The sequence below is a fragment of the Mustelus asterias genome, chromosome 12 (genome assembly GCF_964213995.1).
Source record: "Mustelus asterias chromosome 12, sMusAst1.hap1.1, whole genome shotgun sequence".
In the NCBI taxonomy this organism is placed as follows: domain Eukaryota; kingdom Metazoa; phylum Chordata; class Chondrichthyes; order Carcharhiniformes; family Triakidae; genus Mustelus; species Mustelus asterias.
The window spans coordinates 102,454,885-102,526,973 of record NC_135812.1 but is presented as its reverse complement, the minus strand read 5'-3'; the positions used below and the strand labels follow the sequence as shown (position 1 = coordinate 102,526,973).

General features: G+C 44.7%; 2 protein-coding genes across 2 annotated transcripts; both read left to right on the top strand.

The window, feature by feature from the left end:
* Positions 1-11,733: 11,733 nt before the first annotated feature.
* p4hb (prolyl 4-hydroxylase, beta polypeptide) lies at positions 11,734-42,267 on the top strand. The gene is made up of 11 exons (XM_078225755.1): positions 11,734-12,035; positions 20,635-20,841; positions 25,246-25,379; positions 28,554-28,691; positions 33,859-33,963; positions 34,348-34,473; positions 35,570-35,770; positions 37,342-37,462; positions 38,663-38,844; positions 39,769-39,855; positions 41,445-42,267. Exons 1-11 carry the CDS (start codon positions 11,897-11,899, stop codon positions 41,535-41,537), a joined length of 1,533 nt encoding a protein of 510 aa, XP_078081881.1. The 5' UTR covers positions 11,734-11,896; the 3' UTR covers positions 41,538-42,267.
* Positions 42,268-50,413: 8,146 nt separating this feature from the next.
* On the top strand, positions 50,414-54,632 carry ppp1r27a (protein phosphatase 1, regulatory subunit 27a). The gene is made up of 3 exons (XM_078225754.1): positions 50,414-50,740; positions 51,938-52,088; positions 53,656-54,632. Exons 1-3 carry the CDS (start codon positions 50,557-50,559, stop codon positions 53,774-53,776), a joined length of 456 nt encoding a protein of 151 aa, XP_078081880.1. The 5' UTR covers positions 50,414-50,556; the 3' UTR covers positions 53,777-54,632.
* The last annotated feature ends 17,457 nt before the right edge of the window (positions 54,633-72,089 follow it).

The window sequence follows — 72,089 nt, the reverse complement described above, 5'->3', positions numbered from 1 at the left end:
CGCGATTGGCAGGAGAGGTGGAGCTAAGTATAAAAACAGCTGAGCATAACTCAGGCCATCATTGGATAGGCAGAAATATGGTGTTGGAATTAGAATCTCTGTAGTCGCACCAGACAGGCTTTTTATTCGTTAAGTTAAAGGTCAGAAAATGATTAGAAACGTGGATCCTTTCAATGATTTCTTTTTTAAGTTTGAAGATCAAGATAAAGGTTTGGTTTCCTCTTCTGAAGATAATCAAGCTACAGGGAGTGTACAGTTAAAACTCCTTCAATAAATCTTATTATTGAAATGATCTTCACTCAGGTTAAGATGCTTACAGTTGATAAGGTTGGAGGACCTTATCGCCTAACTTAACCACCAGCCTCTGTCCAGAAACAGTGGGTTGTGCTCACCGCTCACAGCTTGCTCGCGGTGGGGGAAGGGTGTGGGTTTAGGGGAGCGGTGATAATAGGAAGTGGTGAAGCCTTCAATTCAATTTCACGGCACGGAGGAAGTCCTGAGGTTATGAAACCGTATGAACGGTTTTCTTTTCATTCATTCACGGGATGTGGGCATCGCCGGCTGGGCCAGCATTTGTTGCTCAGCCCTAATTGCCCTTGAACTGAGTGGCTTGTTCAGAGACCATTTAAGAGTTACCCACATTTGCTGTGGATCTGGAGTCACATGTAGGCCAGACCAGGCAAGGACGGCAGATTTCCTTCCCTAAAGAACGTAAGTGAACCAGATGGATTTTTTTTTTACATTGACAATGGTTTCATGGTCATCATTAGACTTTTAATTCCAGATTTTTTATTGAATAAAAAAATGTCAGCATCTACCATGGTGGGATTCGAACCTGGGTACCCAGAGCATTACCCTGGGTCTCTGGATTACTACATAAATACTACTACACCACTGCCTCCCCTAATCTAGAAGTTCAAACATCTTCTCCCTTTCCTCGTGCAGTTGTTAGCTGGTACTGCCTCCATCTCTTTGACTTCCTGCCCAGTGAGAATAGTTCAAAGTGTCCTCTCACTTACCCACATCAGCGTGTAACCCTGGCCCCTCTTTCCTCAACCCCCATGCAGCGGCTTCTCCCCCCCCACCCCCCACACACACACAAACACTCTCCTTCCCAAGCCATGTGACTAGAGATGGCACTCCATAAAGTCACCCAGCTCAAGGTATCCAGTACTGAATGTATCACAGAGTCTGTGAGAGAGGCACACAGAGGGTACCTGAATCAATAGGAATTGCGACATAATAGTGAGCAGATTATGCAGGTAAAATCACACATCTCATCACAACCTCAGATTGATTAGACCACCATTACTGCCCAAGTCACACCAAGTTACAAATGAAATCAAAGAGATTTCATGGCTGCTAACTTAGTGGAGAACATGCCCCTGTCTACATCAACGGGGACAAAGTAGAAATGGTCGAGAGCTTCAAGCTTTTAGGTGTCCAGATCACCAACAACCTGCCCTGATCCTCCCATGCCGACACTATAGTTAAGAAAGCCCACCAACGCCTCTACTTTCTCAGAAGACTAAGGAAATTTGGCATGTCAGCTACGACTCTCACCAACTTTTACAGATGCACCATAGAAAGCATTCTTTCTGGTTGTATCACAGCTTGGTATGGTTCCTGCTCTGCCCAAGACCGCAAGAAACTACAAAAGGTCGTGAATGTAGCCCAGTCCATCACGCAAACCAGCCTCCCATCCATTGACTCTGTCTACACTTGCCGCTGCCTCGGAAAAGCAGCCAGCATAATTAAGGACCCCACGCACCCCAGATATTCTCTCTTCCACCTTCTTCCTTTGGGAAAAAGATACAAAAGTCTGAGGTCACGTACCAACCGACTCAAGAACAGCTTCTTCCCTGCTGCTGTCAGACTTTTGAATGGACCTACCTTGCATTAAGCCGATCTTTCTCTACACCCTAGCTATGACTGCAACACTACATTCTGCACTCTCTTGTTTCCTTCTCTATGAATGGTATGCTTTGTCTGTATAGCACGCAAGAAACAATACTTTTCACTGTATACTCAATACATGTGACAATAATAAATCAAGTCTAATCAAATTATTCCAACAAATGAATCATCTCAGCTGATCAGTCATTTCCTCTCTCTCTCATATAAAATTTACATTTTGTTTCTGTTGTGAGAAAGCTCTCACTCGCTGCCTAATTTGATCATTTGCAGAATGATGTTGAATAAAGCATCAGAACTTCAGGGACAGTAATCTCCACTCAGGGTGATCAAACATTCCTGGAGTGACAGATTGGCCTTTACCCTGCTTTCTTCCCCCCTTCAGGTGAGTGGACAGACTGAGAGGATCCCAGGTCCAAGTATCTGCTGATACCCCCACTTGTCACCAGCTGCTAGGAGATACTTCATTTTGTCATTCTGCCAATGGAACTTACACTTGACATCTGCTCATAGCTCCTCAGTCGATACTTGAGGGAATCATAGAATCGCCCTCTACAAGAAGGCCATTCAGCCCATCGAGTTTGCACCAAACACAATCCCACCCAGGCCCAATTCCCTCAGATTTACCCTGCTAATCCTCCTGACACTAAGAGACAATTTAGCATGGCCAATCAACCTAATCTGCACATCTTTGGACTGTGGGAGGAAACGGGAGCACCCGGAGGAAACCCACGCAGACACTGGGAGAATGTGCAAACTCCACACAGACAGTGACCCGAGGCCGGAATTGAATACAAGCCCCTGGCACTGTGAGGCAGCAGTGCTAACCATTGTGCCACCGTGCCATGAGGCACTGTGAAGCAGCAGTGCTAACCATTGTGCCACCGTGCCATGAGGCACTGTGAGGCAGCAGTGCTAACCATTGTGCCACCGTGTGTAGAGGGGTCGAACAGCAAAGGCTAAGGACCCTGACAACATCCTGGCAATTGTACTGAAGACTTACTCCAGAGTAACTTGCTCTCGTTGTTGCTGTCCAGGAATAACATTGGATTCTAAGTGACAATGTGGAAAACTGCTCAGGGTGATACCTGTCCACAAAAGCAGAACAAATCTAATCCAGCTAATTATTACCTTATTGGCTTACTCTTAATTGTGAGTAATGTGATCAATGGTTTTATTGACAATGCATTCAAGCAACATCCAGACAGCAATCACCTGTTTGCTCACCGATGGTCAGTTTGGATTCCGCTTGGGTAACTTAGCTCCAGAACTATATACAGCCTTGGCCCAAACATGAACAAAGCAGCTGAATTCAAAAGGAGGGGGTAAGAGTGACAGCCCTTGACATCAAGGCAGCATTTGACTGAGTGTGGCATAAAGGAGCCCTAGCAACACTGGAGTCAATGAGAATCAGGAGGAAAACTCTCTGCTGGTTGGAGTCACACCAGGCACAAAGGAAGATGGTTGTGGTGGTTGGAGGGTCAGTCATCTCAGCTCCAGGACATCTCTTCAGGAGTCCCTCAGGATAGTGTCCCAGGCCCAACCATCTTCAACTGCTTCATCAATCACCTTTTCATCGTAAAATGTTCACCGTTGTTATCACAATGTTCAGCAACATTTGCGACTCCTCAGATACTGAAGCAGTTCATGTTCAAATGCAACAAGACCTGGACAATATCCAGGCTTGGGCTGACAAGTGGCAAATAACATTCATGCTACACAAGTGCCAGGCAATGACCATCGACAACAAGAGAGAATCCAACCATCACCCTTGACATTCAATTGCATTACCATCGCTGAATCCCCCACTACCAACATTCTGGGGGCTACCTTTGACCTGAAACTGAACTGGACCAGCCTATAAATATTGTGGCTACAAGAGCAGGTCAAAGGCTATGAATCCTGAGGTAAATAACTCACCTCCTGACTCCTCAAAGCCTGCCCACCATCTATAAGGCACAAGTCAGGAGTGTAATGGAATACTCTCCACTTGCCTGGATGAGTGCAGCTCCAACAACACTAATGAAGCTCAACACCATCCAGGACAAAGAACCCCATTTGATTGGCACCTCATCCACCAGCTTAACCATTCATTCCTTTCGCAGCCAGCACACAGCGGCAGCCGTGTCTACCACCGACATTATTCACTGCAAGAACTCAACAAGTCTGTTGTCAGCACTTTCCTAACCTGCGACCTCCAGAAGGACAAGGGCAGTAGGTACCTGGGAACACCACCACTGGGAGATTCCCTCCAAACTACAAATCACCTTGGCATGGAAACAAACCGCTGTTCCTCCATTGTCGCTGAGTCAAAATCCTGGAACTCCTTCCCTATCACCATTCCTTCACTGTCACTGGGTCAGGGTGGCACGGTGGCACAGTGGTTAGCACTGCTGCCTCACAGCGCCAAGGGTTCAATTCCCGGCTTGGGTCACTGTCTGTGCGGAGTGTGCAAGTTCTCCTCGTATCTGCGTGGGTTTCCTCTGGGTGCTCCGGTTTCCTCCCACAGTCCGAATGATGTGCTGGTTAGGTGCATTGGCCGTGCTAAATTCTCCCTCAGTGTACCCGAACAGGCACCGGAGTGTGGCGATCAGACGATTTTCACAGTCACTTCATTGCAGTGTCAATGTAAGCTTGCTTGTAACGCTAATAAATAAACTTTAAAACTTTAAAACTTTAAAATCCAGGAACTCCCTCCCTAACGGCACAGTGGGTGTACCTACACCTCAGGGACTGCAGCGGTTGCAGAAAGTAGCTCCCCACCACCTTCTCAAGGGCAATTAGGGGTGGGTAATAAATGCTGGCCTAGCCAAACAGTCAAGTTTTGAGGTAACGTAGGGAATGTCTGAGGGTTACAGCAGCTGACTGGCTGAAGCAGGAACACGGATAGGCGATGTTCCGGAGGTCGAATCTTGGTGATGGGGTGGTTGGTGGTTAGAAGCTTAAACCGAGTACAAATACAACACCGCATTTACTCAAACAGTCTGGCTCTGCCTCAGAGAACTGCCAGCAAGGAAATAATAACTCTTCAGGTGATCTCCGAATCTGACATTTCAACAGGCTCAAATTCATCTACATTTCCACACATTTCTCTCCATTATGTATTCATCTATAGGAACATGGATACCTCTGTACACACGCACCCACACGCACCCACATGCAAGCAAATGGATAAACACAGACACACGCACAGGATAGACACAGGCACACACACACCGCCAGATACACGCACATACACACGGACAGACACATACACACAGACACAGACATACATACAGACACACAAACACACGTGACACACCCCCACAGGTGTGCACACACACACAGATGGATAGACACTGATACACGCACACAGGCACATGGATAGACATAGACACATGCACACACCGCCAGCTACACGCTCATGGACAGACACGTACACACATACAGACACGTACACACACCCACAGGTGTGCGCGCACACACACGCACACAAACATATATCACACAATGTTGGAAGAACAAAAAATGTCCAGTTCACCAACTTAGACTGCAAACACATTAAACGTTTGGGAGAGTATTTTATTTTAAACTGATGTTTTAAATCATGTTACCTTTTGCAAGTAGATTACTTGCAGTAATTTTTTTTTTCTGTGCCCTCAGCCTCTTTTCCTGCAGTTGCTATCACTTCTTTTTGTTTTTGGCCTGACCCACAAAGGGACTTTCCCCAAGTCGTTACCTCCTCTGATGAAGGGTCAAAAAGCGGAGCATCCATCTGGCCTTTCTCTCTCAGATGAGAGACAGACTCAATGTCTTGTTTCAGTTCCAACTTTCAATTTCCTTTATTCTCCCTTTTCATTTCAGCACGTCGTGAGTTGGTTTCCAAACATCACAAATGGAAATTGTGAGCGAGTGCCTTGGAATTCCAGAGAACAGTAGCTGTCAAGCCTTTGACTAAATACCTGGGGGAGGGTTCATGTCCCAAGGTGGGGATATGTGGGCTTGCAAAACAAAAGGATATGGCAGCATTGCAAGGCAGGTATTTCAGTAATGATACCCAGAGTGTGCCAGAGATAGACCAAATATGCAAACATTAAAAACAGCAGCAAATAAAATCAAACGGGGATAAAATGGTAAAAAATAGCAAAATTAATGGATCTTTACTTAAATGCATGTAGTGTTTGGCACAAAAAAATGAATTAATAGCACTAACTGAGGATAATGGATATGATCTTATTGTCATTGCAGAGATGTGGTTACAAGGAGATCAAAGCTGGGAACTAAATATTCAGGGGCATGTGACTTTTCTAAGGACAGGCAGGAAGGAAAATGTGGTGGAATAGCTTTGTTAGGAAGAGATGGAATAAATAAAGTAGCAAGAAATGACCTTGGGTTGGAAGATGTAGAATCCATATGGGTGGAGGTAAGAAATGACAAGGGGATGGAGACCCTGGTGGGAGTAGCCTATAGGCCCCCTCACAGTAGCTACACTGTAGGATGGAGAATGAATCAGGAGATAATGAGGGCATGTAAACAAGGCAGTGCTTTAATCAAGGCTGACTTTAATCTTCATGTGAATTGGGACATGTCCGCTACGGCTCTCACCAACTCTTACAGATGCACCATAGAAAGCATTCTTTCTGGCTGTATCACAGCTTGGTATGGCTCCTGCTCTGCCCAAGACCACAAGAAACTACAAAGAGTCGTGAATGTAGCCCAATCCATCACGCAAACCAGCCTCCCACCCATTGACTCTGTCTACACTTCCCGTTGCCCCGGGAAATGCAGCTAGCATAATCAAGGACCCCATGCACCCTGGACATTCTCTCTTCCCCTTTCTTCCGTTGGGAAAAAGTCTGAAGTCACGTACCAACCGACTCAAGAACAGCTTCTTCCCTGCTGCCATCAGTCTTTTGAATGGACCCACCTTGCACTAAGTTGATCTTTCTCTACACCCTAGCTGTGACTGTAACACTACATTCTGCACTCTCTCCTTTCCTTCTCTATGCACGGTATGCTTTGTCTGTATAGCACGCAAGAAACAATACTTTTCACTGTATACTAATACATGTGATAATAATAAATCAAATCAAAATCAAATTGGCAAAGGTAGCCATGAGGAAGAATTCATTGAGTGTATTTGGGACAGTTTCCTGGACCAATATGTAGTGGATCCAGCCAGGGATCAGGCTATTTTGGATCTGAAGTGTAATGAGGCAGGTTTGATAAACAATCTTGGAGTAAAAAATCCTCTAGGAAACAGTGACCATTACATGGTAGAATTTAGCATTCAGTTTGGCAGTGAGTAACTTGGGTCAGAAACAACTGTGCTAAACTTAAGTCAGGGTAATTCCAAAAGAGGGCGTAGTTGGCTGGAGTTTTGCTTTGCAGGAAAAGGAGTTTAGCAGAAAAGGTAGTTGATCAGCAATGGCAGATGTTTATGAAAATAGTTCACGGCTCACAACAAAGATATATTATCCCAGTGAGGAAGAAGGATTCTAGGAAGTGGATAAACCAACCATGCTTAACCAAGGAAGTTAAAAATAGTATTAAACTGAAAGAAGAAACATGCAATGAAGAAAAGATTGGAGGTAAGCTAGAGGATTGGGAAAGTTTTAAAAACCAACAAAAGATGACCAAAAATAAATAATGAGGGAGAAGATAAACGGTGAGGGTAAACTGGCAAGTCATATAAAAATGGACAGAAGAGCTTCTTTAAATATTTAAAAAGGAAGCGGGAGGCCAAAGTCAACATATGCCCCTTAGAGAATGAGAAGGGGGAAATAATAATGGGGAACCAGGAAATGATGTGGAGATGCCGGCGTTGGACTGGGGTAAACACAGTAAGAAGTTTAACAACACCAGGTTAAAGTCCAACAGGTTTATTTGGTAGCAAAAGCCACACAAGCTTTCGGAGCTCTAAGCCCCTTCTTCAGGTGAGCTTGTGTGGCTTTTGCTACCAAATAAACCTGTTGGACTTTAACCTGGTGTTGTTAAACTTCTAACCAGGAACTGGCAGAGGAATTAAATAAATAGTTAGCACCAGTCTTCACAGTAGAAGGCACTAATAATATTCAAAAATACCAAATAAACAAAGGCCAAAATGGGCAAACTACGATAACTATCTGTAGGGAAAATGTACTAGGGGAACTAATGGGAACAAATGTCAATAAGGTCCCTAAACCTGACGGGTTGCATCCTAGGATATTAAAGGAAGTAGCTACAGAAATAATAGATGCACTGGTGGTAATCTTCCAAGGATCCTCAAATTCTAGGAAACTCTCTTAGAGGATTGGAAAACTGCCAATGTTTTCTGCCTTATTTCAAAAGGGAGGGAGACAAATAACAGTTAACCAAAGTCCAGTTAGCTTAACATCTGTCATTGGGAAAATGTGGTTGAATCATAGAATGCCTACAGTGCAGAAGGAGGCCATTCAGCCCATTGGCACCAAATACAATCCCACCCAGGCTCTATTCCCATAACCCCACATATTTATCCTGTTAATCCACTGACACTAGGGTCAATTTAGCATGGCCAATCAACCTAACCCACGCATCTTTGAACTGTGGGAGAAAACCCACACAGACACGGGGAGAATGTGCAGACTCTACACAGACAGTGACCTGAGGAATTGAACCCGGGTCCCTGTGAGGCAGCAGTGCTATCCACTGTGACTCTCAACTGTCCTCTGAACAAGGGCAACTAGGGATGGACAATAAATGCTGGCCAGCCAGCGACGCCCATGTCCCATGAATGAATTAAAAAAATCCAAGGATGTTATTACAGAGAATTTAGAAATATATATGGGATCAAGCAGCGTCAACATGGCTTCACGAAGGGAAATCATGTCTGACAAATTTATCAGAATTCTTTGAGGTGGTAATGAGTAAGATAGATAAATGGGAAACCAATATATGAAATTTACTTGGATTTCCAAAAAGCCTTTGATAAGGTACCACAAAAAAGGCCACCATGAGGCAGTTACATTAACCACATTTAAGACTTATCTTGATAGGCATATGAACGAACGGGGAATAGAGGGATAGAAGTGGCTCGTTTAGATAGAACAACGTGATCGGCACAGGCTTGGAGGGCCTGTTCCTGTGCTGTACTGTTCTTTGCTCCCGCTCATGGGTGTGGGGATTATAGATGAAGCCCAACATTTTTTTGGTATTACTTTATGGGATAGGGGCGTCATCGGCGAGACCAGCATTTACTGCCCATCCCTAATTGCCATTGAGAAGGTGGTGGTGAGCCACCTTCTTTACCACTGCAATCCATGTGGTATAGGTGCACTCACAGTGCTGTTAAGAAGCGAGTTCCAGAGTTTTGTCCCAGGAAATGAAACTAAAAGAACACGATATATTTCCAAGTCAGGATGGTGCATGGCTTGGAGGGATATCTGCAGGTGGAGGTGTATCCCTACTTGAGAGATGAAAGCTGGGATAAAAGACCTGTCAGATAAAAAATCTCCCAATGAAAGAATGGGCATCCCTGACAATGTTGCAGTATTTGGACATCGCTACAGGACAAGAGGTCAGAGACAGGACTGGGGTATAGGAGTGTGATTGGTGTGAGGGAGTCTCTCTCTCTCTCTGTGAGGCTGGGTATGGGAGAGTCTCTCTCTCTCTCTATGGGGTTGGGTGTTGGGGAAGTCTCCCTCTATGGCTTTGGTTGTGGGGGAGTCCCTCTCTCTCTCTCTATGGGGTTGGGTGTCGGGGAGTGTCTCTCTCCCTATGGGGTTGGGTGTGGGGGAAGTCTCTCCCTATGGGTTTGGGGCGGGGCGGGGGCGGAGTCTCTCTCTATGGGGTTGGGTGTGGAGAAGTTTATCTCTCTGTGGGATTGGCTGTGGGGGAGTGTATCTCTGTGGGGGAGTGTCTCTCTCTGTGGGGTTGGATGTGGGGGAGTGTTTCTCTCTGTGGGGTTGGGTGTGGGGGAGTCTCTCTATGGGGTTGGATGTGGGGGAGTGTCTCTCTTTATGGGGTTGGGTGTGGGGGAATATATCTCTGTGGGGTTGGGTGTGGGGGAGTGTCTCTCTCTATGGGGTTGGGTGAGGGGGAGTGTCTCTCTCTATGGGGTTGGGTGTGGGGGAGTGTCTCTCTCTATGGGGTTGGGTGTGGGGGAGTGTCTCTCTCTCTCTATGGGGTTGGGTGTGGGGGAGTGTCTCTCTCTCTCTATGGGGTTGGGTGTGGGGGAGTGTCTCTCTCTATGGGGTTGGGTGTGGGGGAGTGTCTCTCTCTCTCTATGGGGTTGGGTGTGGGGGAGTGTCTCTCTCTCTCTATGGGGTTGGGTGTGGGGGAGTGTCTCTCTCTATGGGGTTGGGTGTGGGGGAGTGTCTCTCTCTCTCTATGGGGTTGGGTGTGGGGGAGTGTCTCTCTCTCTCTATGGGGTTGGGTGTGGGGGAGTGTCTCTCTCTATGGGGTTGGGTGTGGGGGAGTGTCTCTCTCTCTCTATGGGGTTGGGTGTGGGGGAGTGTCTCTCTCTCTCTATGGGGTTGGGTGTGGGGGAGTGTCTCTCTCTATGGGGTTGGGTGTGGGGGAGTGTCTCTCTCTCTCTATGGGGTTGGGTGTGGGGGAGTGTCTCTCTCTCTCTATGGGGTTGGGTGTGGGGGAGTGTCTCTCTCTATGGGGTTGGCTGTGGGGGAGTGTCTCTCTCTCTCTATGGGGTTGGGTGTCGGGGAGTGTCTCTCTCCCTATGGGGTTGGGTGTGGGGGAAGTCTCTCCCTATGGGTTTGGGGCGGGGCGGGGGCGGGGGCGGAGTCTCTCTCTATGGGGTTGGGTGTGGAGAAGTTTATCTCTCTGTGGGATTGGCTGTGGGGGAGTGTATCTCTGTGGGGGAGTGTCTCTCTCTGTGGGGTTGGATGTGGGGGAGTGTTTCTCTCTGTGGGGTTGGGTGTGGGGGAGTCTCTCTATGGGGTTGGATGTGGGGGAGTGTCTCTCTTTATGGGGTTGGGTGTGGGGGAATATATCTCTGTGGGGTTGGGTGTGGGGGAGTGTCTCTCTCTATGGGGTTGGGTGAGGGGGAGTGTCTCTCTCTATGGGGTTGGGTGTGGGGGAGTGTCTCTCTCTATGGGGTTGGGTGTGGGGGAGTGTCTCTCTCTCTCTATGGGGTTGGGTGTGGGGGAGTGTCTCTCTCTCTCTATGGGGTTTGGTGTGGGGGAGTGTCTCTCTCTATGGGGTTGGGTGTGGGGGAGTGTCTCTCTCTCTCTATGGGGTTGGGTGTGGGGGAGTGTCTCTCTCTCTCTATGGGGTTGGGTGTGGGGGAGTGTCTCTCTCTATGGGGTTGGGTGTGGGGGAGTGTCTCTCTCTCTCTATGGGGTTGGGTGTGGGGGAGTGTCTCTCTCTATGGGGTTGGGTGTGGGGGAGTGTCTCTCTCTCTATGGGGTTGGGTGTGGGGGAGTGTCTCTCTCTCTATGGGGTTGGGTGTGGGGGAGTGTCTCTCTCTATGGGGTTGGGTGTGGGGGAGTGTCTCTCTCTCTCTATGGGGTTGGGTGTGGGGGAGTGTCTCTCTCTCTCTATGGGGTTGGGTGTGGGGGAGTGTCTCTCTCTCTATGGGGTTGGGTGTGGGGGAGTGTCTCTCTCTCTATGGGGTTGGGTGTGGGGGAGTGTCTCTCTCTATGGGGTTGGGTGTGGGGGAGTGTCTCTCTCTCTATGGGGTTGGGTGTGGGGGAGTGTCTCCCTCTCTAAGGTTGTGTGTGTTTGCCTCTCTGTGTAGGGGAACAATCTATGGGCGCCACCATGTTTGATCCTGGCAGCAGAGAGACCTCTGACCCCTAACCCGGAAGTTTCCGCTGGACTGCACTTCCGCTGACAGGGCGGGCCAATCAGCGGGCTCCACGAGCCGCTAAGCGGTGATTTAAGCGCGTGCGCAGTAGCAGTTCTCTCTCTCCCGCTGCCACGTTCCCGGTGAAGCCGCGAGTCCCGGGCCCGAGACACCGACAGCCGCCACAGCCCAGCCTCCCCTCAGCCCAGCCCCGGCCTCCCCTCACACTCGCACCCCGCCATGTGGCCTGTCCGCCTGCTGTGTTTGGCCGCCCTGGCCTTGGCCGCCGACATCCCGGTGGAGGATGAGGTGTTGGTGCTGAAGAAAGACAACTTCGAGGAGGCGCTTCAGAAATACCAGCACCTCCTGGTGGAGTTCTGTAAGTGAGGGAGAGGGGCCTTTAACCAGCACGGCAAGGCCACTGCTCTAACCAGCTGTCTAACTAGTCATCAGTTCCCTTCTGACTAACTCCTGTCTAACTTGTATTCTCTTTTAACTAGCAACTAATTCTCTTCTATCAACAACTCCTGTCTAACTAGCAACTCAGTCCATTCTGACTAACAACAAGCCTTGTCTTAACTAGTAACCAATTTTCTAACTATCAGCAACTCATGTCTTGACTAGTAACCAATTCTCTTCTAACAGCAACTCCTGTCTAACTAACAACTCATTCTTTTCTGACTAACAACAAGCCTTGTCTTAACTAGTAACCAATTATTTTCTAACTATCAACAACTCATTCCTTTCTGATTAACAGCAGACCCTAACTAGCAACTAACTTCTGACTACAGCAAGCCTGTCTAACTAGCAATTAAATCCTTGGGCTAGCAGCAAGTTATGTCTAATTGACAATCGATTCCCCTGCAATGAGCCCCATCTGATTCATTCATTCGGTGGCGAGCAACGAACTAATTGTAATTTACAACTTGTTCTAATTAACAGATCTCGTGCAATTAACAATGCAGAGAAGGAAGTTTATTGCTGGTTGGAGGGACTGGTTGTCATGACTTTGTGTAACTATCTTTTAGCAAAAAAAAACCTCTTTATTGTAACAACAAATGATCTGTAGCTGGTATTGAACCATCAGATGTTCAGCAGTTAACATTTTTTTTAAGTGTTCATCTCCCTTTGGGTGGTCGGCACTCACTACACCGACTCCTGTCCCCAAATGGCGAGTAGGATTACCCTTTACCCGGTCCCTACCTCTGGTCTTGTTTGCTCCCTGACACTTGGCAAGCTCTGCCTTGCCTTTGTATGGGACTGACTTAAAAAGCCAGCTGCAGTCTTTTGTAACTTTCACTGGCCCAGGAAACTCGACCAGTGTGTAGTGAAATTATTTTACTACTTCACTGACTAACTGTGGACTTCAGTTTTTTGGTTTGATTTGAGTTCTGTTCCTCTTGCTATCTTTCTGATGGTATCTTTGTGGCTTCCTCATTTTTGCTGAAGTGGGCCAAGTGGTTCCATGAGAAAGACATTGCTGATTTTTTCTCTCTCTAAAAACACAGCATTTAAACATTGCCGGGAATCTGCATTAAAAGCTGAAACTGCACTCGGCAGAGTGGAGCAGTTGGTGATCCCAAGAAGCTGAATGTTAACCAGGACACTTCCTTAAGGCGGCAGACAGGGCCTTGGTTTTTTTTTTGTAAGAAATCGTACGTGTATAAACTGCACGTACTTGAGCAGGAAAAGGACCCGGCGAATTGACAGCTTCTGTCGGCCACTAGCGACCAGCAGAATAAGTGAAGGAGGCGGGTGTTGTGAATTTGGATAGAGTTGACGTGTACGAGAGTCAGTGGGTGGGAGACTGACATTGCTTTCCCAATCCCAGATTGCATGGTGGGCTGGAGAGGGAGTGTCCTGTTTGCCAGGTCAAACAGCGAAGTTAGACTAACATCGCCCCTTTTCCAAATATCTAAAAACACACGAGAATGATGCGTGATTTTTCAAACAAAGATGGAAGGCCTTTAGCAGCGAGTGTCAGTTTTAAATACTTCTGGTTTCTCGCTGACCATTGTGGCTGAGGATTGATTTCTTTGAAATGAAATTGTACTGTAAGGATTGTTAAGATTAGGAAGGTCCCGTCCTGTAGGCCCTGTTTAAAGGACAAGGGGATGTCTTTAAGGCACTAAATTCTATAGCCTGTAACTGGCTTCCAGTATGTAATTGGGATAACATTTTTAACAGCACCTTGCAGCTGCAAAGCCTTTGTTAAGGATCCTTTAGACAGCAGCTGTTTCCAGTAAATCATGGAACTGGCAATTAATTATTTTAGCTCATTGTGCCAAATCTATTTAAGTTTGGCATCAGGGTTTGCAGGTTATTTGTTGCAAGGGAGTAACAGTAATGTAGCATAAGCCATTTTGTATTTTTTTAAAAATTAAAGAGCTTGGTATAGTTTAAACTGCAGAGCCAGGAATTTATCACCTGTCTGTGAAATTCTGCGCACGCTTCTGGCCTTTGCACGTTACCGAGCTGCTGCCTTGTCTTTGAGGAAAGTGGTTTATTTAATGTTTGTCAGGTGGATGGGGGAAAATGGGTCTCTGTCACATGTAGCAATGAAGTACTGTAAATGCTGGAAATACTCAGCAGTAAGGCAGCATCTGTGGAAGGAATGTTTTGTTTTTGGGATTAAAATTCCCTGCCACTTGTCTGCCTTTACTTTTGCCCACAGAAGGTGCCCGACTTGAATATTTTCTATTTTCCTGCGTTGGTCTATCCTGTTAATGGCAATTATCTTGGTCATAATGACGGCCTAACTTGCACCAAATGTTTGTTTAGCACAATGTTTAAATGAGATGGTGAGATATGGTTTTGTATAGAAAGTCCAGACATGTTGGGGTCTAGTTGGCTTAAAAGCCAGTAAGACTGCAAATTATGAAGTTTTTCATTAAACTAATCAAATAGTTGATTATTTTAAGGTGCTGAGGAAGGTTCATAAAAGATTTGGGTGGATGATCCCAGAACTGAAGGGTTAAGTTTGTTGGGAAAGAGAAGGCTGAGGGGGGTGACCTGAGAGAAGTCTTCTGAGGACACGAAGCGTTGGCGTACAAAATATATTTCCACTTGTGTAGGGAGTTCAAAGCCAGCTCTATAAAAAGTACAGTAGTCACTAAATAAATCTAAGGAATTCAAAGCAACCGTTACAATGACTGGCATCTTGTCTGACCTCCTAGACAGAAGAGGGGATGAATGGGGTGGGAAAATGGCACGAGTATAATGTTTGCCTGACACCGGTGCTGAAGCTCTGCTGTGCAAGTTTTTGTTCCGATTCTGTTCAGTAGGTGTGATCATTGTACCTGTCTCTGGTTTACATAGATCGCTGACATTTTCTGGTGCTACTGAGGTTATTTAAGTGATGGTGTAACTTTGTGGTGGACTTTGCTATTGTACAATAAATTATTTTCTTTTCTTGTCATTATGAGCCATGTTGTGTAACTACTTTTGCCTGTTGACATTGCGGAATATGGAGAGTCAACAGAAATGAATCCTATTAGAAGTTGGCCTCTTCCCCCTTAAGGTACCACTGCTACTGAGCTAGGGAACGAGGTTGGCGTTGTGGCTCTTGGTTCTTTTCCTCCAGCTATTTGGGGAGTGTCAAGTCAGTGAAATGGGCACCCCACCAGCACCAAGATGTTGCTTAGTTAGTGAGAAGGACCTTGCCTGTCAGATCTTGCACACATCTTAGTGTCTCTAGAGAGCCCTTTGAGAGCCCTTCCTGAAAACCTGCTTAACACAGGGCCAGGTGTACTACAGCCTATCCTTCAGGGATGCACACTGAAACCCATCCAGTTACTGCTCGAGCCATCCACTAAGGAGATGCTATTTTGATCTGCTTTGTGTTAGCAGCGTGTTGCAAACTGGCACATTCCAAGGTCTGGGGCCACACGCTGAGAACTGGGGCAGCCACTGCATGGACTACGGCTGCTGTTTAGTGGAAACTTTTTGGCAAAATGGTCTCGCAGTCACCGTTACTGTCGCTAGCATCAGCTGCCATGGTGGGATCTGAACCCCATATTTCCAGACCACTGAGCCTGACCTTCTGAATTACTAGTTCTGTGACGTTGCCACTCTGTCTCCCCTTTATCTAAAAATGTTTGAATGCCATGTAAATATAGATGCAACTTGCATTGTAAATGGAGTGAGGCATCCAGTAGTGTTGTCTACAATAAGTGTTGATCCATAATGCACTTGATATGTTGCCACATATTTAGGGGGCTAACAGATGGGGATTAGACTTGGTGGCTGTGTTGAACTAATTGTTTTTCCAACTCAGTTTCTGCCTCATTAATAATTAAAATTCGGGTTGCTCTGTTAAATATTCAGCTTCTGGAGTGGAGCTGTGTACTGCATTCAGTCTTGCTAGATTCCCGGTCCTGTAGATGGGAGCTATAGTGAACTGTGCTAAGGTTCATGCTGGCTGTCCTCTGCATGTTGTTTGCCTGGTTTGTGAAGGAGTCTCTTCCATGTGTATTTAATTGACCAGTTGGCAACCTCTGGAACTGAATGATTTGCTATCAAATTCTATGTATTAGCTTTATTGATCTGTTGCACTGCAAACCCTGGAATCGAGATTACAGGCATTTAGAATGCAGTGGGTTTTTTTCTTTGCTCTTATCTCTGACAAAGGGTCACTCTGACTCGAAACATTGGCTCTATTCTCTCTCCTCAGATACTGTCAGACCTGCTGAGATTTTCCAGCGTTTTCTGTTTTTGTTTCAGATTCCAGCATCCGCAGTATTTTTCTTTTATGATAGCATGCAGTGGTGGTTATTTCCACTTCAATCTGAAATTGGTGTTGTAAAGTGGCATTAGTAGGCAGGTATTCCGGTGGTCCTTTGCTGAAAGGGCTGTGGGCTATATTTATCACTGGTTAATATTAACAAAAATTTAATTTTGGGATCACCAAGAAATGTTTTCCTGATGTAACTACATTCCAGGAGAATGATTTTGAGGAAGTACCAATGCAACACGCTCGAACCCTTGATGTCAAATTTTCTTTGACATTTTTCCTGTCAAAATTTGCCTCCCTCCCCCCTTCAGAATGATGAACATGTTTAAATGCAGGCCCCTGTTTAGGGAAAGACAGCATTAGTTGACATGTTCCTGCCCCAGAAACCTAACTGTAGTGAAGGAGCAATCCCAGTACAAATTGACCAGATGTGGTGTTGTAAACCCAACTGTAGTACATCTTGCTGCATTGTGGCATTAGACTGAGATGCTGTTTCAGATTCTGTGCAGGCCCAATGTGTCCATGGACTTCAGTCAGGAATTTGCTTCACTTAGTGACTGGTTTGGTGGCACTGACGCAATTAACAAGAGGCAAGACCCAGGGATGCAGAGCAAGAACAGTCTCCAACTGGAAAAATACTAGCTAATTGACTCCTCGAAAGTTAAAAGTTTATTCATTAGTGACAAGTAGGCTTACATTAACACTGCGATGAAGTTGCTGTGAAAATCCCCCAGTTGCCACACTCCGGTACCTGTTTGGGTACACTGAGGGAGAATTTAGCATGGCCAATCCACCTAACCCCCAATATCTTTGGGCTGTGGGAGGAGGCCGGAGCACTCGGAGGAAACCCACGCAGACACAGGGAGAATGTGCAAACTCTCCACAGTGACTCAAGCCGGGAATTGAACTGAGGCAGCAGCAGTGCTAACCACTGCCACCATGCTGCCCCTTACTGACATGGTTAAAAATGTCAGTATTTCTAATTATCTTTAGTTGAGATTCTAGGTTAACTTTAATTGCAGCTTTTTAGTTTGTTTCTATTGCTGTGTTGGGGCAAGAAGAGTAATTGTACCTGGACCTTGGGTCTGTCCGTCCTTCCTTCCACTATTCACTTTGCCCGGTCTGATTTGCACCTTCGTTGGGGGATGCTGTAGGTCAGTGAGTTACCTCCTGGACAATATTTTTTTTAATGTTGCCACTTGTAAAGTTGGGCTAACTGGTGATCAAATTTAAGGTTGCTGGGTGGAGTTGAATATATTCGCGAGGTGGGGGCTGTGAGCACATCACAGATTAATGGTTCTATCCATGGTCTGTGCTGATTTGGATGGGGGCTACTATAGTCTGACAGTTACCTGGTGTTCTGGCTCCTAAAACAATACCAGATGTTCCCCTGATGGGAAAGTACACTAAGTGAGGACAGAATTGACCTCCATTGTGTATCTCATCCTCCTTTTCTATCTGGCTGACTGCTTGCTTGTTTTGAAGGTTTGAGGGGTGTGTTCGTTGTGGAGTAATCTAATGTCCCTGTTCAGGAGAGGAAGAATTGGAGGTTTACTCCTATTGGCTATTTTCTAATAACGTGGCATTCCTGGTACTGCTTAAAACCTGTCCATCAACTTCCTGAGCGACATGACAAGAGTCAGATTAGCAAATGGCTGTAATCACTTCCCTATTTTTACACGATTGAGTGAAGGACCAGTGTCCTGGTTAATGTATTAATTGGCAAGTTGCCTCCTTGGCCTTTTGACTTTCTGCGCGATGATATTGGAACGTTCTGAAGGTTATTTGCCCAGTACCAACCTGAGGAGTTGATTCATGCCAATTTAAAATGGCGCTGTGATTGCTGGTCAGAGGACACGTGACTCGGTGTGAATGACTAACTGCAGTCGGGTGTTGGGTTACTGTTTCTTTCGAGCTTTTTTTCCTGCTGTCTGGAGTCTTAACATTTTTAATACTGTGCTGCTTGCTTTTGGTTGGAGTGGGCTGATTTAGAAGTGGCTATGTTGTACCCAGTAACCAGTACAGTCTTGGAAAGAATGTATACAGTATTGGAAATCACATGACATTTAATGTGTGATGCAGTGGGCTGGTTATTGGAGAGCTGCCTGTGAGATTGAAGGTACTGCTCTGCCTTCATCTGCTATTGTTTTTGTTCAAAATTTTATCTAGTTTAAATGTCACGATTGCCACACAGATAAGGATCTGTGTAGAATTTTGAGTTTCTCTTGTGTTCTTGTGGTAAACCACTGAAGTTTGTTTTAATGCAGCTCCCTGGCCATTTCTTGTTTTCTTCCCCGTTGACTAGCTGGTTCTTGGCCTGTTTGTATTGAGTGTTTGTCTCTTGCAGGAGGGGTGGGAGTGAGACAGCAAGAGCTGCAACAGCTTGGTCAAAGGACTTGGTGACCTTCTGAGGGGCTGCACCACATTCTTGTTGTCTTTCTGCTTGTTCTGAAGGACGAGCCCTGCTTCAGGAGGTTGCTGCATCTGTTCAGGGAGTAAGATGCAGCTGCTCTTCCCATTGGGGTATTCCTGTATAACTGATTGTATCTAGTCTTTCAGGTTGATACCAGAGATGAGGGGTGTTGATTATGAGGAGAGACTGAGCAGATTGGGTTTGTATTCGTTGGAATTTAGAAGGCTGAGGGGGGGGGGGGGGGGGGGTCTTGTAGAGACCTATAAGATAATGAAGGGACTGGATAGGGTAGAGATGGAGAGATTCTTTCCACTTAGAAAGGGAACTAGAGGGCACAGCCTCAAAATAAAGGGGGGTCAGTTTAGGACAGAGTTGAGGAGGAACTTCTTCTCTCTGAGGGTGGTGAATCTCTGGAATTCTCTGCCCACTGAAGTGGTGGAGGCTACCTCGTTGAATATGTTTAAATCACGGATAGATGGATTCCTGATCGGTCAGGGAATTAGGGGTTATAGGGATCAGGCGGGTAAGTGGAACTGATCCACTTCAGATCAGCCATGATCTTATTGAATAGCAGGGCAGGCTCGAGGGGCTAGATGGCCTACTCCTGCTCCTATTTCTTATGTTCTTATATGTGGGTGCCCAATTGTGCTGCCTGTGTACTATCTTAGTAATGCACTCTGCCAACACTGGCTGTTTCTAGTTAGTTTACTCTGGTATGTGTTACCATAGTGTGAATTTTACCATCTCCCCCCTCATTTCGATGAAATCATTAGAGTACAGGAAATGGTTTAGAATCATAGAATAATAAAGTTTTTCAGAGATCCCTGTATTTTGCTGGCCTCATGCAGGAAATTGCTCTTTATTAATACAGCTCAGCAAATAGAGCAATCACTGACAGTAGTTTCTGGTTGAAGACTTACTTTATTGACCCAGGCCTGGTTTCCACCATGGAGGGAGAGCAATTTAAAACAGCTCAAATTACTCTAAATTATCAAGACATTCTGTAATTATACTTTGGAAATTATGTGCCCAAGATGGAAAATCATGTTAATATGGGTTATTCACTTGGCCAATTACATCCTACACTCTGGCAGCATGAGAGTTCATTGGTCCAGAAGCTCCCACCCACTTGTCTTTTAGCAACCTCTATTACATAAGTAATAGAGTTCAAAGGTATCTTTCCCACTGTCGCTCCATAAAGTTCAAGAGTTTCCATTCTTCCTGTCTGCTAAGCATTTCTTATTATTAAAAAAAAATGGATTGTCTCATGCATTTAGTATCTGGAAACTATGCCCTGTGGCCGTATTGTTCTTCAAGAATGTGGTCCATCTCACTTAGTTTTCATCCCATTATGCCATGGGGCAGTCTGTATTTGGCCAAGGTGTACAGAATACTTTCAAAAATAAATATTTAAAATCTCTAACGGGTTGTGTTTCTATGCAATTGTATCTCTTGTAATTCCAGGTATGTCATACTTTCTGTGCTATATTCATTTCTAAATTAGTCTACCTGGATTTTAGTCTTTTAGTACCAGACTACCCTTGCCACCTCTAATAACTTTCAACATGCATCCTAATAAATTGGTCATTAATGTGTTGCAGTATTTATCCCATCATTCTCCTGAATGTGGAAAAAGGCTACTTTTGAAATTCCATGGCTTCCCATTTGCTCCGAAAGAAATGTTGTAAATTTGTGATTTAGACTCTGGGAATTCTGGGTTGGGGGAATATGTGGAGTGCTGCAGCCGAGAGTTTATTTGGGTTTGTCCTGAAACATAAACCCAGTTGCACGTTTGCTATCTTTGATCTGATCTGACCTGTGTTTTCCCCACAGATGCTCCCTGGTGTGGACACTGCAAAGCACTTGCCCCTGAATATGCCAAAGCTGCCACAAAGCTGAAAGAAGAAGGCTCTCAGATCAGACTTGCGAAAGTAGATGCCACCGAGGAATCTGACCTCGCGCAGATGTTTTCAGTACGGGGATACCCGACCATCAAGTTTTTTAAAAATGGCGATAAGAGCAACCCTAAGGATTATTCAGGTAATGAAGATTCCTATTGCAACAGTACAGTGAATGTGTAAATGAGTCTGAAATTGTTAAGCAACTATCAATCTCTAGCTCTTGAGCTGGAAAACTATTATTAGTGCAACCAATCACAGAATTCACATGTTACAGTGCAGGAGGCTGTCATAATTGCAAGGCTCTACGATTACTTGGCAGGTGAAGGAATTATTTATTTGAAGCAAACTATACAAAGGAGGACAACAAAGACCTCCATACTCTGTGCTCCGAGCATCAACTGTCAGAGCTCAACTGTCGATCTCCAATCGCTGTCCTTTAACTGTCTCAATGAGAGCTTGGACTTGTGCTCCATCTCTGCAGGGCATACGTTTGGACTCTTGTTTAACTGCTGTTCAGTACGCTTGGCTCTGTGTTCCACTGCTGCTCTGCACTCTTGAACTTGTGCTCAATCGCCACGTATCACACTTTGCTGTGATACCACAGGCCATTTGGTCCATCGTGTCTGCACTGGCTCTTCAAATGAGCATCATGACTTGGTGCCAATTCTGTGCCTTTTCCCTGGACCCCTGCACCATGTTTCTATTCAAGTAAACATGATGTCCTCTTGAATGCCTCGATTGGACCTGCTTCCACCACACTCCAGGTAGCACATTCCAAACCACTCGCTGTGTGAAAAAGTGCATCACATTTACTACTTGGTTCATGTACCTTTGTTCTTGATCCTTTTATAATTGGGCACAGTTTCTCCCTATCTACTCTGTCCAGCCCCCTCATGATTTTGAACATCTATCAAATCTTCATTTGGCCACCGCTCCAAATGCAACAGTCCCAACTCTAACCTCATAACTTAAGTTTCTCATTTCTTAAACCACTCCTCACACTCTCTCAAGGTGTTCACAACCCTCCTATAGTGTGGCGCCCAGAACGGTACACAGTTAACAGAATTATGCTGCACTGTCTTGGCATTTAGTCCAGTTGTTTATGGATGGTCCAGTGCAGATTACGCTTAAAACAACTGAAGTTGCTTTGAAATAATTCATTGGCTGTATTTCTGGTATTGGGTGGCACAGTGGTTAGCATTTCTGCCTCACAGTGCCGGGGACCTGGGTTTGATTCTAGCTGCGGGTGACTGTGCAGAGTTTGCATGTTCTCCCCGTGTCTGCATGGGTTTCCTCCCACAATCCAAAGATGTGTGGGTTAGGTTGCTTGGCCATGATAAATTAACAGTGTATATACATGGGGTTATTCTATGATTAGTGCCAATTGATTAGTCACCTGTACTGCAGTGATGTATCTGGTCTTTGTTCAACAACCTATCCCAGTCCTTTCTGTTTCTTGTCAATGTGGACATATCATGTACTGAACCAAAATCTTGGAATGTCCAACTCCTTTCTCTGGGGATATCTCTGCCGCACAATGCAGCAGTTCAAGAAAGCTGCTTGCTGCCATCTTGGGAAACTCGGAATGGACAATATCCATCAGAGAACTTTTTTATTGAAAGCTTCCACAGCTTTTGAGTGGTTTACTCAAATTCCCAGAAAGTTTTTTTTCTTTCTCTGAAATGTGACCGATAATTAAAAGTGCATGGACCTAAAATTTGCAGAAGAAAATATTTGATCTTGCTAATGCAAATAAATAGCCCACTTTTTTGAGGCCATCACTTTGATCATATTTAAGAATCATAGAATCCCAACAGTACAGAAGGAGGCCATTCGGCCCATTGAGTCTGTACCAACCCCAATCCTGCCCAGGCCCTACTCCTGTAACCCCACACATTTACCCTGTTAATCCCCCTGACACTAGGGTCCATTTAGCCTGGCCAATCCACACCCAACCCGCACATCTTTAGACTGTGGGAGGAAACCCACACGGACACGGGGGGGGGGGGGGGGGGGACGCCACCCTGCCACCAGACTTCAATCTTATGGAGAAGTTGAGATTACAATATATGGATTCACTTGTGAAATTGTGTATCTTCAATTGGTGTAATGAGTTTTTCATTGTGACAGTTGTTAGAAAGTTGGTCTTTGGGGAAATCCCATCATTGCGCTGGGTTTGTTGTTGACTTGTCACTCAAAGTGAAATTCTCATTTTCGCACTTTGAATCATATCCTCTATCACTTCTGTATTGGGTAGCATTCATGGCTTTTATCCATGAATGTATGATTCTGTTATTAAATCTCTGCTCTGAGTAAGGAAACTTTGTGGTTTTTCTCTCAGTTGGGGAATCTTTCTCCTTGACTGGACAGTTTTGATCTGATCCACTCACAAGATTGAAGCAGTGAAAGGTTGAAACTCCTCCACAGTTTGGATTTTGTTTCAGCTTGCAAGGTGAAAATGGGGCTAACTATTTTTGACCCCTGCTTTTGAGCATTATCTCCCCTTTTGACTGCTAATTTCTCCTGTGTCTATATCAGACTTTCTTTTTGTGCGCTCTCTCTCTCGCCTCAGTTTGAAGCTTCTATTGTTATAATCCATAGCATCTTGAACCTTTCCATTTCTGACTTCAGGGTCATCAATGTGAAACATTAACTCGATTTCCCTCCACTTGGGGCATGATTCCACAGCCCCAGTTGACAATGTTTACTGGGTAAGGCACCCATTTTAAGTATATACGCCTCGGCAATGGGTGGCTTTGTGGCTAATTTCAGCCCTTTGGATCATTTGACCAGTATCTCTGACCATGATGTATTTCTCGATTCTGGTCCATGTGAAGCATGTGGCCTGCTTACTGAGTTACCAAGTGATTCCCTATAAACTCCATGATCAAACAGAATACATTTTCTCTTCTACTTGTGCTCATAATGTGCCAATTCAGTGGCACATGGGCACGCATGCTAGATATGTTAGATTGGAATGCAACTGTTTTCTCCCACCTGACCACTTTGCAAGAACAGATCTGATATTGGGGATTCTAAAGGCAGATCCAAGAGGAATGGATAATGCTCTTATTGCTTTTAGATTAGCTGGCTTCCAGACTTCCTCGAGCCGGTAGCTAGCTGATACTGAAACCCAGTTGGTTGGGATTCATTAAAGCCATTGTAACCTTTGAGCGGTGCAATGAATCCTATTGGTTCACTCAGCAGCTACTGTCGCAAACTTGTGGTGTGCCTGGGGGTGTGCGTTTAGAGCGAGACTTGCTGGTTTTTCTGCTTAACGCCAAAAGACGTCAGTGCATAATTTAAATCAACATTGTGAACGTCCCACTGTCCTGTACAATGGGAGTCATGATGTGGAGATGCTGGCGTTGGACTGGGGTAAGCACAGTAAGAAGTCTCACAACACCAGGTTAAAGTCCAACTGGTTTATTTGGTAGCAAATACCATAAGTTTTCGGAGCGCTGTTCCTTCGTCAGATGGAGTGGTCTCTGGGAACAGAAGCTTAATTATCCAGTGACTCTGTCTACACTTCCCACTGCCTTGGCAAAGCAGTCAGCATAATTTAAGGACCCCACGCACCCTGGACATTCTCTCTTCCACCGGGAAAAAGAGGTCACGTACCAACCGACTCGAACAGCTGCTTCGCTGCTGCTGTCAGACTTTTGAATGGACTTGCCTTGAATTAAGTTGATCTTTCTCTACACCCTAGCTATGACTGTAACGCATTCTACATTCTCTTATTTCCTTCTCTATGAACGGTATGCTTTGTCTATATAGTGCACAAGAAACAATACTGTGACAATAATAAATCAAATTAAAAGACTATACAACTCAGCCAGTATCCCCAATTCACCAGTAATACGTCAACAGGATTAATTAAAAGTGCCTTTCAAATCAGCCAGGTGTGGGCTATTTACACTGAGTTCACCATTACGTGGTATACATTGCAATAACAGGCCATTCAGTGCACCTGAGCGTAAAACACAAGAGTGTTTATATTCCACATAAGCTGCCTCCCAGCCTACTTTGTCTTCCTCTTATCCCATCCCTCTGTTCTTTTCTGCTTTAGGTGTTTGCCTATCTTGCCTTTTAATGCAATGCTGCTCTCCTGTGAGCTAACAGCAGGGGAAGTGCTTCAGTGCCTCCTGACTGTACAAGTTAGAAGCTGGAGGTTCTGCCTGGTAAGTAAATGTTTCACTGTGATTTGTCTTGGATGCAGAAAAGGTCCTGCAGTTGCTGGCAATACCCAGCAGGTCTGGCAGCACCTGTGGAGAGAGAAACGTTTGGGTTGATGTATTTTTAACTTCTCCAGTTTTGATGAAGGGTTATTGACCTGAAATATCATCCCTGCGTTTGACCTGCTGACATGTATCTTGGATGCAGCCTGAACGGCGCCAGTTACATTCTTGCTGGCTTGTGGGTCATAACCGGATTGGCCCTTTCAATATCTGGTCCAGTCGCTGGCATCTTATTATTTTGTGTGACAGCTGCACATGAGTAAGTGTTCCTTTTTCTTAAAGTGCTTTGATCTTCCTCCTCTTAGCTGGAAGACAGCATGAAGATATTGTGAACTGGCTGAAGAAACGCATGGGCCCCGCAGCAGACACCATCACTGACGCAGATACTGCTGAGAAGATGGTGGACTCCTCTGATGTGGTTATCATTGGGTTTTTCAAGGTACTGATTATTTCTTAAAAGGCTTATTGTGTGTGACGGCATGGGTGAGCTTAACTCCAGTGAAGACGGTGTATAACATGAATAAGGGCAGCATTGTTTAATTGGCTGCTCCTATAGTGAGAAATGACGGAGTCTACGTTCACTCATGCAGCAGTGTCTATTTTGTCCGAGAGAACACCAATTACAGCACAGGAACGGGTCCTTCAAAGCCTGCATCGACCATGCTGAAAACCCCCCTACCCTTCCGGGGACCATATCTCTCCATTCCCATTCTAGTCATGTATTTGTCAAGACATCCCTTAAAAATCACTTGTATCTGCTTCCACTACCTTCCCCGGCAGCGAGTTCCAGGCACCCATCTCCTTTTAAACCGTGCCCCTCACACCTTAAACATATGCCGCCTAGTAATTGATTGTGTGTGTGTGTCTTCTGACTACCTGTCCATGCCCCTTATCTTGTAGATCTCTATCAGGTCACCCCTCGACCTCTGTCATTCCACTGAGAGCCTGTTTAGCAAACCCATGCCTGCAGGTGATTTTGTTTCCTGCACAGAATGGGCAAGTTGTCCATTCCCTTTCCTCGAGCAGAATTATTTCTGCAGAAGTGGATTGAGGACTGGTTTTGTGACTAGAGTTTTCCCCCATCGTTGAATTTTCAGTGTAGCACAGATCTACTGCACGATGAAACTGAAATGCTAGACCTGTTGCTAACCAAGACTAATTTGAGTGGCTGTTTACTGGCAGTCACTTTGTGGAATTGCAGTTGGGGAATTGTGAGCAAGGTGCTTTTATTTTGCTCTAATTGTCCCCTGGCTGCTTGAAGAGAAACAAATTAATATTAAATCACTTGGAAATTCTTCAAATAATTTAAGAAAATAGCAGCTTCATTTGCTGGCAAAATGCAACAAGTATGAATGGTCTCTAAATACAGCACTGGGGTTTCACAACTCTTAGAAATAAACCCTTTTTAGTAAAAGAAGTGGAAAATGTAGCTTGTCTAATTTTGTAAATTTAGTTCCAGTTCCATGCACTAAGTGGCGTAGGCCAACATAGCAGAAACTTGACTCCAAACCCACTGTAATGGGAGGTTGAGGATTCAGACCTATAACTGCAAAAGCTTGTGGCTTAATGGCTTTAATGCTACTGTGTGCTGTAACTGGTGTGACAGGCGGGGCTGCTTGTGATAAAATGCCACAAGTGTGTGTGTGTGAAAGCTCTCGGAATAGGAAAGGATGTCTTGGGTCCTATGTGAATCTGGTGATGACCAACAGGATTTGGGTCCCCCTCGCATCCCCCTCAGTGTTTGAAAGGTGATCCCAAGGGACTAATTGTGGGCTTTTGTGTGTCACTACATAATACGAGCAGCTATATTAAGGAGTTAAGTGTGGGTAGAGAAGTGTTGTTCGGAGCATTGTTTGTAGAACATATCTGTAAACGGTATTAAGGGTTCTGAAATACAATGCATGAATACTCAAGTCGGGCATTATCCTGGGAGAGAAATGGTTACCATTTCAGGGTAAGAGGGTTAAAGACCTTCCTTCAGAGTATTCAGTAAGTATTGAGGCTTTGCCTGTTGCTCAGTCTCCATCATCTATAGCGTGGAGTCTGGGGAGTGCTGGTTAACTCAGATTCTCATTTTATTAGCCCACGTGATCTACTCTCAAAGACTATTTTCTCCACTCTACATCCTGTACGTATGTGGCTGCATATAATCATGCCTTTGTCATCTGGAGTCTTGACGCTTCCCAGAGTAACTCTGCCTCAGTACTGATAAAGTTTTAACAAACTCGAAACGCAAATCCCGACCAGCTCCCGTGCAATGTAACTATTTATTGCTACCCTCCATATTGTTCTATTCTCTGAGAACCTTCAGCTTTGTGCATCTCCACACAATCCTCTTACTGGGTTTCTCATGACTTTCCTCCTATCCCACCCACCTTGTATTATTCATTGAGCCACTCCATATCTTAACGGACTCTGATGTGGTGACACCCAAACTCTCTCATGCTTTTGGTCTGTCCTCTTCCACCTCTTCCAGTACACAAGGAATGCTTTAGAAATGCATGTTCTTAAGTCCATACCTAGCACACAGGTAGAGTTCATTGTTAGTCAGATTTAATACATTTCTTAAAATTCCTAGACTCCCAAGTGGGCCAGTTTGGTACAGATGGTCGAATGGTGCTGATGGCAAGGGTTCAGTCTGAGCATCTGGTACCTCCAACCTGCTCAGACATTCAATAAAACCATGGCTGATCTAATGGGCCTCGACTCACTTTCCTGTCTGCCCTGCCTCCTCGTCCCTCACCGTCCCGTAACCTGTATCAATTTTAACTTGGTCGTCCACTGTGGAAGGGAATTCTAATGACAACCTGAGGAACAATTCCTCGCTCCGTTTTTAAATGGGAGATTCCTCCATTCTAGATTTCCCCACAAGAGGAACTGTCCTTCCGTCGTGGTGTGGTTTTGTAACCAGATCCAAGCCATGGTCAGCAAATGGAGCAGTGCTTTCTATAACTGACCCACTGGATTTATAAACTGACTGAATTTCTGGAGTGTCACCATACACTATTCTTGGACAGAGCAGATGAGAGAGAGCATGATCTATTAGGGCTGTTAATCTTCCCACAGCTAGCTTGTTTGCGCTCCCTTTTTATTAATTCTGTCTTGAGTATTGTGGCTTTAGCTGTCTCGCTGCCTTTACACATGTCATCTTTGTAAACCGAGGTTCGTCAATTTGGTCTCTTTAGTTCTCAATCTTGCAGAAGCCTGAAGTTCCATTATCATAGAATCATTACTATATTTGAGTTTGTGTTTTGAAGTTAATTGAACACTGTGCTAATGCTAAAGAAACAAATATTTTGGGGGTGGGGGGGGTGGATCCCCACCAGATATTAAGTGGGTAATTCTTGAGCTCCAGTGTGTTAAAGTTTTAAAACCCTTGTTTCTCCTTGCCATTGTAACTTGTGTGTGGTCACTAGATGTCATTGGTAGTTTCTGCAGTCTAGAATAGAGAAATCCCATTTTATTTGATCAGCTTGAAGCTCGGGTGTTATTTAATTTAATGTTAAACCTGTAAGAGATGGAGGACCCTGCCATTGACTGTCAGTGGAGTAAACTGGTTTACCACTTGAGTGGAGTGGAAATGTCTGACTAAAGCTGTCTCTCTCTCTCTCAGGATGTGGAAGGGAATGATGCCAAAACATTCCTGCAAGCTGCAGAGGCCTTTGACGAGGTGCCATTTGGAATCACTTCGACAGCAGATCTCTTTACCAAGTATGAGGTGAAGAAGGATGGAGTTGTCCTTTTCAAGAAGGTAATTGGCGGAGTTTGTAACTGCAGAGTAAGATGTGTTTTGACCTCTGACCCAGTATTTTCTGTTGCGCAGTCACTGGTGTAAACCCATTGCACACACTGCCCCAAACCAACTGGCAGTGACCAAGCTGATAAAATTACCATCTTATCAAAAGATTCAAGGTGACCATGGGCATGTGATATTTTGCTGTAGTTGGGCTGTTGTGTCAGGTCTCTGCAGCTTTTGAGAGCTTTAATGCCAAACCTGAAAGACTGAATAACTGGGGTATCGGCAACACGAGGTGAAGTCCTTTCCCGGCAGCCCAGAACAAGGGGGGGCTTATCAATAAGCTTTGAGCTCGGTTGATCCAGCGAGCAGGTGTGGAAATCTGGATGTCTTTCCTCCAGCCCTCCCTCACCAAGCTGGGAGAGTGGTTGCTCTTTGTTGGACAAGAAGGAGGGGTGTTAATGAATGTGAGATGACGCCAAGCGAATGGAACCGAGATGCAGATTGTTCATGATCCAGTGAGTTGAATGGTCAGGCTGCGTTCCACCAAGTGCTAGTCAGTGATGATTTCACCAGAAGTGGTGGAAACAGCTGGAGGTGAAGCGCTTGTCTTGTGGGAAGTGTCCCTTCCCGACAGTTACTGACGTACTAAACACCGTGACTGCAATTAAATTCTAAATTCTGGTCCCTGACTTCAATAATGGGCAATTCTCTGGGTTACTGAAATAACCCTACATTAATGCCTTTCTGTTAGTGGTGCAGGCCTTCTGGTGACCTGGTAGCTCCTGAATCCGTTTGTGTAGGTGAGCTTGTAGCTATTTTCTGTCAATTAGACAAGTTCATTTTGGCATGACGGCACAGTAATCCCACCCAGGTAAGCCACAATTGCCACTGTTGACGCATGTTTCCTAGGTTACACTGGGAATCTGGAACTTATTATCAGTGGGTGACAGTATTTCCCTCCCTTTAATATTCAGTGGCTTAGATCCATTTTTTTTCCTGTAATGCAGTTAAAACATTAACCAAGTAAAATAATTGTAACTTGTTGGTCCTGAGCAGCCATTCTGTCAAAGACTAGGGAGATCTGAACTCTCAGATATAAAGGAAAGGGATCCCGTTGCTCCGTTCATGGCACAATTGTGAGATTTTCACCCCCTGACTGCTTTGCAATGGGGGCCAAAGTCTTCAGTTTAAGCTTGCCACTAAAAGGATGAACTTGAGTGACAATTTAGCCACCAGGCAACATGTAGGCTGAAAATGGAAGAGGAATTCTGTATCCCCGCCCCGCCGAGTGAGGAAACCCTTGGGACTCTTGTTTCAACCTCCTAGTTAGTTCATTTTGACATTGGATTGATCTAGCTGCAGTTTCCAGGGGAGCCACTGGGTGGCAGCAATATTCTGGTACAGTCGCCAGCTTTCAGTTTGTCCAAAGCTTGGCTTAAATCTTTTACGAATCAGTTTGGGAAGTGTGTCCTTTTACTGGTAAGTCTGCACAGCAGTTGCTCATGAAAATCTGACAGTTTAGCTGTTTGAAGTTCAGTTCTAACTTTCTCCCCCCCCCGGCCCCACCACTACCAGAAACTCCTGCCTTAATTAACTTGTTTTGAGAGAAGAGGACAAATTTGTATAGTGCCACGCATAAAGACTGTTTGCAGCCCTTAAATAAGGAGATCACAACTGTACACAGTACTGTAGATGTGGTGTGACCCCAGCGCTCTACTTCCTGCTGTTATAATTCCCCCCCCCCCCCAAGGAAAGCGTACAGACTGTGGGCCAAATGCTGGCTTTTGAACATTGTGGTGCAGGTGACTTTTACACAAGGCTAGAAAGAGATTTTTGTCCTTTGTGTCTAACAGCAGTTAGTGTTTACAGGTTGCTGATACCAGGCTAATTAGTGACAGCATTTGGATACTTTGGGCCATAAATTCCTGGCTCCCCAGCATCAGATTAGGGGGGAGGGAGAGAGAACCCCAAAGAAACCCCAAAAGGGCTGAGGCCATCCATGGTCTCCGTGTGGTTCTGAAGGGCGGGTCAGTGTGCTTTTAATTCCAGTAGGCCGTTGCTTTCTGATGGTTGGAAGGTATGGCCTATTATCATTACTGTGTCTTTAGTGGGACGCTGATTTGCTTTTGGTAAGCAATCCTGATTCTTGTTCATAGAATTATGAATTAATCTGGCCTGCCTGTTTGGCTCTAAATCTTTCACCATCCATTCCAGCGATTTGTCTCCAGAAAATGATGATTTTACTGAAGTGATGCGTGATAGTGTCGTATGTACGAATGGCTCCTAGCAACCTGCCCTTTGAATTAAATTTCTGTGACTTCTCCATCTCCGAACATTGTAGGGATAAATTTAATTGAGTTGTATATATGTTATATGAAATAAGTTGCACTCTAATGTTGCAGACAGATTGGAACTTCCATTAATGCTAGCCACAAGTTCTGTTTTTAATGGGCTGTGGTCAAGGTTTTTAGTCACTAACTCCAGCTTGGGAATGCAGCCCTAGTTTAGTTGTACTTGCCCAGCACTGGGGTATTTTTATATTAAACTCAGCTGGTCGTATTTTGGATGATGTTGGTATCCACGGCTAAGCTTGCTGTCTGAAGGTGAGCCTTTCCCCTGGGTTATCCCCTGACGGTCGGTTCCAGTAACCAGAGTTGAGATGTCCTCGTTCCCACTGGAGCCGATATGTGGAGAACAGGTTGGAGTTTAATGCCTGACTTCATTCTTTCATTATGTTGTGGAGCATCCATGGATGTGTGTGTGTCACAGCTGAGCTTGATTCTGTTCTCTGCTTGAGTAGGGTGCTGGATACCAGCCCGGGTCTGTCCTCTGCTTGAGCTGGGTGAGATGTCTCATTCTGCCCCCCTCCTGACGAGCAATGCGTGTGACCGTTGAGTTTTAGCAATGCTTTCAGCACTGACCATTTCCAGTTATGGTTTCAAGTATCATGGTGAGGGAGGCATAAGGAGCAGTAACGCAAGATCGTGATCCCGTGGCCTTTGGAACCAGTTTGCTCTGCTTGTCACCAGTTCATCAGTTGATGTGCAGGTTTGAAATGTGTGCATCAGACTGGTTGCTGAGTCAGAATTTAAAAGGGGAAATTAAAGCAGACATTTTTGGTTGCCAATTTTAACCATTTCTTGGATTGTGTCCCATCTCCCAGCAAGCAGGCAATGCTTTAAATTTTTACTGTGTAGGAAATGCTTTGTCGAAAGAGGTAATATCATTCACCTTGTGTGCAAAGAATTTAATTCTGGATCCTACAACAGTATGGGAAAGGCAATTAGGAGTCAAATTCTTACTCGGCATGCTGGTGTTTGTTCAGGTGAAGCAAGATTTGAGTACAATTTGAGGGTGGCACAGTAGCAGTGGTTAGCACTGCTGCCTCTGTGCCAGGGATCTGGGTTCAATTCCAGCCTTGGCTCACTGTCTGTGGAGTTTGCATGTTCTCCGTGTGTCTGCGTGGGTTTCCTCCGGTTTCCTCCCACAGTCCAAAGATGTGTAGGTTAGGTGAATTGGCCATTCTAAATTCTCCCTCCGTGTACCTGAACAGGTGCTGGAGTGTGGCGACTAGGGGATTTTCACAGTAACTTCATTGTGGTGTTAATGTAAGCCTTACTTGTGTCTAATAAATAAACACTTTTACTTTTGTACATCTCCACTAACTGTAAAAAGATTGTATTTTTAAAGGCTTGTTTGTCTTCTGGGGCTGGGTGTTAGGTGAGAGGATTTGGAGACTTGATTTAGAACTTTTTCCTCCCCTGTATTTGACCCACTTGATGTGAGATGGTGCACGTATGCAGGGTAATGTTGGAACAGTATGCCAGTTGCCATGGGTGACTGATTAGTGTCATTACTCCAGGGAGTGTTGACCACGTTGTCAATCCAGAGATCCCACAGAAGCCTGGGTTGTTGCGCTTTGACTGGTGGTGGAGAAAATGCACGATAATTGAAGTTTTTCTTCTAATGTGCTGGTTGCCTCATTCCAATGTAAAGTGGTGTCAGAGCTTTTAAGAGTTTAAATGAAGCTCGTCATCTTGAGTGCTCTCTGGTGCTAAACCTGATCACAAGTGTGTAATTTCACACTTGCCGATGGGAGTTATCCCTTTAACATGACTTAATACACAGGCTGGATGTGTTAATGTGCAAAAACTCCCTTCTAAATTGGAGCCGCTGTCTGCTTGACTATATATAGACTGCTGTTAGTAAAAGTGCTCCTTGGTTTGTGATACAGAGAGTGTTCCTTCTAGTTGCAGCTGAGTTGGGGATAGATGTGCTGTTCTGTTACTTTTACTCCTGTCCCTCTGCTCCCCGTGATATAGAACTCTGCCTGAAGAAGATGCCCATGATAGGTCCAGCAAAGTGTTTACAATGCCAAAACAGGCCGTTCAGTCCAATTTACCCATGCTGCTGTTGTCCTCTACACAAGCTCCCCCCCTCCCTCAATCTCCACCTAGCCCCATCAGTATATATTTTCATTCCTTTCTGCCTTGTATGCTTATCTATTTTCTCGATGCATCAGTGGCATTCACCGGAAATGATTCCTGTTTCCCCTGAATTCTCTTGCTGGATTCATTGTGGTCATCTGTCATCCTAGTTCTGGTCTTGCACACTTCAGCCAGAATTCTTGCAGTAAAATTACTCGTGCATCCCCTTCTAGATATTAGGAGGCATCCATGAGATTAATCTATTGCAGAATAGTGTTTCGTGTTCCTAAATGGATTGACATTCCTGTGGTGGCACTTGTGTCCTTGAGCGGTTTGGCAGTGGCTGTGGAGTAGGTTATATGTAAAACGGTTAGTGCTGAACCTCAATGTGACAGCAGTTTATTGGATAGTTTTAAAGGATAAGGACTGGTGCCAGGAGAAAGAAAGGAATGTTTCATTGTGTGAAATGGGGGAAGATTCTAGATGCCCGGGTCATTTAAACTGAAGTCTTTCCAAGCAAGAATTTCTGTTTCAGTCCTTCTAGGATTTCCCCCCCACCCCACTCTGGATGTATTAACTGGATAACATGTAGAATCTAATTAATATAACGCTTGTCTGCTTCACACGAGTATTTGTAGGAACTTGTCAACAGGGTATAGTTGGGTAAGAGTGTGACTGCTGTTGCCAAGTGTTTAGATGGATGTTGAAATGTTTATTTTTAACTGGCTAATTATATTGTTTCTCTTTTTCAGTTTGATGAAGGTCGTAACACCTATGATGGAGAGGTTACAAAGGAGAATATAATTGAATTTATTAAGAACAATCAGCTCCCTCTAGTAATTGAATTCACTGAGCAGGTACAAAACTTTATTTTATCATGCTTTCTGGAGCTAGTGTCTCCCCAGTGTTCGCTTCCTGAAGCCCACTTTCAGAATTAGTAATGGAACTTGAGTTGCCCATGGTGTAATCGGACTCTGCAGGAGTCTTGAACGAGACGTGGTCTGAAACATTGACACCCACTCTTCAGTAGAAGGGGGCACGTCCTCTCCCTGTCTAACCCCAAAAACCCACTTGTCAGTAGCTCAGTGATGTTACGTGTGACAGCACTGTTGCTTTAAGGTGGGCACAGTGTCACCGGCTGTCCTTTCTAATGGAGGCAAATTACCCAAATCAAACTAGGCTGCATGATTGCATTTGGATGGAAAGCACTTCATTCTTGAATGATTGTTTGTGTCTTGCAGACTGCTCCAAAGATCTTCGGCGGTGATATCAAGACCCACGTGCTGATGTTCATTCCCAAGAGCTCAGCGACCTTTGAGGGCAATTTGAACAACTTCAAGAAGGCAGCAGAGAGCTTCAAGGGCAAAGTAAGTGGACACTGCCAGTAACTTGGTCTTGATTAGGGGAAAAAGTTGTGTGGCATTTTATCTGTGGCTTAAATACCAAATGAATAACTGTGTGTGCCTCTATGTAATCCTTTTACTTTGGACCTGAGCGATACTGAGCGGGCCCAAGAGTCCTCTTAAAAATGCAATGTTGTCAGTTGCCTTGTAACTATATGTTGGGGATGAAAAGATTGTTATATTGAGAGCTGATTACACTTGGTTTGTGTTTCCTGGAGTTTGGATATATTTGGGTATTCAAAATGATTAGAGGGATTCATGAGGATAGATGCAGAGGATTCCAGTGGGTGGAGGTTTTCCAGTTACAATCTTGGCGAGGCTGTTTTAAGGAGCGAAATTGGGAAGTATTTAAACTCCAGATGGTGGAAATCAGGAATGATATCTCCTCCTGCAGTGGCTGTTGGATCAACTGAAACTTTTGCCACCAGGATCAATTTGTTTCACTCTGGCAGGAGTAGGTGCAGAGTAGCAATGATCGAATGGAATAAGCTTCAGCTGAACGATAATTACAGAATGCTGGCAGCTCCATTACCACCTCCGTTTGACCATGGCATGTGTTGTTGGCGAGGCCAGCATTTATTGACCATTCCTAATTACCCATGAAGGTGGCGGTGAGCTGGTTTGAACTGCTGCAGTCCATGTAGTGTAGGTACACCCACAGTGCTGTTGGGAGTTCGGGATTTTGACCCAGCGATGGATATTTCCAGGTCAGGATGGTGGTGTGGTTTGGAGGGAACTTCCAGGTGGTGCTGTTTCCTGGGTATATCCAAATTGCCTGATGAGTCTAGTGACTGTAACTGTACAGTCAGAAATAGAGCTTTATTCTGCCCTTGACACATTCTTTTCAGCAGAAGTCACTGGCTAGTAATCGGGGAATGAGAGGCTTGAGTGCTGTGTCCTAGCTGTTACCCTAACTGAGCTACTGAGACCACTTTGATATGGACCGGTTTTGATGTGTTTGGGATCTTTCTCTCAACCCTAGACTGATCTGTCTGTAGTTGGAGATGTTCGTTCTATCTCTCTGACTCTTGAATTTTCCTCTGTTAAACTCTGCCTACAGATCCTGTTCATCTACATTGACAGTGAAGTTGAGGACAACCAGAGAGTGCTGGAGTTTTTTGGTTTGAAGAAGGAGGAATGCCCAGCCATTCGCCTCATCACCCTGGAGGAGGAGATGACCAAGTACAAACCAGAGAGCGAGGACATCACTGTAGAGAACATCAAAATGTTCTGCAACCAGTTCGTGGATGGGAAGTTGAAGGTGAGGAGTTTTCTCAATCCCCAGATGTTAAACTACCTTCAGTCGCCCACTTTTACAAACTGTTTCAAGACGATCTCGATTTAAAAAATAATTCGGAACATGGTTGTAGTGGATTGCAAAGTTTCAAAGGGAAGGTTGGCTGGACAAGTACGTGGGGGGGGAGAAAGAACTTGAAGAAAATGAATATTGGTGGGATGTAGGTGTCCCTGGCAAGGCCAGCATTTATCATAGAAATCATAGAAACCCTACAGTACAGAGGCCATTCGGCCCATTGAGTCTGCACCGACCACAATCCCACCCAGGCCCTACCCCCATATCCCTACATACTTTACCCACTAATCCCTCTAACCTACGCATCTCAGGACACTAAGGGGCAATTTTAGCATGGCCAATCAACCTAACCCGCACATCGTTGGACTGTGGGAGGAAACCGGAGCACCCGGAGGAAACCCACGCAGACACGAGGAGAATGTGTGTGGAGTTTGCACAGTGACCCAAGCTGGGAATCGAACCCATGTCCCTGGAACTGTGAAGCAGCAGTGCTAACCACTGTGCTACCGTGCCGCCCAACCATTAGTCAACCACTGTGGTACGTCTGTATTCACAGGAAGGCAGATTTCGTTATCTAAAGGACATTGGTGAACCAGTTGGGTTTTTCACAAGAATTGTGATAGTTTCATGGTCACTGTTACTGAGACTAGCTTTATGTTCCAGGTTTATTAGCCGAATTTAAAATTCCACCAGCTGCGGTCGTGGGATTTGAACCCATGTCTCCCAGAGCATTAGCTGCCATTGCTGGTCCAGTGACTTCACTGCTGTGCTGCTGTCTTCTCCTTTGGAGCATAACAGGAGGGGCCAGATGGTCTGTTTATGTTGCAAATTCATGTAAATTGGTTAAAGCTGAAGGCCATGGCATTCTTGGATAGAAGTCAGTTTTTGTTGATGGCAGACCTGTACACTCTTGTAGCCATTGAGTGACACCATGCTCTGTTTTTCCAACAGCTGCTATTTAGCACTTGAGCAGTGAGCCATTTCCCTCCTGAGACAGTATGTTGCCGAACTAGGAATCCAGAGACCCAGGCTGCTGCTGCTGCCTCGGGACACTATCCCACCCCCCACAGCTAATGGAATTTAAAATTCAGTTAGTAACTCTGGAATATAAAGCTAGTCTCAGAAATGGCGACCATGGAACTTTCATTAATTGTTGGGTAAACCCATCTGGTTCACTAATGTCCTTTAGAAAAGGAAATCTGTTCTTGCTTTGGTCTGGGCTGCATGCCACACTAGGCTTGTCATCGGGTCCCTGGCGCTGTGAGGGGAGAAGCTCTTGCTTCAGTCAATGTTTTTTTCAATCTCCCGAAGTTGGAAATAAATCCCATGAAATAGAATCCAGAGGTGTCCTCAGCAATCATGCACGCAGCCACAGTGTAAACTGCTAACTTGCACCAACGTTTCATTAATGTACTAAATATCAATTTGAACAGTTGGAATAAATACCTATTATAGTTGTGTTTCTGTAACTGTTCAGTTTATAATGTGTTTTTTTTTGTGCTGTCTGTCCTACGTTTCAGCCTCACCTCATGAGTCAAGATGTTCCTGAAGACTGGGACAAAAGCGTTGTCAAAGTGCTTGTTGGCAAGAACTTTGAGGAAGTTGCTTTTGATGAAACAAAGGATGTTTTTATTGAATTCTGTAAGTATGACGTTTGTGTGCGTTTTAATAGAATACATTTCTCCCCCTTTTTTTTTTAACCTTTCATTCTGTTCTGACTGCCTCTCGCACGCTCTGGAATTTCGATTCCCTAGATAAATGTTGATTATGGGTGACATGAGTGGTTAGCACTGCTGCCTCAGCGCCAGGGACCCGGGTTCGATTCCAGCCTAGGGTGACTCTGGAGTCACCCTAGGCTGGAATTGAGTTTAGGAGTCGGGAGATAATGCTGCAGCTTTATAGGACCCTGGTTAGACCCCACTTGGAGTACTGCGCGCAGTTCTGGTCACCTCATTACAGGAAAGATGTTGAAGCCATTGAAAGGGTGCAGAGGAGATTTACAAGGATGTTGCCTGGATTGGGGGGCATGCCTTATGAGGATAGGTTGAGGGAGCTTGGTCTCTTCTCCCTGGAGAGACGAAGGATGAGAGGTGACCTGATAGAGGTTTACAAGATGTTGAGGGGTCTGGATAGGGTGGACTCTCAGAGGCTATTTCCAAGGGCTGAAATGGTTGCTACGAGAGGACACAGGTTTAAGGTGCTGGGGGGTAGGTACAGGGGGGATGTCAGGGGTAAGTTTTTCACTCAGAGGGTGGTGGGTGAGTGGAATCGGCTGACGTCGGTGGTGGTGGAGGCAAACTCGTTGGGGTCTTTTAAGAGACTTCTGGATGAGTACATGGGATTTAATGGGATTGAGGGCTATAGATAGGCCTAGAGGTGGGGATGTGATCGGCGCAACTTGTGGGCCGAAGGGCCTGTTTGTGCTGTGGCTTTCTATGTTCTATGTTCTCCCTGTGTCTGTGTACGTTTCCTCCCACAGTCCAGAGATATGCAGGTTGGGTGGATTGGCCATGCTAAATTGCCCCTTAGTGTCAGGGGGATTAATGAGTGCAGTAATTGGGGTTACAGGGATAGGGGCTGGGTGGGATTGTTGGTGCAGGTTCGATGGGCCGAATGGCCACCCCCTGCACTGTAGGGATTCTGATGATTCTATGATTTAATGTTGATCAGTGCATGCATGTCTAACCTTTACAAAAATTAGCTGAGCTGTTTTGGTTTTAAAATTGAAATTGGTGTGAAGTGGTCCATTTGGAGCCATGAGCTGGGGGCAGTTGACCAGATTGCAATAGGGGCTTTATACATATAGTCACATCACCTGTGTAAAATGTTCTCTTGCTACAGATGCTCCATGGTGTGGTCACTGCAAACAGTTGGCTCCTATCTGGGAATCTCTGGGAGAAAAGTACAAGGATAATGATAAAATAGTTATTGGCAAGATGGATGCCACTGCCAATGAAATTGAGTCTGTGAAGATCCACAGTTTCCCCACTCTCAAATACTTCCCTGCCAGTGCTGAGCGAACGGTGAGTAGCGGCTCCTGTGATCTTTCCCTCGTTATACTTTGTTGATGCTCCATCCTGATTGCTAGTCAGTGCCCTTAAATGGGGAGATGGTAGCACAGTGGTGAAGTCACTGGACTAGTAATCTGGAGCTAAAGGACATGGGTTCAAATCCCATCACAGCAGCTGGTGGAATTTTAAATTCAAATAAGATCTGGAATATAAAACTAGTCTTGGTCATGGTGAGCCTGAAACTGCCATCAGCTGTTGTAAAAACCCATCTGGTTCACTGAGGAAATCCACTCTCCTTGTCCTGTCTGTTCTTCTTTCGTGGGACATGGGCATCATTGGCTGGCCAGCATTTATTGCCCATCCCTAGTTGCCCGAGGGCAGTTGAGAGTCAACCACATTGCTGTGGCTCTGGAGTCACATATAGGCCAGACCGGGTAAGGACGGCAGATTTCCTTCTCCAAAGGATGTCTGCGAATCAGATGGGTTTTTATAACAATCGACTGGTTTCATGGTCACCATTAGACTTGTGACTCCAGATCCACAGCAATGTGGGTTGATTCTTAACTGCCCTCTGAAATAGCAAAGCAATCTATTCTGTTCAGGGGGTGGGGGGCAATTAGGAGATGGGCAGCAAATGCCCACTTTGCCACTTCCTATAAAAGAATGAATACAAAAAAGCATTTGTCTTGGATGCTGAACAGCATTTTTAGTACAGTAATTAATGTATCACATTCTTGTTTCTGCAAAAGTATTTTGGGTTGGGAGGGGCAGGTCTCTGTACAATTGGACACCTTTGATCAGAGATTTAAGGATTTTGTGGTATGTTCCGCTCCAGTTACCAGTTCAAACATTAGACCCATTTGTCTCCATAAGTTGAATGTTCACATTTTTATCATGGATGTCTGTCAAACATGGTTTCCTTCTTTATGTTTACAGATTATAGATTTCAATGGTGAGAGGACACTTGATTCTTTTGTCAAGTTCCTAGAGAGTGGAGGAAAGGACGGAGGTGCTGTTGATGAGGTGAGTACAGCATAAAGACTGGCAGAGGCCGTGTGGTCAGCCTGGTTACACTCTGCCAGCCAGCCAGTGAGTGCTAGGCTGTTTGTGTGCACCCTGGGGTGGTTTGCATCCAGGAATCTGCTGGCCATCCCATGAACTTCAACAATAACTCTGGCTGCAATGTGATACTGCGGAACAGATCACGTGGCTTGTCATGAGTGTTGAGGTAGTTGCGTCCACCATAGGGTTTTATTGGGAAATGCTAATATGTGGGCAGCCTGCTATGGTGCTATATTGGCTTCATTTGTGTGAAATATTATTCAGTGACTGAGCTACTGAGGAAGGAAAGTGAAGGGATAAAATTGTTAAATATATTTATCCAGACTATTTTAAAAGTACCAAGTATATTTTTGGCCTTGATTTGAACAAATACAATCTGCATTCCTTGGGGCTTAGACAGTTTTATCTTCCCAGAATAGTTGAAAGCTTTCTTGGTCGTAGTAAATCTAATTGGGTTATGAAGGGCAGAACATGTTTAGTTTTAACTTTTAGCTAATTCTGTATTGTCCATGCTGGGTCAAGTGTGCTACTCACAAATCCCTGCAGACTTCGTACGATCCCATCTGTTAAATGATTTGAGATTTTTGGGATGGAATTCCCTGGATCAGGAATACCCTGTCCTTTCCTGGTTGTTGATCCAAGTGCTGATTTGTGTTGGAGAGCAGCTCCATGGGTGCTGACTGTCATCAGGTACCCCTTTTTTGACACTTCCCCAATGTGCAACTGGCTTGATGGAGTAGGGGAAAGTGTGCTAGGTGGGAAAAGGGCATTGCAAAGGACGGGAGGCTTGGTGATCAGGAATACTCCAACATTCCTCCTTCCATCTGCTGGTCACTTGTGCTGGTAGCAATTCTTAATCTGGGGAAGGGGGGGAGAGAGATCTTTGATGCTGCATATATAAATCTTCCAGATGGGTAATCGTTGAGTTGTCCTCAGACACTAGTGCTCCTTTCCTCTGACTGTGTGCTGTGACCAATTGCAGTATCACAGCTGAGATCAGCTTAACGTGAACCTTTTGGTTTCACATGATGTGGAGATGCTGGCATTGGACTGGGGTGAGCACAGTAAGAAGTCTCAACACCAGGTTAAAGTCCAGCAGATTTATTTGATATCCACAAGCTTTCATAGTGCTGCTCCTTCATCAGATGAAGGGGCAGTGCTCCGAAAGCTTGTGATACCAAATAAACCTGTTGGACTTTAACCTGGTGTTGTCTGGTTTTGCATGGGCACTGCCTTTTGCCATTGGGTGGAAGGATGTGAATGAAGCAAGCAGAGATTTGTACTGATGTAATGGATTGATCGGACGGTGGCATTGACTGCCTGTTTGGGTTCTGAGCTAAGCGATTGGTCCTATTTTAAGCATGTGATGTACCCAGATGCCTTTTCCATGCTACAATGCCAGTGGCAGCTGGCATTATATTGTGTGCATTGGCAGGTGTGGGACTGTTCCTGGAAGTGAGTGCAGGCAGAGGTGGTGAAGTGACCCTGTAAACAGCTTGTTGGTCAGGACTTGGCAACACATTTACACCTGTTTCTGTCCGTTTACATAGGACCTTGAAGAAGCTGAAGAGGATGAGGAAGGAGAGGATATCGAATCAGATGAAGACGACTCAGAAACTGATCATCTTAAAGATGAATTGTAAAAAGAAATTGCAGCCAAAAACACTACTTTTTTTTGTACAATTCAAAATGCAGTAAACATGAAATATTTAACATCAAGTATGAGCTGATAAAAACCAGGGAATATCCAAACAATTCCGTGCATACTGTGCGATTGCCATCAATTAATTTATTAGGGATCTTCATCCTTAATTATTCGAGCCGCAAACTGATATCTACACTTGGGGAACTTTTTTTGTTTCTTGTTACTGATTCATGTAATGTACTTTTGTACAGGGTTTTTAACTTGTTTGTATTAACATTATGTATTTGGTGATGGAAGGTTATCTCGCACTTTTTGTGCCCGAGTGCCTCGAAGGAGATGAGTGCTGAACTAGGGGCCACTGATGTGGGGCGGGGGGGGGGGGGGGGGTGAAACCTTATGGGCCACTGAAATTCTTTAACCACAGTATTGTTTAAGAGGAAAGAGGCTTCTAGTTTAGCATTTCAGGGCGTCTCCTGTTTTCGAAGTAAGCTTTTTCTGATTGTTGAATCTGGACCCAAGGTGATTAACTTTTATTTTCTCTCGTTTTTTTTTGTTTTTTTTGGTTAAAGGGGTGGGTGGAGGAAACCATGCAACTAATGAAGGGATGGGGGCGATGAAGTTTCGTAAGTCAACCGTGCAATTCTTTCAGCATTCCAACCAGTTTAAACAAGCAGAGATTTGGTGGGCAGGATGAAATTAAAGAAAAATTAAACTTTTTTTTTTCTCCATTCTGTGACTTCTGTCTAGATTTTGTTTTTAATTATGCCAGTGTATTGGAGTTGGATAAAGTTGGTGCTGATCACTGCTCGATGGGCCGAATGGCTTCCTTCTGTACTGTAGGGATTCTATGAATGGCAGAGCAATCTTGAGGAACTGAGTGCCTACACTAATGGTGTGAGTCTGGCTGTGTCTGGTCATACATTGGGCTTTACAGTTCAGTAATCGATGCCTGGATTGGAAGACATTTTATAGCTTCATGACCTGGGGCTGTTCTTCAAAATACTAACTCAGTTTATAAATGTGATCCAGATTGTAATGGCCAGAATTGTACAAACTGCCAGGAATCAGTGGAGTTGACCTTGGCAGCTGATCACACTTTGCCTCGAGAGGCTGCACAACATGGCTAAGCCCAGTCTTCTCCAGCAGTTGGGCTTATTTGAACAGAATCCAATGCAAACTCAGACTGACATCTATCCAACGCACTTTGGGGGAATACCTTGCAGCAATATCTGCAGGCGCTGATAGTGAATCTATCCCAACAACTCCTGTTTGAGCCAAGTGGACACTTGTGAAACTGGTGTGGAATAGTGTTACCCTTTGGAAATGAGAAATTTCAACTTTGTTTTGTAGCTCACTTGCTGAGAGTTCCTCAGAAGATCAAGCCACAGACCTTGTAAGTTCTCCCCAAATTGGTTGCTTTCCCCATCACTTACAAGTACTGGAATCAATAGTACCCTGACTGGTATTCCAAGAGAAAAGTCAGATCTTGAATTTTATTCTGGGGATTTGTTCTAATTTAAATGGCAATGAACTCCTCACCCTCATTGTCAGCTGATCCCAGTGCATTGTGACAATCGGAACCCCTACAGTCCAGGAGGAGGCCAGTCGGCCTGTAGAGTCTGTGCACTGATCACAATCCCACCCTATTCTTGTAACCCCACGTATTTGCCCTGCCAATCCCCCTGACACTGGTCAATTTAGCATTGCCAATTCACCTAACCTGCACATCTTTGGACTGTGGGAGGAAACCGGAGCACCCGGAGGAAACCCACATAGACACAGGGAGAACATGGAAACTCCACACACAGACCCGAAGCCAAAATTGAACCTGGCTCCCTGGTGCTGAAGCTGCAGTGCTAACCACTGCCACCCCATCTGGCAACCAATGTCAGATCGTGTGAAGACTTGGTGGGAGAGTAGGAAAAGGTGTCCTTGTGCAAGAATCAAAGAGTTGGTTTGCAGGTGCAGCAGGTAATTAAAAAGGCAAATGAAATTTTGTCCTTCATTGCTAGAGGTTATGTTGCAGCTGTATAAGGTGCTGGTGAGGCCACACCTGGAGTACTGTTTTGGTCTCATTACTTGAGAGAGGAGGGGGTGCAGAGGAGACTCACTAGGTTGATTCTGGAGTTGAGAGGGTTGTCTAATGAGGAGGGACTGAATAAACTGGGGCTATACTCATTGGAATTCAGAAGAATGGGGGGAGATCTTGTAGAAACCTATAAGATTATGAAGGGAATAGATGAGATACAAACCAGGAAGTTGTTTCCACTGGTGGGTGAAACTAGAACTAGGAGGCATAACCTCAAAATAAGGGGGAACAGATTCAGGACTGAGTTGAGGAACTTCACCACACAAAGGGTTGTGAATCTGTGGAATTCCCTGCCCAGTGAAGCAGTTGAGGCTACCTCATTGAATGTTTTTAAGGCAAGGATAGATACATTTTTTGAACAGTAAAGGAATTGAGGGTGAGCGGGTGGGTAAGTGGAGCTGAGTCCATGAAAAGATCAGCCATGATCTTACTGAATGGCGGAGCAAGCTCAAGGGGCCAGATGGCCGCCTACTGCTCCTAGTTGTGTTATATCAGGGTCTGCAATGCACTTTATTCAGCACATTTTGGAAGTCCACATATCCTGGTTTCTCCACCGGGTGAAGATATGATCTGGTCTAATCTTTTTGAGGAGCTCTCCGGAATTGGCTTACAAAAAGTTGATATGTTTGTTTGCGGAGGGTAAAATAAATCTTTACAACAGAGTTAATTTAACCCAGGCTGAAAATATTGCTGATTTCAATCAGTAAAGGTCCAGTCATTAGATTGATGATGGGATGCATTTACTAATTTTCTGATCTGCTGGAGTGGGTATTGGGTGGTCTCCCTGTCCCAAGTCACTCATTAGTGCATCTCAGCAGATTCCATTTGGTTTGGGCATTGCCAAGTCTCATCTTTGCCTGAAGTCTACTCTCTCCTCATTTTTAGTAGTCTCCAGTGGAAGCTGCTCACTCGTTCGACCAAGTGGTGTCGGCAGGAATACTTGTGCTGGCTCTTGGTCTGAACTAAATTTCAATTCCCAGTGACCAACTCAAAGCATCACAAGATTTGTGGAACAAAGACTACATAGGAACATAAGAATCAGGAGCAGAAATAAGCAAATTCAGCCCTTCGAGGCTGTTCTACCATTCAATCGGATCATGGCTGATCTCTCCCTGGTCTCAAATTCACCTGGTCCTCATATCTCATCATTTTTTATATTTGAAATATATGTATCTCCTTGAAACCATTCAATGATTCGGACTCCATCGTGCTAAGCGGCAGCGAGTTCCACAAATTCACCATCCTCTGTGAGAAGTAGTTCCTCATCTGTTTTAAATCTACTGTCTCTCAACCTATACCTGTGACCTCTTGTTCTGGATAGCCTCACAGGGTAAATGTAGACCAAAGTTTCCCCTTATCAATCCTTTTCAAAATTTTATAAATTTTGATCTGACCCCTCCCCCTCCTTTTAAACTAAAAGCTCTTCACTAAATTATTTTGTTGGCCACTCCTGCTTTAGACTACTAAATAGATCTTGTAACACAACTGAAAATCCCACTCCATGGTTCTACTTTGTCATGGAAAGTGATTTGGGGTTTTCTGGCTGTGTAACTGGTAAGACTTGACTCTCCCTCTAGTTTAAGCTAGGCAAGTCTTGCAGCCTCTTCGAATTTGATCTCTAATCCAAGTGATGCTTCTATGTTCTTGCCATTAAGCATTTCCAATATTTGATGGTTCCTGTTTATAAAACAAACCAATTCCGTTAATGATGGTAGCTTATCCAATGTATGAAGTTTTAAAAAATCATTACCAACACCAAAGGTATATTGTCATTATCTTCATTTCCATTCTATCCCAACATTACTATAGATGACGTCTGGTGTTGTTTAGTACTGCACGGTGTTTCCATTAATGCAGCATCAGTGATTCTCTGTACTAGTGATAAAGTTAGACTTTGTTGCAATATAATCACATGCACTTCATGTCACATGTTCTGGAGCTGTGGGGAGGAGATAACAGTCTAAATTTAACCTTGTACATGCATGACCAGAAAGGAGAGCTTCCAGTGTTGGATAGAGTACAGCGCAAAAACAAGCCACCAAGTACATGCTGTCAATGCCTCACACTAACCTCCCATCCTACATTTAATTCCATCAACATATCCTATTCCTCTTGTATCTTTCTAGCTTCTCCTTAATTGCATCTATGTTATTTGTCTCAGCTACTCCTGGTGGGTAGCAGGTTTCACATTCTAACCACCTTGTGGGTAAATAAATTTCTTCAAGTTCTCTATAGGATTTGTTTGTGGTGTCTCTTAGTTCTGGGTCTCCCATGCAAGTGGGAATATATCCACATCAACCCTTTCTGAAACTTGACATTGATTGGGTCAACCGTCTGTCTTTTATGTAAATAAACAAGCCCTAGCCTCTGGTGGTATCTTAATAAACCTTTTTAATAAACTGGAAGTCAGAACTATTCAGTTCTTCAATGGTGGTTCCACAAGTTTCACGTAACTATTTTTGAATGCAAATGCTCCAGAAATGAACCACATTTCTTCATACATTTTGTGGCCTCATTAATGTGCATCGTTACTTGTGGTGATTTGCGTACCGGTATCCTAGATCCCACTATTCCCATATAGACACATTTTTCCAAAGATTATGTGGCTCCTTACTCTTCCCACCAAAATTATTGTCGTGAATTTTTGTAGGTGGAACTATTATTTCATTTTTATCACCAGAATTAATAAAGAAAGCTTTGAATATTGGAAATCTAAAGTAACAAAATGTACCTCAGTGGTTAAGTACGTCTGGTACTGTGATGTTGAGAAGGTGAGATCCAATTCCTGATCTTGGCTAGATTGCCTTGTCTGTACTGGACAACAATGGAGTCACGACAGATTAGTCTTGGGTTCAGATTAGCTGGAGTTCCTGTTTATAGATTGCTGTCCAGTGATTGTGCTGTAGAGTGTGGGCATTGGATGAAGACTCAATCGGGTCCTACTCTGCTGTCTTCACCCTCACCAGATTCACCAGAGGATGGATATTCAGGAGCAACCATAAAGAACAAGCTTACATTGACTTTCGCATCTTCCATGTCCTCAGGATGTCCCCTATCACTTTAACCATTGAACTGTTTTGCAGTGTGTTACATTAAAAATAGGATCGGGGGTAGGCCATTCAGCCCCTTAAGTCTGCTCTACCATTCAATAAGATTTTGGTTGATCTGATTGTGGCCTCAACTCCACTTTCCTGCCTGCCCTCTATAACTCTAAACTCCCTGCTTGATCAAGGATCTGTCTAACTCCAGCCCTGAATATATTAAATGATATAGTCCAACGCCGGCATCTCCACATCATATATTAAATGACCCACCCCTGAACCACACTGTGCTCTGGGGAGAGATAATTCCATGGACTAATAACCCTAAAAAAAAAACTTCTCCTTATCTCAATCGTAAATGGGAGACCCTAATTTTTAAACTCTGTTCTCTGGTTCTAGACTCCCCCACTAAGCAGAAACACCCTCTCAGCAGCCACTCTGTTAGGATCTTATATGCTTCAATAAGATTCCTTCATTCTCCTAAATTCTAATGGGTATAAAACTTCATACATTAGTACTTCAGGCTGTCCAGAGTCGATCATTGTTTCATCCTTGCAAATAGGACAGTCAATATGTGCACAGCAAGATCCCATAAACAGCAGCTAGGTTGATTGCTTTTTAATGGTATTTGAGTACTGTACCTGGAACCGACCCCTTCAGAAAAAAGTTGGCAACAACAAAACAAAATTCTCTTGGAGAAGAATCTCCTGGAGCTGGCCGCTTATGGATAGGAGAGATAATAACAAGGTTAATGTGGAGTGTTGTTGGAAGGTAGACAAGAAGAGCTGGATGTGGCTTGAACCTTTGAGATGTACTGGAAAGATTGAGACGATTTACAGCCCGATGGGGTGGCACAGTGGCACCGTTGCTGCCTCACAGCGCCAGGGACCCAGGTTCAATTCCGACCTTGGGTCACTGTGTGGAGTTGCACGTTCTCTGGTTTCCTCCCACAATCCAGGTTGATTAGCCATGCCAAATTGCCCTTTAGTGTCAGGGGGAATTAGCAGGATGAGGTTACGGGGATAGGGCCTGAGTAGGATTGTTGTCGGTGCAGGCTCGATGGGCCAAATGGCCTCCTTCTGCGCTGTAGGGATTCAATGATTCCAAATGCTACAGGGTGAGACTCGAACAACTTGACTGGTGATCAAAGGATCATTGAATATCCCAGAGATATTAGTGATCACAGCAGCTAAAAATTCATGAGGAATAGATGGGCTGGAGCCGCAGATCAGTGCTGTTAAAAGAAATGAAGGCAAATGCTGGAGTCCCACAGGAGTCCTCACTCACCTGAGGAAGGAGCAGTGCTCCGAACAACATTGGCATCTCCACATCATACCACAGGAGGTCAGGCAGCATCGCTGAAGAGGAGGCCCATGTTCCTGGTGTGGACACTCTTCTGAACTCAAGGATGAAAATGTGGCAGCAAACAAGAAGTGGGAAGCATTAAATTTTAACCTGAGCAAGAGAGACGACAATTGGAACAAGAGGAGAATTCTTTAGGATTCCTTAAATCAAATAGGAGAGAAAAATAGGGAACTGGAACTTGCCAGAAAGACACAACAGATTGAGCAGACTTTCAGAGCCAGCCTGCCATTAACCATTGTACCCGGTGGAAAATAAAACCCTGTATTTCCAAAATTTAAAAAGGAAATTCTTGAAATGTGCAGCAAATGGGGTCTGAAAGCCACTTCTTTACTTTAAGGTAGATATTAATCGCGGTGCACCAGAACACAGAGGGATTTGGTGTGAGAACAAGGAAAGATTTGCAATTATATAGTGCCTTTTATGTGCTCAGGATGGTCAACCAATGAAGTAGTGTGGGGTCAGCCGGTGTTGCTGATCTTTGCACAGCAAGATCCCATCAACAGCAATGAAAGGAATGAGCAGGTTTTTTGATTTAAGAATACCAGGACACTGGGGGAAATAGTTTTCTTTCAGGAATGTTGTGACCCCTTTTATATCCGCCTGGATCTTGGGTTTAACCTTTTACCCAGAAGATGCCACCCCCATGAACAGTGCAAATTGTGGAACCAATGTCTCCGAATGAGGACTTAATCCCCAACCCTGCTGATTGGTGGTACAGTGGTTAGCACTGCTGCCTCACAGTACCAGGGACCCGGGTTTGATTCCCGGCTTGGGTCACTGTCTGTGCGGAGTCTGCATGTTCTCCCCGTGTCTACCTGGGTTTCCTCTGGGTGCTCCGGTTTCTTCCCACAGTCTGAAAAGACGTGCTGGTTAGGGTGCATTGGCCATGCGAAATTCTCCCTCAGTGTTACCCAAACAGGGGGTGGAGTGTGGCGACTAGGGGATTTTCATTGCTGTGTTAATGTAAACCTACTTGTGACTAATAAATAAACTTTTTTTAAAAACTGATTCAGAGGATCGGGTGGAACTCTCTGAGCCTCAGACTGAGCAGAGTGTTCAACATTCACTGCTCACTCCATTGTTTCCGGAACTTTAACAAGTTACTCTGTTATCCAAAATAAGTGGCACTCCTTTATAACGAGTGAGTAATATCCTGAGATAGACTCAATGATGCTCGAGTAGATTGCACAGATGGACTTGGTCATCTGATGTATGGGATTGTATCTCGGACAGTTAAGTATTCCTCTGACCTCATTCACTGTCAGGTGCACATTCTGATTTGATTTCATTTGATTTGTTATGTATCAGTATACAGTGAAAAGTATTAGTTATTTCTTGCGTGCTGAACAGACAAAGCATACCGTTCATAGAGTACATAGAGGAGAAAAGGAGAGTAAATAAAGTTTATTTATTAGTCACAAGTAAGGCTTACATTAACACTGCAATGAAGTTACTGTGAAATTCCCCGAGTTGCTACAGTCCGGCACCTGTTCAGGTACACTGAGGGAGAATTTAGCACGGGCCAATGCACCTAACCTGCACACCTTTGGACTGGGGAGGAAACTGGAGCACCCGGAGGAAACCCACGCAGACACGCAGAGAACGTACAAACTCCACACAGACAGTGACCCAAGCAGGGAATCAAACCCAGGTCCCTGGCACTGTGAGGCAGCAGTGCTAACCACTGTGCCGCCCCCAGAGAGGGTGCAGAATATGGTGTTAGGGTCATAGTTAGGGTGTGGAGAAAGATCAACTGAGTGCGAGGTCGGTCCATTCAAAAGTCTGATGGCAGCAGGGAAGGAGCTGTTCTTGAGTCGGTTGGTACATGACCTCTGTGTAACTTTAAATGCAAATCCCAAATCATATCAGCTCCGCTGACACCCCGACAACACCACACACACTGTATTACGGACAGGGAACAAACAGTCTGTCTATACACAGATAGCGAAAACACTCAAGGATGCATTGTAAACAGGATAGTTGCAACACTGCGATATAAACATGAGAAGCTGAATTAATGCATGGGGTCTAAATCGCAATAATCTAATAACGATGTATCTTTTTTGGAGGATTATCAGTTAAGGCGAACAGGACTCAACTTGGGAAGGGGTGGGGGGGGGGGGTTACACAGTATTGGAGACATTTGTGACCATGTGTTGATACATTGTGGAGGGGGTGGGGGGCGGGGCTCTTCTCTCTTCCCCTTCCAACTCTGCCAAACTCCAAGGCAGGATTAACACGTCCATCTCCATTCATTCCCTTTCATGGTGCCTTATCTGTAACTGAACCCGAGAGGGGTGGAGAGAGAGAGAGAGAGACACCAGGACCCGCCCCCACCTCCTCCCTGGCTCAATGAGCACAGTCCCCAGAAATAGAGCCGGGAACAGTATATAGGGCCGAGTGGGAGTGGGAGTGAGCAGAGGGAGAGAGAGAGAGGACAGGAGGAACCCGGCAGCACCGCTATCCAGGGGGGAAGGAAAGACTTTGTTGACTTTTCTCCAGTACTAACCGCAGTCTTTGCTATGAAATACTATTCAGCTGCTGTGTCCAGGTACACGGTCCCTGCGGCCAGCCTGAAAGCCGCCCGCACCGTGCGATTCCCCAATGACATCGTCTTCCAGGACCACATTCGCCAGGGAGACCTTGAGCAAGTGGGGCGCTTCATCAGAGCCAGGAAGGTGAAGCTGGATACTTTGTACCTGAGTGGTGAGTTTATAGTCCCAGCATGTGGCAGGGAGCTGGGGGAAATGCCAGCTCTTATAGGCACGAGGGGGGATTTGTATTTCTTTAAAAAATAATTTCATTGGAATTTGAGTAAAAAAAACCATCAAATTATTCGTGCAACCATTTTACACCCGCCATTAAATACACTTTTGCTTTAGAGAAATAAATGTTCTGACATCCTGTAGTTTTATATAGAAACAGCAGTATCATTGTTACACTTTCATGTTAAATTTCTATTGTCACACTTATTACACCTCTTTACACTCATATTACTGTCACACTTATTACACTATATTACACTCTCATTACTGTCAAATTTATTATACTACATTACACTCATATTACTGTCACACTTATTACACTATATTACACTCTCATTACTGTCACACTTATTACACTATATTACACTCTCATTACTGTCACACTTATTACACTATATTACACTCTCATTACTGTCAAATTTATTATACTACATTACACTCTCATTACTGTCACACTTATTACACTATATTACACTCTCATTACGGTCAAATTTATTATACTACATTACACTCATATTACTGTCACACTTATTACACTATACTACACTCTCATTACTGTCAAATTTATTATACTACATTACACTCTCATTACTGTCACACTTATTACACTATATTACACTCTCATTACTGTCAAATTTATTATACTACATTACACTCTCATTACTGTCACACTTATTACACTATATTACACTCTCATTACTGTCAAATTTATTATACTACATTACACTCATATTACTGTCACACTTATTACACTATATTACACTCACATTACTGTCACACCTTCATCGTCACAAACCCGACCTTTTCTCCTTTCGATCCCATACCTCTAGTGCTTTAATCTCAATGTGTGTGTGTCTATTTACTGTCATTATGTTGGGGGCAATCTGCAGCCGAAAAGTTGTGAGATTTTTCCACTTTCCACATCACCGGCCGACTCCAGCATTAAACTCTTCCACAGATGATCCATCCCTTCGCTTGTGGCATGTTACCTGCCTGGTGCCCTGTGTAACTGTACAGAGCACAACATCCTCTCTCATCAGTCAGATATCAGAGCTATTCCCGTGAAATTAAGGCATTGTTTTTACCGTGGAAGCTGATTTTTTTTAAATTGCTAATTGGACGGTTTGGTTCATTTTAGGAATGGCAGCGTTACATGAAGCCGTCCTTTCCGGGAACCTGGAATGTGTAAAACTGCTGATCAAATATGGGGCTGATATTCATCAGAAGGACGAGAATGGCTGGACTGCTCTACACATGAGCTGCAGTGATGGGCACTTAGAGATTGCCAAGTAAGAATAAACTTCACATCCAATCGATCATTCTCTGATTCAAGAGTGAAAACGGCAAACTGTTTCCTGTCCATCGCCTGTGTTTATACAGTGTCTGATTATAATGTATATAAACTTCTTGAGGATCCTTGCAGACTGGGTGCTGGCATAAGTCCCCTGGGGGAATCTAGAACGGGGGGGGGCACAGATTCAGGATAAGGGACCAGTCATTTAGGACTGAGGTGAAGAGAAAGGGCGTTGTGAATCTTTGGAATTCTCCAGCTCAGAGGGTTATGGATGCTCCATCATTGAGTATGTTTGAGACAAGGCTTGATAGAGTTTTGGATGCTTAGGGATCAGGGGTATAGGGATTGGGGGGGAGAAGTAAAGTTGAGATCGAAGATCAGAAACGGTGACCCACTCCACTCCTATTTCTTATGTTGAGAATGTGAGCTGTGCTGGTTCAGTTGTTGATTTGATTTGATTTATTATTGTCACATGTATTAGCATACAGTGAAAAGTATTGTTTCTTGCGCGCTATACAGACAAAGCATACCGTTCATAGAGAAGGAAAGGAGAGAGTGCAGAATGTAGCGTTACAATCATAGCTAGGGTGTAGAGAAAGATCAACTTAACACGAGGTAGGTCCATTCAAAAGTCTGACAGCAGCAGGGAAGAAGCTGTTCTTGAGTCGGTTGGAATGTGACCTCAGACTTTTGTATCTTTTTCCCAAAGGTGGAAGAGAGAATGTTTTGGTTGTGGGGGGTCCGGCAGCGGGAAGTGTAGACAGAGTCAATGGATGGGAGGCTGGTTTGAGTGATGGACTGGGCTTGGTTCACAGCCCTTTGTAGTTTATTGCGGCCTTGGACAGAGCAGGAGCCATACCAAACTGTGATACAACTGGAAAGACTACTTTCTATGGTGCATCTGTAGAAGTTGGTGAGAGTTGTAGCTGACATGCCAAATTTCCTTAGACTTCTGAGAAAGTAGAGGCGTTGGTGGACTTTCTTAACTACAGCGTCTGCATGGAGACACCAGGACAGGTTGTTGGTGATCTGGACACCTAAAAACTTGAAGCCCTCGACCATTTCTACTTTGTCCACATTGATGTAGACAGGGGCATGTCCTCCACTGCGCTTCCTGAAGTCGATGACTATCTCCTTCGTTTTGTTGACATTTAGGGAGAAATTATTGTTACCGCAGCAGTTCACCAGATTCTCTGTCTCTTTCCTGTACTCCATCTTGTCATTGTTTGTGATCCGACCCACTATGGTGGTGTCATCAGCAAACTTGAAAATCGAGTTGGAGGGGAATTTGGCCACACAGTCATAGGTGTATAAGAAGTGTAGAAAGGGGCTGAGGACACAGCCTTGCAGGGCACCAGTGTTGAGGATGATCATGAAGGAGGTGTTGTTGGTTATCCTACTTTTGACAAATAAATGAACTTTTACTTAATTAGCTATAAACATGGAAAATCCTGAAAATGTGAAAAGTGCTAAATCAATGCAAGTCTTTTGTTAAACGCAATGATCTTTTTGTGTAGGAGCCATGTGGTAGATATTTTTAGATCTGTGTTTGACCATTGCAGGTATCTGCTGTCTCAGGGAGCTCGAGTGGATACAGCGAACGACGACGGTGAGCTCCCCATGGACCTGATTGACCCTGAAGACGTCAAGCTGCGGGCTCTCTTTGAGCTTCGGGATGGCTGACAGGATTCTTTGATTGAGGCTTTTTTCACCACCGGACAATACACCCTGACTGGATCTGAAAGTGGAGCCAATCTTCAGATCAGCTGTGTCTCTGCAGAGGAAATGCTAGCATTTCTCCATTAACTAGGAGAGGTTCGTGAGCTGCAAGTGCAACAGGAGATCTGCAGAACTTGGTCAAGGGCCTACATCGTTCCTCTGAGCTCATTTCCTTCAGCGTCTTGACTTTAAGAATAGCATTGTTCCAGTAATTTTAAACGACTCTGTCAAGAGGTTAACTGATGATTTGAACGAACTCCACATTTCTGTTGCCAGGTGTATTGGTGTCAGAATTTCAGACTTCCAGTGCATTTAGCACTGCCAGCTTTTGCTTGTTACGAGCTGGAAAACAACAAGTCTTACACACATTAATCTTAATTTGCGGTGATTCCTCACCCTGCTTTCTACATATCGAGGTCCCTGACACACTTTTAAATATTGTATTGAGTGCCATTTTGTTAGAAAAAATATGCTCACTGCGTTAAGTCAGAGCGTGAAATATTGAAACTGTGGTGAGCAACCTTTGCAGAATCTTAAATACAGAAGTTACCAATTTGGTCTAGAGTGCTCTCTCACAGCCTCTCCTACTGTAGGATCTGCTTTGAAACCTACCTCCTTAATGAAGATTGAATTGCCTCTCCTAATATGTCCTTGTTTGGCTAGATGTCAAATTTTGTTCTGATTATGCCCCCTTGTGAAATGCTTTGGGGATGGTTTATTGTGTTAAAAATGTTTTATACATGCAAGATGTTGTTATAATATGCACTGGACCATGTTTTGTATATTTCTAAATGAATAAAGATCTAGATTTTGTTACTTACTGTTGTGCAAGTTGACGTCTAGTTTTGTTTTTGTTTCTCTGTCTTAAATCTGAAATCTCAACATTCCAATTATCTATTGACCAAGGTGTAATTCATAGAATCCCTACAGTGCAGAGAGAGGCCATTCTGCCCATTGAGCCTGCACTGACTCTGACTGATAGACTGACAGAATATCTTTAGATCCTCTTCCCCGTCCTATCCCATAACCCCACACATTTACCATGTCTAACCCACACACCTTGGGACACTAAGGAGCACATTCCCCATGGCCAGTCCACCTAATTTGCACATCTTTGTACTGTGGGAGGAAACCGGAGCACCCGGAGGAAACCCATGGGGAGAACGTGCAAACTCCACACAGACAGTGACCCAAGGCCAGAGTTGAACGCGGGTCCCTGGCACTGTGAGGCAGCAGTGCTAACCGCTGTGTCAAATTGACTGCATATTTTTTACATTCCTTTCAATAAATAATCCGATTCAATAATAGACTTTATTTTTACCATTTGGTACATTGATAAATTGTTCCCTTTTCAAAAACATTTTAAGTAATAATTTTTGTGCTGGAGAATTAAACAGATTTCACTTTTTTTTGCATAACATCAAGTGTCAGCGTCAAACACACCCTGTAAGCAAAGGAAAAAGATTCATTTGATGCTCCTGTAAAACATGACTTAACCACAAGAGTCCCCTTCAATTCCAATCAGACCAATCACTTCCCTGAGTCCATCATCTTTACAGTTACTGAACCAGATTGTCACATTATTAAAACTAGTGCTGGACCGTGGGCAGTTCACACAATCACAGAATTGTTACGGCGCAGAAGGAGGCCGTTCGGCCCATCATGTCTGGATGAGCAGTTCACTTAGTGCCATTACCCCACCTTCTCCCCATAACCTGCACATTCTTCCTTTTCAGATAACGGTCTAATCCCCTTTCGAATGCTTCAATTGAACCTGCCTCCACCAGACTTTCAGGCAGTGCACTCCAGATTCTAACCACTTGCTGCCTGATAAAGCTTTCTCTCATGTCGCGTTTGCTTCCTTTACTGATTATTTTAAATCTGTTTCCTCTCATTCTCGATCCTTTCAGGAGTGGGAACAGTTTTTCCCTCTCTACTCTGTCCTTATGATTTTGAACACCTCGATCAAATTTCCTCTCAGCCTTCCTTTCTCCAAGGAAAATAGTCCTAACTTCTCCAATCTATCCAAATGGCCATTGTGGTCGGCAGTGGACTGTGGGTAATTCAATAGTCATTTGCTTTGGCTCAGGACTGTTCTGGTACTTTTTCATGGCAGTCGCTGATCCAGTGTAGGAAATGTGGCAGTCAATTTGCACACAGTATGTTCCCGCAAACAGCAACACGGTAAAGGTCAGGTCATCTGTCTCAGTCACTGCTGTCGATGGATAAATATTGGCCAGAAGACCAGAGAGGTGTCCCCTGCTCCTCTGTGTGATAGAATCTTCTACATCTGTCTGAGAGGACTTAGTTTAATGTCCCATCTGAATGATGCCCTTGGCAACAGGGCAGCACCCCCTCAATGATGCACAGCAGTGTCAGCCTACATTACATTTGATCTGTTTTGATTTGATGTATTACTGTCACAGGTATTGGGATACAGAGAAAAGTATTGTTTCTTGCACGTTTTACAGACAAAACATACCGTTCATAGAGGAGAAGGAAAGGATAGAGTGCAGGATATAGTATTGTACAGAGTGGAGAGAAAGATTAACTTAATATGTGGTAGGTTCATTCAAAAGTCTGATGACAGCAGGGAAGAAGCTGATTTTGAGTCTGTTAGTCCCGGGAGTGAGACTTAAACCAAAATCTTTGAAAGGCAAACTATGTGAAACAATGTCAGATGATATTAATCTGACTTGGAGTGCTAACTGGAGTGGTTAGAACTTGCAGCTAGTTTGAGTGGTTACGGGGATGGATGTGACTATGAAGTAATCTAATCTTAGCAGACAGAACTGAGTTTTGGAATGAAACAGGTATGGAAGTGCAGTTGTTAGGAAAATCCACTTGGCAGCTGGTGTTGGTAATAGCTATCCTCTTCAGCTCAGATCCTCTGGCATCTTAGTGTGTAAAGTCACTGTCTGCTGTGAGACGCACAGAGCATAAACTTCCCAGTTAGTGCCGAGTACATTAACTGTGGCAGTCAAGGCACCGTGACTGGTTAGTGTGTCAATCATGGATGAGGACATGGTGATGCCTTCATGAGTGCAATAGCCTCTTTGCATACTTCTTGGCGGCCCTAAGCTTTGGTGATTAACTAACAGATGATTTTATGCAATTTGTTTCCATTTCCTTTTCAGAATTATTTATAAAACACCTCATATCTCAAGCCAGCCCCAGTATGTTGAAAAACACAACGTTTTCTCCAGTGTCCTCAACAATATTTATTGCTCAACCAATGGGTTACCTGGTCATCATCACATTGCTAATTATGGGAGCTTGCTGTGCGCATCTTTGGCAGTCATGATGTGGAGATGCAGCGGTCACGGGCATTCGGCCTCTGATATTCGGGTAAGCGTTCTCCAAGGCGGCCTTCACGACACACGACGGCGCAGAGCCGCTGAGCAGAAACTGATAGCCAAGTTCCGCACACACGAGGACGGCCTCAACCGGGATATTGGGTTCATGTCACACTATTTGTAACTCCCACAGTTGCCTGGGCCTGCAGAGTTTCACTGGCTGTCTTGTCTGGAGACAATACACATCTTTTTAGCCTGTCTTGATGCTCTCTCCACTCACGTTGTTTTGTTTCTTAAAGACTTGATTAGTTGTAAGTATTCGCATTCCAACCATTATTCATGTAAATTGAGTTTGTGTCTTTATAAGCTCTGTTTGTGAACAGAATTCCCACTCACCTGAAGAAAGGGCTTGGAGCTCCGAAAGCTTGTGTGGCTTTTGCTACCAAATAAACCTGTTGGACTTTAACCTGGTGTTGTTAAACTTCTTACCACATCTTTGGCTGCAGCATTTCCGACGTTACAACAGGGACGAGATTTCAGTAAGTACTTTTGAAAATTCATTCACACCATGTGGGCGTCACTGGATAGGCCAGCATTTATTACCCAACCCTAATTGCCCTGGAGAAGGTGGTGGTGAGCTGCCTTCTTGAACTATTGCAGTCCTTGAGGTGTAGGTACACCCACAGTGCAGTTAGGGAGGGAGTTCTGGGGATTTTGATCCAGCGACAGTGAGGGAACAGCGATAGAGTTCCAAGTCAGGATGGTGAGTGTCCTGGAATGTATTAATCCACATCCCTCCCATTGGATTGAGCACAGAGCCAGCCTCTCTCACCTGCGCAAGATGCAATGTCACATCTTCTGCTGTTGGGGCTATTGCTAGTTTTGGTGAGAAACTTAAGCTTACTTCGTCCAGTTCCCTGCCACGCTATCCATCCGGAATGTTTGGGAGTGGGCAGGAAAGAGCGATTAGAATAGGTATCTCCAATCAGAGAGCTAGCCCACACAGGATGGGCTGAATGCTCTCCCCCGTGCAGCAATTTACATTAGGAAATGATTGTGTCCATTCTTAGTTTTGATGTTCTTCAAAAAAAGGTCATAAAACAACATTTTAGATGGAAAACCAACTGTTCCCAGCTTCTGATACTAAAATCCAGCACCATTGCTTGATATGAATTGTTGAGAGCATGTGTCTGCCTCACTTACTCAAACTGCCATCAAACATGGACACCAAGCAAAGAAACATCTGTTAACATGCTAACTGCATCATTGCAGATCATAGAATTATAGAAACAATGCAGAAGGAGGCCATTCAGCCCATCAAGCCTGCACCAACAACAATCCCACCAAGGCTCTATCCCTGTAACCCCACAAATTTACCCCGCCAATCCCTCTAACCTATGCATCCAAGGACACTAAGGGGAAATTTACCATAGCCAATGCACCTAACCCGCACATCTTTGGACTGTGGGAGGAAACCGGAGCACCCGGAGGAAACCCACGCAGACACGGGGAGAATGTGCAGACTCCACACAGATAGTGACCCAAGCTGGGAATCGAACCTGGGTCCCTGGAGCTGTGAGGCAGCAGTGCTAACCACTGTGCCGCCCCCCCCAAATGTTATTTGGTCCCATGACTGTTGAGGACAACATAACCAAGGCTTGATTTTCACTCAGGATCCACACAGGTCTACCAGCACTAGACAGAATGGGAACTGATTTTTCTCCCTCCCAGCCAACTGTGCAAACTATTGCTGTCCTACCATAGCCCTGGCAGTGTCCAATCAACAGGGCACAGAGCTGGGATTGTGTGTCGGATCTGCCTGCTCTCTGCAGTAACCAACTGAGCCACGAGGGGGAATTTATATTTTATTTTAGTTCTGAACAATCAACAGGCTCAACTCAAATGGTTTGGAAATGTTGAAGCTTTGGTTCTCACATGTATCCATTAACACACGATTCTGCGGGTAAGCCCAATGTGCAGACTACAATCCCTCTCTTATTCCAGAGACAGAAGTACTCACTGTTTAGCATGTCTTTACACAACAACAAGAGCTGAAAATGGACAGGATTATTGGGATGTAACTGTGAGTATCCTGTCCATAAACTGAAAAATATTTAAGGATAAAAGTTTTGGGTGGCACGGTGGCACAGTGGTTAGCACTGCTGCCTCACAGCACCAAGGACCCGGGTTCAATTCCGGCCTTGGTTGACTGTCTGTGTGGAGTTTGCACGTTCTCCCCGTATCTGTGTGGGTTTCTTCCGGGTGCTCCTACAGTCCAAAAATGTGCAGGTTGGGGGGATTGGCCATGCTAAATTGCCTTTTAGTGTCCCAAGATGTGTAGGTTAGGGGAATTAATGGGGATAAATATGTGGGGTTATGGGGATAGGACCTGGGTAAGATGCTCTGTCGGAAAGTTGGTGCAGACTTGATGGGCTGAATGGCCTTCTTCTGCACTGTACGGATTCTATGTTCATAAGTTCATAAGATAAAGGAACAGAATTAGGCCATTCGGCCCATCGAGTCCTCTCCGCCATTCAATCATGGCTGATATGCTCCTCATCCCCATTTTCTTGCCTTCTCCCCATAACCCTTTAACCCATTATCAATTAAAAATCTGTCTAACTCCTCCTTAAATTTACTCACTGTCCCAGCATCCACCGCACTTTGGGGTAGTGAATTCCACAGGTAATGGTATGGTATAATAGGGGAAACGTTGGGAAGGTTTTAAAATAGCTTGGATGAATTCCTGTTGGTAAAGGAGATGAGTGACAATTAGCTGTAAATAGCTAGGAACTAATTAGTTAGGAACCAATTGTTGCAAGTTCCAGGGGCCACAATTCATGGCCGCACTAGTGACTGATGTGATGTGTAACAGAACCAGCTCAAACTAGGTCCTTCTTCAGTACAAGGCAGCGTGGCGAGTTAAAGTTCTTTCCAAGCTTACAGTGTGATTAGTACCAACATCTGGGGAAATCTTGTGGCACAGTGGTAACATCTTACCTCTGGACTCGGAGCTTTGGATTCAAGTCCAATGCCAGGGCTTGGCCATGGAAGGAGCGTTCATCACGCGGTTCATTGGACTGATAATCAATTCGGAAATCCTCCCACCACTTCCGTCCACTATGCCCCAAAGTGTGGTTGTGAAGGCATGCTACTAAAAAAAAACATCTGGGAACCAAAAAACAACAGGAACACACAGTACACCATAAGGAAGCTGATAGGAGGGTGGGAAACGTCTGGACCAACTGTCTTCTGTTGCATGAAGCATCATGATTTTTTACTCTTAATGAAGAGCTATTTGTTCTCCTGAAAGAGAATAAACACATCATTCAAGTTACTGTTCCTGCAATAAATGACCAGCAGCAGAACTCGGAAATCAAGTGTTAAGAGCAGTTGGGAAAATACCCTTAGGGCTCCACTGGTTGATGCTAATGGTCTGTGGGATTGAACCATATAGCAAGGTACAGAGCTGAATAAGGTTCACACTCCCAATCACATAGGCCCAGCGAGTCCAGACAGAATCCTACCAGAAAATCCCTGGATATGGGCTACGATGCCCCACATAGTCAAATAAGAACATAAGAACATAAGAAATAGGAGCAGGAGTAGGCCATCTAGCCCCTCGAGCCTGCCCCGCCATTCAATAAGATCATGGCTGATCTGACGTGGATCAGTACCACTTACCCGCCTGATCCCCATAACCCTTAATTCCCTTACCGATCAGGAATCCATCCATCCGCGCTTTAAACATATTCAGCGAGGTAGCCTCCACCACCTCAATGGGCAGAGAATTCCAGAGATTCGCCACCCTCTGGGAGAAGAAGTTCCTCCTCAACTCTGTCTTAAACCGACCCCCCTTTATTTTGAGGCTGTGTCCTCTAGTTTTAACTTCCTTACTAAGTGGAAAGAATCTCTCCGCCTCCACCCTATCCAGCCCCCGCATTATCTTATAAGTCTCCATAAGATCCCCCCTCATCCTTCTAAACTCCAACGAGTACAAACCCAATCTCCTCAGCCTCTCCTCATTATCCAAACCCCTCATCTCCGGTATCAACCTGGTGAACCTTCTCTGCACTCCCTCCAATGCCAATATATCCTTCCTCATATAAGGGGACCAATACTGCACACAGTATTCCAGCTGCGGCCTCACCAATGCCCTGTACAGGTGCATCAAGACATCCCTGCTTTTATATTCTATCCCCCTCGCGATATAGGCCAACATCCCATTTGCCTTCTTGATCACCTGTTGTACCTGCAGACTGGGTTTTTGCGTCTCATGCACAAGGATCCCCAGGTCCCTTTGCACGGTAGCATGTTTTAATTTGTTTCCATTGAGATAGTAATCCCATTTGTTATTATTTCCTCCAAAGTGTATAACCTCGCATTTCTCAACGTTATACTCCATTTGCCATATCCTCGCCCACTCACTCAGCCTGTCCAAATCTCTCTGCAGATCTTCTCCGTCCTCCACACGATTCACTTTTCCACTTATCTTTGTGTCGTCTGCAAACTTCGTTACCCTACACTCCGTCCCCTCCTCCAGATCATCTATATAAATGGTAAATAGTTGCGGCCCGAGTACCGATCCCTGCGGCACGCCACTAGTTACCTTCCTCCAACCGGAAAAACACCCATTTATTCCGACTCTTTGCTTCCTGTCGGATAGCCAGTCCCCAATCCACTTTTAACACACTACCCCCAACTCCGTGTGCCCTAATCTTCTTCAGCAGCCTTTTATGGGGCACCTTATCAAACGCCTTTTGGAAATCCAAAAACACCGCATCCACCAGTTCTCCTCCATCAACCGCCCTAGTCACATCTTCATAAAAATCCAACATGTTCATCAAGCACGACTTTCCCCTCATGAATCCATGCTGCGTCTGATTGATCGAACCATTTCTATCCAGATGCCCTGCTATCTCCTCTTTAATAATGGATTCCAGCATTTTCCCTACTACAGACGTTAAGCTGACCGGCCTATAGTTACCCGCCTTTTGTCTCCTTCCTTTTTTAAACAGCGGCGTAACATTAGCCATTTTCCAATCAACCGGCACTACCCCAGAATGCAACGAGTTTTGATAAATAATCACTAACGCATCCACTATTACCTCTGACATTTCTTTCAATACCCTGGGATGCATTCCATCCGGACCCGGGGACTTGTCCACCTTCAGTCCCATTAGTCTACCCAGCACTGCCTCTCTGGTAACATTAATTGTATTAAGTATTTCTCCTGCTGCCAACCCTCTATCGTTAATATTTGGCAAACTATTTGTGTCCTCCACCGTGAAGACCGACACAAAAAACTTATTTAAAGACTCAGCCATATCCTCATTTCCCACTATTAACTCCCCCTAGCTAGCCTACACTCAATCTTAAACTCACCTGGGTAAAATAGCTGAGTTTTGTGAGCTACTGATCCGGTGTGGATCAATATAGCTTCTGTAAAGAATAGGAGAAAACTTCTGTCAAAAACAGAAAGGATCATTTTTTCCCATTGCCTTTTGTCTCCAGAATACAAGATACAATATAAAAGATTATTTAAATTAGGAGTCAGATTTGAATACACTCAGTAGCTCGTGAACCTTACAGACAATTCAATACAGAAATGGTGAAGAAAATTCAGACTGTTCCCCAGTTGATCTCAGATACTTCTGAGTTTGTCAGCAAACATGGACCAATCAAGGAGCCACTGAGTTTGCTGATTGTATCTGCGTTGTGCCTCAATGACGCTCGATCAACACCATTTACAAACTCCGAGAGATTGCTGCAGACCCTATCCTGTTGTCCAATGACAAATGGAAGAGACCTATGCCACACAATGCAGGACTGACACAAGCATTTTCCTGCCTAGTTTGGCCCTTGCATGCTTCCCCCAAGGTCACTGATTCCTTCAAGGGGCGATTGTGGATTGTCACCGTACCTTCCTCAAGGAGGTGTTACTCCAGTGTGAGAGTTAACAGTGATATTTTTGATTTGATTAGATTTATCATTGTCACATGTATTGATTTTAGAGTGAAAAGTATTGTTTCTTGTGCGCTATACAAAGTATACCGTTCATAGAGTACATAGGGGAGAAGAAAAGGAGAGGGTGCAGAATGTAGTGTTACAGTTACAGATAGGGTGTGGAGAAAGATCAGCTTAATGTAAGATAGGTCCATTCAAAAGTCTGATGGCAGCAGGGAAGAAACTGTTCTTGAGTCGATTGATGCATTCTCAGACTTTTATATCTTTTTCCCAATAGAAGTAGGTGGAAGAGAGGATGTCCAGGGTGTGTGGGGTCCTTGATTATGCTGGCTGCTTTACGGAGGCAGTGGGAAGTGTAGGCAGAATCAATGGATGGGAGGGCGGTTTGCGTGATGGACTGGGCTACGTTCACAACTTTTTGTCGTTTCTTGCAGTCTTGGTCAGAGCAGGAGCCTTTTCAAGCTGTGATACATCTGGAAAGGATGCTTTCTATGGTGCATCTGTAGGAGAAGACAGACTGGGTGGTGTCAATTGATAACGGCCTTATTGTACCTCAACAGTGCAAGATGAATGACGATGAGGATGATTTTCTTTTATTCATCAGTGGGATATGGGTGTCACTGGCTAGGCCAACATTTATTGCCCAATCCTAATTGCCCTTGAGAAGGTGGTGGTGAGCTGCCTTCTTAAACCGCAGCAGTCCATGAAGTGTAGGCACACCCACAGTGCTGTTAGGGTGGGTGTTCCAGGATTTTGATCCAGTGATAGTGAAGGAACGGCGATATATTTCCAAGTCAGGATGGTAGATGACTTTGAGGGGAATTTGCAGGATTTGCAGGTCCCTTGCCCTTCTCGATGGTAGACATCACTTGATAAATTTGAGCCAGGGAGGCTTATTGAAATGCCCCTTTGACTGGTTGAGAGCAGTTAACTCAACAAAAAACCTGGCACCACCCTGTTTCATTCTATATAATGGGCTGTGACTAACAAATAATGGAGAAAACATATCACACCATACAATCCCTGTATTTCATCCTTGCTCCCTTAGTCTCTGCAACTCTTACAGATACAGGAGGAGATAAATCAGGTGAAATACATCATGCCCTATCTTAAATGGTCCTCCATCCCACTCTGTTCAAATTAGTGCATGAATAATCTGACTATTATTCAATTTAGCTCTAACATGGCCCTAGCATCATGAACAGCAGATAATATAACACAAATAATCGCGACCTTATTAAGATGTCAATCGAGGTTCAGTGGGTACACAGAGTCAGAAAGTTTTGGTTTCCTAGTCTGGACTTTTACTGCCTCGCCCGCCCGGGGCTCGGAAAATCCCGCCCGAGACCAATGGAGAATGCCGTTCTGCGAGCCTCGCCCGACCTGATTCCGGGGCGGGCGAGGCAGCAAAATTCCGGCCAAAGCCTCACTCCAAAGACTTGAGCACATAACCAAGGCTGACTGTGGTGAACCATAGATGGTTATCACTATGGGTACTGAACCATAGATGGTTATCACTATGGGTACTGAACCATAGATGGTTACCACTATGGGTACTGAACCATAGATGGTTATCACTATGGGTACTGAACCATAGATGGTTACCATTATGGGTACTGAACCATAGATGGTTATCACTATGGGTACTGAACCATAGATGGTTACCACTATGGGTACTGAACCATAGATGGTTATCACTATGGGTACTGAACCATAGATGGTTATCACTATGGGTACTGAACCATAGATGGTTATCACTATGGGTACTGAACCATAGATGGTTACCACTATGGGTACTGAACCATAGATGGCTATCACTATGGGTACTGAACCATAGATGGCTATCACTATGGGTACTGAACCATAGATGGTTATCACTATGGGTACTGAACCATAGATGGTTACCACTATGGGTACTTGTACATATGTTACTCTTGTTACTGTTGGGGTTAGGGTTGGGGTGTTCCACCTGTTGGTATTGTTCTGTGGTACACTCCGGTTGGCTCCGCCTTCCTATAGGAGTATAAAGGTCACTGCACTTCCTAGTGACCCTTTAGTCTGGGATTGTATTGTTAAGCAGTATGCTCCATTCTTGTTGCTAATAAAAGCCTTTATTTCCCGGGTACGATCCAGCCCTCCCGAGTGAATTAATCGCGCATCACTGACGCTTCAGTGCTGTGTCGAGAGAGTGCCGCACTGTCAGAGGTGTCTTCTTTTAGCTGAGAGATTAAATGGAAGCCCTATCTGCTCTGCCAGGTAAGTATAAAAGATGCCGAGGTACTATGTGAAGCAGAACAGGCGAGTTCTCTCCAGTTTCCTGGCCTATATCTATCCTTAAACCAACATCACCACGGCTGATTATCTGGTCATGTCACATTGCTGTTTGTGGGATCAAATTAGTTTCCACGTTTCTGACATTTTACAACATTAACTTCACTTCAAGAATGACTGAATTGCTAATAAGGCACGTTAGGACGTCCTGAGGTTGTTCTATGAATGCTAATCTCTCCATTTTGTTGGCTAGTTGTTGCATGGTGGCTGAAGGAGGGGTGGACAGGGGGATTGAAGCTTCAATGATGGAGTGATTGAATAATAGATTCCTGAAGATTGGGCAGGAGGGAAGTACAGAGGAGAGAACATTCCAAGGAGGAACTGCGTGGCGCAGCAGCCCTTGTGGGATTTACCGAGGGAAGCAGCTGTCGGAGGGCAGAGCAGAGATAGCTGCGGAATGTGGTCCCACCATCCTGTCCACTCCCATCGTTAGAATGGTTTACGACGGCTGCTAGGCAACGAGATATTTGTTTTGATAACATTGCATCACTGAAGCATGTGGTGCAGCTGTTGACCCAGTAACCGACTGCTTCCAGTCACCTGGAACTCTAATCCCAATTTGTGTGTTGGTATCAGGAACTGCACTGAGTAACATTCCCCCACTCACAGGCTGTGCCTTTCCGAGCAATCTCAATCATTCTACTGACAAATGTTCAAGCATAATTTTTAGGGTGGGAGAAACTAGGCAAGTTCCTTTAATTAGAGGATGTGTTAATCAGAATAAAGTGTTGGCCTTTTGGCTACGGGGATTTAAGTCAGTTACAGAAGCTGATACAGTAACTACAATATATTAAAAATGTGATATTTACAGTTGCTGCCTCTTCTCCCCTGTCCTGAAGCTGTTGCTCAGGCTGCAGCTCACAATTCAATGGTACACAGCCCCCTGTAAACATTAGCAAGCGATTATCCTTCAACTTTTCAGCATGGCCACTGAGGGCTGGGGCATTTCTTCATCGAAGGCTGGAACGCCTCACAGCCCAAGCCTGTCTTTACCCGATATTTTTAGACATATTTTCCAGTTGTATTCACTCCGTGACAGTCCCTGTCTGGTTCTTTTTTTTTTGGTCCCTATCAGTCTACAACATTGAGGGTCACTGTATCCACCCAGATCCCTGCTCCTGACGATCAGCAGACACAGACCAGAATTTAAACTGAAGAAGATGTAGAGTGAATCCTCTGTGCTCGGTTAGTTGGTCTAAGCAGGGATGGTCATTGGGAGCAAGTCTCAGCTGGGCTCCTCTCTTTGTCCTGTCCAGTAATTCTTCTTGCATATCCAGATAACGAAGCAGTTTGTGCCCACACGTAACAAAAACTGAAGAATATTCCTGCTAAGGCTGAGAAGTGGCAAGTAACATTTGGACCACACAAGTGTCTGGCAATGACCATCTCAAAAGATGACAATCTCGAAAGATGGGGATTAGGTAGATTGGCCATACTAAATTGTCTCTTAGAGTCCCAAGATGTGTAGGTTAGGGGGATTAGTGGAGTAAATATGTGGGATTACAGGGATAGGGCCCGGGTAAGATGCTCTGTTGGAGGGTCGGTGCAGATCTGACGGGCCAAATGGCTTTCTATGATCTCCCATACAAGAGAAACTAACCATTTTCAATTGACATTCAATATTTAATTCCCCCACTATCAACATCCTGAGGGTTACCATTGACCAGAAAATGACCTCAACTAGCCCTATAAATAATATGGCTGCAAGAACAGGTCAGAGTTTGGGAATTCTGCAGTAATTCACTTTCTAACTAACTCACTTTCTCACCCCCAAAACTTGACAACCATCTACAAAGCACAAGTCAGGAGTGTGATGGAATTCTCTCCACTTGCCTGGATGAGTGCAGCTCCAACAACACTCAAGAAGCTCAACACCAGCCAGGACAAAGCAACAATTAATTGGCACCCCAGCCACCATCTTCAACATTTACTGGTCCCACCACCGATCCACAATGGCAACAATGTATATCACCAACAAGATGCACAACAGCAATTCACCAAGATTTTGCCCTTTGACAGAACCTTCCAAGCCTGTGACCTCTACCACCTAGAAGGACAAGAACAGCAGAAACAAGGGAAACCCCATTACCTGCAAGTTCCCCTCAAAATCATCTACATCCTGACTTGGAAATATATCGCTGTTCCTTCACTGTCACTGGGTCCAAACCCTGGAATTCCCTTCCTAACAGCACTGTGTGTATCTACACCACATGGACTGCAGCGGTTCAAGAAGGCAACTCATCACCACCTTCTCAAGGGTAATTGGGGACGGATAATAAATGCTGGCCTATCCACTGACATCCACATCTCCAGAATGAATTAAAAAAATTAAAGAGAAGAAATTAAGAAAAAGGTGGTGAATTCTCCAAGGCAATGCCTCTACCAATTAAAGCCCACTTGCCAACCAATCATCACTCTCTTCTCATGAAGTACAAATTGTTATTTCCTTTACATTTAGCATCCTTGTGAATTGTCCTGATACTTACAAGGGGCTGTGTAGCCTGATTATACATGAAGAATGGATAATAGGGTGAGGGGCAGGAGGGTGCCAGACCCCAATGTCACTGATGAACCATCTGACCAAAGCTAGGGGGGGAAAGGTTTCTGCGTTTTGGCATGAATGCCGTTTCTCTGTAAGGCAGGAGAAGCTGCAGGGATAGATTCTACATTTATTTTTTAGTAATCAAAGTAATCAAAATTTGACTCATGTCGGACGATCTTCTACTTCAAAGAAAAGGAAATCACAGCTGCAGAATGTGTCAGGTTTGTGTTGGCCGAGGTAAAGATCCATGATGGGAATGATGATGTGTCATCTGGGACTCTTTGGGCAGGACATGTGCCTCTGAGTTCAAGTCCTCCATAGAATCCCTACCGGGCAGAAGGAGGCCAATTGGACCATTGAGTCTGTACCAACCCATCTTTTTAAAAAATCTTTCCCCTATCCCCGTAACCCCACATATTTACCCCACTAATCCCTCTAACCTACACATCTTGGGATACTAAGGGGCAATTTAGCATGGCTCTTAATCCACCTAACCTGCACATCTTTGGACTGTGGAAGGAAACCCGAGCACCGGGGAGAACGTGCAAACTCCACACAGTCACCCCAAGGCCAGAATTGAACCTGGGTCCCTGGCGCTGTGAGGCAGCAGTGCTAACCACTGTGCCACCCTCTATTCTGAAGATTTGGCCATGTAATCTAGGCTGATGCTTCAGTGCTGGAAGAGAGGTGCTAGAACAATGCAAGTCTTTTTGTGATCAATAGCTCCTGTGCTCAGAAATCTCCTGCTTTTAAAAAGGACAGGAACATTAATCCTCATGTTAATCAGCACTGAAAAAGGGTCATCCAGACTCAAAATGTTGGCTCTGTTCTCTCTTCACAGAGGCTGTCAGACCTGCTGAGATTTTCCAGCATTTTCTGTTTTTGTTGTGTGAGGAACATTAATCTGTTCTCCAATTGAGTTGCAGCAAGGCCTGAAGACACTGCTGCCAACAAGGACTCTGTAAAACAGCAGAATGTGAGACAGAAAGTGAGACACTCCCTGTCGCAATCAGCAGCTTTGTTACCCCGGGGAGGCAGGAACACCCGCGGGAGATCAGTAATCCACGGCCAAATGGGAGAATCCAGAGCTCTTCATGCAATCGATTCACCATGGCTGGAGCAAGATCTTAGCTACTATAAACTATATTTTATGTAATGAATTGATCCCCTGTGTTATAGCTCAGATTCAATCAGAGGATACTCATAGAATCCCTACAGTGCAGAAGGAGGCCATTCAGCCCATTGAGCCTGCACCGAGCACAATCCCACCCAGGCACTATTCCCGTAACCCCGCATACCCACCCTGTTAATCCTGCTGACACTAAGGTCAATTTAGCATGGCCAATCCACCTAATCCACATTTTTGGACTGTGGGAGGAAACCGGAGCACCCGGAGGAAACCCACGCAGACACGGGAGAAAGTGCAAACTCCACACAGACAGTGTCCCAAGGCTGGAATTGAACCTGGGTCGCTGGCGCTGTGAGGCAGTAGTGCTAACCACTGTGCCACCCTTAGTTTGTTAATGTCAGAAGTGTTAGACTGTGTGGCACACTATTCAATATATTTGATCCTGCCAAAAAATAATGTGTTTTCTTCCTGTAACTGTCTCACTAATTGTCTCCCACTATTCCAATTCCTTCTGTTGCATTCTTTTCACTTCAATAAATAGAAGATCAGCGTGAAAAGTCTTGCATTTATATTGCCTTTCACAGCCTAAGGCTATCCTGAAGCACTTTACAGCCAGTGAAACACGCCGGTGATTTGGGAACCACAGGCTTTTGAAGTGCATTCACTGTTGCATAGGAAACAGGCAGCCATTCTGTGCACAGCAAGATCCCACAAATGGCAATGGAATAAATTCATTGATGACTCTTTTTGTTGTGATGTTAGTTGAGGGATAAGTATTGGTCAGGACACCAGGGATAACTCCTCTGCTCTTCTTCAAAAGCATCATCGGATCTGCTACATCCACCTGAGAGAGCAGAGTCTTGGGTAAATGTTGCATCCAAAAGACGGCATCTCCAACAGTGCCTTATAAAGCTAGGGATACATGACTTTGCAAGCTTATTTTCACCGTTTATCACATCAACTGGTTCATGTGATACGATGAGCAGACACCTCCATATTATAATGGGATAACATGCAATATAATTGCCTCAGGGTGTCAGCCTTGAGCTGCTGGAATGCTGCCTTCTTGACTTGAAATCTTGGTTTGTTCTGCCAGACAATGAAGGCCACTCATTTTTGTTCTAGGAGTTCAACGAGTTTGAAAATTTACACATACCAAGTACGCGTATCAGGTATTAGGCTGGAATAAGTGGCAGCAATTGGACAAATCTTTACTAGGATGCGACTGGGACTTGATGGATTGAGTTATAAGGAGAGGCTGGATAGACTGGGAATTTTTTCCCTGCAGCGTAGGAGGCTGAGGGGTGACCTTATAGAGGTCTATAAAATAATGAGGGGCAGAGATAAGGTAGATAGTCAACATCTTTTCCCAACAGCAGAGGAACCTAAAACTAGAGGGCATAGGTTTAAAGTGAGAGGGGAGAGATACAAAAGGGTCCAGAGGGGCAATTTTTTCACACAGAGGGTGGTGAGTGTCTGGAATGAGCTGCCAGACGCAGTAGTAGAGGTGGGTACAGTTTTTTCTTTTAAAAAGCATTTAGACATGGGTAAGATGGTTTTGGAGAGATATGGGCCAAATACGGGCAATTGGGACTAGCTTAGTGGTAAATACTGGGCAGCATGGACAAGTTGGGCATAGGGCCTGTTTCCATGCTGTAAACCTCTATGACTCTATACAGTGTTTAAACATGACATGGAAAAAAGGTTCTTTACACAACACATCAGACATAATTAAGCCTCTTATTTGTATATATTTACACATAGCTTAGGATACAGAGTTCCCAGTTGATCTCATCTGAAAGGCAAAGTGTTATAATTAGCATTCATAGCCACAGGCTAAGGGAGGTTAAAAAAAAGAGTTTCTACACCTGATGACTGTATGGTGATGACTGCAGGGAAATGTCTATGTATAGGAAAAGGGATAAGGCCATTCAGCCCCTTGAGCTTGTTCCATCATTAATAGGAACAGGGGTAAGGCCATTCGGCCCCTCCAGTCTGTTCCATCATTAATAGGAACAGGAGTAAGGCCATTCAGCCCCTCAAGCCCCTCCATTATTAATTAGACCGTGATTGATTTGTATCTTAGCACCATTTTCCTTGTTTCCATAATGCTTTATACCCTTGATTAACAAAATCATCAACCTCAGTTTCAAAATGTTCAGTTGACCCTTAACCTCAGCAGTTTCTTGGGGAAGAGAGTTGCAGACTTCTATCGCCCTTCCTGGCATTACCCGTTGGACTGCCTACTCTGCATTATGTAGGCTCACACACCATAGTGCCAGAAAACTGCTGGAGCCACGAAACTGAGCACAAGGTAAACCAGGAGACACACAATGAATTGCCAAAACAGCCATGTGCCTGTATAGCGTGCCCCTCATTTCCCCCCCCCTCCCTCCCTGCACTATAATAGGAGCAAAGGATGGAGACTAGGAAAGATGGGAGAAAGGTGATAAATGATATGTGGGGGTGGGTGCGTGTGTCATAGAATCTCTACAGTGCAGAAGGAGGCCATTCGGCCCATCAAGTCTGCATTGACTCTCCGGCAGAGTATCTTACAGGCCCTAGCCCTGTAACCCCACATATTTATCCCGCTAATCCCCCTCACCTACACATCTTGGGACACTAAGGGGCAATTTAGCATGGCCGATTCATCTAACTTGCATGTGTTTGGATTGTGGGAAGAAACCGGAGCACCCAGAGGAAACCCATGCAGACTTGGGGAGAACGTGCAAACTCCACATAGACAGTGACCCAAGGCTGGAATCAAACCGGGGTCCCTGAGGCAGCAGTGCTAACCACTGTGCGACCTTTGTGTTCACAGCAATCTGGTGTATCACAGAGCAAATACACAAAGCTTGTTTAAAACAATATTAAACTAATGTGCAGATAAGCCAATGCTGGAGGCATTTGGAAGGTCTATGCAGGTACTTAACGCTAGAAATGATTCACATATCTTCCTCTCCAATGTGAACAACATTCTTGACTGTTAAATATATTCAATCTAAAATATCC

Excerpts from the sequence above, each read along its gene's own strand:
- p4hb (XM_078225755.1), top strand. The coding sequence starts at position 11,897 with ATGTGGCCTGTCCGCCTGCTGTGTTTGGCCGCCCTGGCCTTGGCCGCC. Across the intron at positions 28,692-33,858 it reads GAGTTGTCCTTTTCAAGAAG|TTTGATGAAGGTCGTAACAC; the intron begins GTAATTGGCGGA and ends TCTCTTTTTCAG. Across the intron at positions 37,463-38,662 it reads GGATGTTTTTATTGAATTCT|ATGCTCCATGGTGTGGTCAC; the intron begins GTAAGTATGACG and ends CTCTTGCTACAG.
- ppp1r27a (XM_078225754.1), top strand. The coding sequence starts at position 50,557 with ATGAAATACTATTCAGCTGCTGTGTCCAGGTACACGGTCCCTGCGGCC. Across the intron at positions 50,741-51,937 it reads GGATACTTTGTACCTGAGTG|GAATGGCAGCGTTACATGAA; the intron begins GTGAGTTTATAG and ends GGTTCATTTTAG. Across the intron at positions 52,089-53,655 it reads GGGCACTTAGAGATTGCCAA|GTATCTGCTGTCTCAGGGAG; the intron begins GTAAGAATAAAC and ends TGACCATTGCAG.